Here is a 71,932-nt window from a genome sequence, read left to right on the forward strand (position 1 = left end):
GGGGTGCTGGTCAGGAGGCAGGTCTTGGGCTTAGGCAGAGCTAAGCTGTACACCTGGGTTGGTGTGGATTGTTTCTGTTGTTGTTGCAGATAAAAGAAAGCCCAATCCAATGGCCCCCGGCTAATGCTAATTCTACTTGGAAGAACACAGAGAAAAATTCCAAAAGAGGTTGCAGGCCATCCTTTCTCCTTTAGCAATGCTTCACAAAAATTCCTCCCAGATCCGCGGTTACTCTATTTCTGGCATGAATTTCCCTCCTTCACACTCTGCCAGGAGCCATGCAGCTCAGAAGAAGTTGTCAGGCAGTTTGGATGTTATTGCCTAATTTTGTCCTTCTTTATGCTGGTAATTTGGACTTTCATTTTTCCACTCTAATTGGAGACGTGTCATATATTTCCTGTTGGCCAGGGATGGGCACTGCTGCCTTCTCAACCTTTTGTTCCTGTCAGCTTCATTATGATTTCAATATTAATTAGATCATTTGTTCTTCTCTGTCTTTGGCATCTCTGATTAAGAACTAATATCCTGGAATTGTTTTTGCATAATTCAGGAGATTTTGGACAATCCCACATTAACCTGCACACCTCTGCCTTCACTTGCCCAGGACACATGCCCGTGCCCCCTCCCCCTCCTGGGGACCCTCATCTGCTCTTCCCTGGCCAGGCCTGCTTGCTACAGGGTTGGGGTTTGCTGGAGACGTGGGGTTGTGACTGTGCTACAGATTTCAGGCCTGGTCAGGTACAATCCCTAGTGTCCGGTGTCTCCTGGGGACATATTTATTCTGTGTTCAGTAGGAGGGAAGGGAGCCCTCCATTGTGCTTTGGTTCTTGATTCACAATTTAAACCCCTATCATGCAGCTTTGGTGGTAGGGAGGGTGTGTCGGCTTCACTGAGCTTCCAGAAGAAACTCAGAGGAGCTAAACAAAGTTCATAAATTAACTGGATCACAGAGCCATGAGACCCAGACACAGATAGGCATGGGTCCAGGCACGGAGGCCATGTGTTGAGGCTGCTGCCTCCCTCTGCCATTTTCCTATGAAGCAGCTTCATGACCACACAGCTGACACTCAATGAGTGCCCATGTTTAAATGGAGAGTTTGGTACATTTTGATGGCTTTGTGGGTGCAAAATCACCACCCAAATTGGGGCAGTGATATCTTTAGCCTTTGATCTTTCTTCTTGCTTCTTTATAATCCCTTCTCTCTCGCCCCTCTCCATTTGTCCCGTGTAATCACTCCCTGACAGTTAATTTTTATTTTCTGGAGTTTCATATAAATGAAATAGTAAAGTATGTTTGTTATCTCTGTCTTCATTGCCCCTCTTATCTCTCTCTCTCTTCTTTCCCTCAGTGTAATTAACTTGAGATGTATCCTTGCTGGTATGTGTCTCCATAATTCTTCTTTAACTGCTGAGCTGTATTCCACTGTGAGAATATATCACAGTTTGTCCCCGTGGGTGGACATTTGGGTTGCTCCTGGTTGGGCTAATGCTGCTGGGAGCATTCATGCAAGCTTTTGTCTGTCATTTCTGTCACTTCAAGCAGTCATTTCTCTAGGAATAGAAGAGTCACACAATACACAGAAGCACATGTTGAACTCCTTAGGAAGCTGCCAAATTGTTTCCTGAAGTGGGCGTGGCATTTGCTTTCCTGCCATGGGTGTCTGAGAGTCCTGTTACCTCCACAGTTGTGCCAGCACTTGGTGTCATCATCCTGTTAATTTTTGCTATTCTGATGGGTTCAGAGAGGTGGGCCATATTGGTTTTAGTTGGCATTTCAGAAATGATTAGTTCTATGGAATGTCTTTCCACATGCTATTTGACACCTACAGATATTTGGTAGAGTGCTGCTCAAATTTTTTGCCCATTACAAATTTTTAAAAATGCTTGTGATTGACGTTATCAGGTATGATTTGTGAGACTTCATCCCAGACTTTGACCTGTCTTTCATGATCTTTCATCTTTGGAAGAGCACAAAATTTTCACTTGGTGAGATCCAATGTATAATTTTTTCTTTTATGAATTAAGCTTTTGCTGTAGAACCTAAGAAATAATTGCCTCATCCACATTCACAAGATTTTTCTCACATATTTTTCTAAATTTTCTAAATAGTTTAGCTGGTACATTTAGGTCTGTGATCCATTTTTTTAGTTAATTTTCGTGATTGTGAGGTAAGGGTCTAAATTCTTCTGTTTAGCATGGATTTTCCGGTCCTCTCAGCACCATTTGTTCTCTGTCATTGAAGACATTCTTTCCGTGTTGAATTATCCTGGAGTCCTTGTTCTCTGTAAAGAGAGCTTTATTTCTGCCTTTATTGTCTGGGTGGCTTATTGTCTTGCTTAATCACCCTGCTAGGCTTGCCTGTAAAGAATCCCTCCCAAAGCCTTGACCAAGTGGCATGAGTGGGTGTCCTCCCTCAGCCCTGATCCTGGGGAGAGGAAGCTCTCCTGGCTCCAGTAAGTTTAACTCTAGCAGTTTCTGTTGCTCTGCACACGACTTTCATTGAGTGTGAGGAATTTTCCTTCCAATCCTGTTTGTTTGTTTCTGTGTCTGTTGAGATGACTGCATGGGTTTTGTTCTTTGTTCTATGTGGTGGTATAAGGCTATTTCTTAGAGAAAAAAAGCTTTGAAGTATTTCAAAATTATTTTTTCTTGGTAAAGTGGGAGATGACAGCACCATGGGCCAGCTCTTTTTGGGTTGTATTTTAATTTTTATATCTAAGTTAAAATTCTTGCTTGTTTGTCCCCTAATTCCATAGGAGTGTGGGGAAGTTGCCCGTACTGTCTTTGGTTATTTAACAACGCTGGGAATGAAACGCTCTGGGAGCCGGTGGTTCTTTGGTGAGCTGATGAGCTCTGAGTTCCCAGGGCAGCAGACTTGTCCAGCAGTCACCCCCAGCTCTGGCTCCTCCCTGTCACCTGGGGAGCAAGCGCGACTGGGGGAGTGCGCGGATGGTACCATGGATGTGCAGAGGGAAGACTCAGAAGGAGCTTGGTGTGGCTCTCTCCTGAGATGCAGGGCTCCCTACTCGGCTCTCTCCCATGGTCGGCGTCCAGTGGCCCTGCTGCTGGTCGACTGGCTGTGCCCTCCTCCCTTCAGCCCTCCAATGTGGCAGGACACTATTCGTCTGGCTCCTCAGTGCATCCTGGTCACCTGCCACTGAGCCTGGCACCAAGCAGCTGCTCCACAAACAGATGCTGAGTACAGCCTCTGGCCACTCCCTGGGGCCCGAAGGGGACAACATTGCTGTGGAAGGGGGGGCTGTGCAGGGATGCAGGTCTAGACCTACTCAGCCTTCACTCTCAGGGGATCGTGGGAAGGCTGCTCTTTAAAAAAAATGGTTCTTTTTAGTTAAACACAACAGCAGAATCCATTCTGCATAATTATAGAAGCACAGAATGTATCTCATTCTAGTTAGGAACCCTCTTCTTGTGGATGTGCGTGACAGTGGGGTCCACGGTGGTGATTTCATACATGAACACAGGAGAATCATGTCACACCCATCCCACTGCCTTTCCTTTTCCCGTGCCCCCTCCCTTACCTTCACTCCCTTTTGTCTAATCTACAGACTTCTATTTTCCCTGCCCTTTATTTTGGTTTACCTTCCACATATCAGAAAAGAACTTTCAACCTGTTTTTTTGGGATTGGCTTATTTCACTTAGCATGATATTCTCCAACTCCATCCATTTACCAGCAAAGGCCATCATTTCATTCTTCTTTATGGCTAAGTAATTCTTTGTTTATACATTCATCCATTGATGGACACCTAAGTTGGTTCCATAGCTTAGCTATTGTGAATTGAGTTGCTGTAAACATTGATGTGACTGCATCACTGTAGTATGCTGATTTTAGGTCCTTTGGGTATAGACCGAGGAGTTGATCAAATGGTGGTTTCATTCCAAGTTTTCTAAGGAATCTACATACTGCTTTCCAGAGTGATTGCACCAGTTTGCAGTCCCACCAGCCGTGTATGAGAATGCCTTTTCCCCACATCCTTGCCAAAATTTATTGCTTGTGTTCTTTATAATCTCCATTCTGACTGGAATGAGATGAAATCTCAGTGTGGTTTTAATTTGTGTTTCTCTACTTGCTAGAGATGTTGAATATTTTAAGTGAGCTTCGGAGCCTGACTCTGTAAAGCCTTGTAGGTACTGGGTACCCACACATTTCTTGTGCGTGAGTTCATGCGATACTGTGCTCACAGTACCTGAGCCCCACAGTCAGTCACCCCACCTGAAGCGAGCACAGGGCGCCGTCTTGCCTCTGAGCAGGGCTCTCAGGCTGCTTTCTTTGGTGCTCCTCGACTTCACCCTGAGTGCGCCCTGGCCAGGAATTACTGCTGATCTCCGGGGTGGGCTCTTCTCTCCCCACTCTTAGACTGCACATTGGCCATTTTAAACATACCAATGAGATTGTATGATTATTACCTTCTGCAGATAAAGATGTGTCCTCTTTTTGTCTTAAATATCTCAAAGGTCTACAGAGAAATTCACTCATGTGAGGAACTAACAAACCTAAAAAGAATGAGAGACTGGAACTCCTTTTGCAGCCAAGGTCCTGGCACCAAGGAGACATGATGAACATAGATGAGAGATTCTGAGACTCTCACATGCTTTCCCCAAATACTCATGAAGTTTAGCTCAAGCAATTTATTAATCTTTATTGATGTTTATCACTAGACTGTTACAGACTCTTGGAAGTGATTGCTGCCCATTCAGCTGGTGAAATATGACTTCTATCTCAGTGGGAATCAAGGGTATGTGCTTCCTCCAGGAGCAGGTGGAGTGGATTATGTGATCTCCTGTTCACAGACCCAGGCTTCTTGCTTACATCCCGTTGTTGAGAGGAATGGGCTGTCAATAGTAAGAGACCACTTCTCACACACACAGTCTTCTCACCCTTCTCTGATTATATTGTCTCTCCCCTGCTCTTGGTTTGTCTTCTAGTTACAGTAATGAAAGACCTGAGGCCAGGTAGCTTTATAAAGAGAAGAGGTTTAATTTTGCCTCATGGTTCTGGAGGTCCAAGGTCAAGGGGCTGTATCTGGTGATGATCTTCTTTTCAGCAGAGTTCTGAGGTCATGTGGCCAGAGACAAAAAGCACACATGGAAAACTTGCTATTTCAAGTAGAGGTCACAGTAACCCCTTTGGATAACAGAAATTGTACCTCTATGAGAAACATGATCTCTTGTCCAAACCCAAAGAATGGACCAAGAGACACAAAGTATCACAAACAGTGAGGCTTTACTGACAGTCCTGCAAGCCTGGGTGTCTGGGGGTGCAGGCACACCCCCGACTTTTCCAACCAGCATTTTGTCCCCTCCAGGTGCAAGGTCCATCTCCGGCTCCTCAGTGTCTGAGAACTATGGGGTGCACAGTCTTCCTGAATGTCACTTAGGTTTTACTGTCCCCTATTGGTTATTTTAAGGGATGTAGTTGGAGTTTCCACATCTCCCTTTGCTTTCCTGTACAGGAAGGCCTTTCCGGGATGGATCTGTCCCATGTGGGGTTTATCCCTGTTGGTCAGCCGGGCCTCCCCCCACCTCCTGAGAGTCGATTTGTCTTGTCTCCTCACTCCGGTGTCAACCACCAGTTTAACCATTTGCTCTGTTTCCTCTTTGGCTAGTTTTCTTATATCCTCAGTAATTTTGCATTGAAGGCTAAATCCTGTATTCTGATAATGGACTGCGGGACTCTCTGTTTCTAACTCCGCTGCAGAGATGAGGAGACCAGTGCTCACAGAGGTCAAGTGTCCAGGCCCTAAAGGTTGAAGGAAGGCACAGGAAGCTGAAGCCCAGGTTCGCATCACTCCAGAATCCGCACTTCACCTGTGTGCTGCCCACACAGACGTGATCTGTAGAATTTAGGGAAGATTTAGTGAATCTGCAGGATGCAGAATTGGGAGGGCGATGTCTGGGGTGCAGGGCATGGGAGGGCATAGGTGAGGCTTGAGGATGTCGTGGTGAAGGGTGGTGAAGGTGCTGAGTGAGTCAGAGCCCTAGAGAGAGATGTCAGCAGCACCGAGTGAGCAGACTGCAGTCCTGCGTGGAGCCCGGGCCACTGGTCTGCTGAAGGTGGAGAGAGCGTGCGGCTGCACAGCTGGTGGCATGGGGGGGGCACTGCTACTGAGGTGGAATTCCCTGAGGCTGGACTCGGAGGTGACACCTGGTCATTGAAATCCAGAACATGGATCATTAATAAATTGATGACTGTCTCCAATCCATGACAGTTCAGGGCCCAGGCCCATCCACACCAGAGCACGGCTGTGGTGTCCTGGCCGGAGGAGGCCCTTCCAAGGCTGCCAACAGGTGCCACCCACAGTCTGCCTGAGCGGGATTCTATACAGAATCTTCTCAGTGAGTCAGGGCAGATGGGCGCGGAGCTCACCAAGAGTCACATCTATAAGAATAGAAACAAAACAGTGCAGGAGAAGCGACCATGAAAAGCTTCCTTTGAGATGTGCGCTCTGCCTTGGTAGGCATGCTGTGGGGCGGCCTGGTCCACTGTCCCCTGAGAAGGAGCTGAGCTCTGCATCTTGGGAGACCGAGGCAAAGGTATGTTAATCAGGACTGTGGCTCCAGGTGGCTAGGTCCAACTTAGTTCCCCCAGTAGAGGGCTGTGTTGGTGTCCCAGCAGACAGTGGGAGGCCTGGGTCTTGGTGATGGCAGCAGCCAGAGTACCAAGCTGCTCACTACGCTTTCTGTCCTTGTTACCATGCATGGACTTTCTTCTCCCAGAGCAGCTTGTCAACAGCCATTGTAGCCTCAGGTCACATCTGTATAGCCTTGTAAGGAGGGAGGAGAAGAATCTTTCACCCTCCTTATTCAAAAACTTTTGAGGCAGTGTCCTGGCCAGTTGAGAATGATCCAACTCCTCAGCTTTGTGCTGGGGCCAGTGGTGGAAACCTGGCTGGGGTGGGATTGGGGGCCAAGTGGTGCGGGCATCCTCAGGGAGCTGGATGAGCGTGCCTGGGTCACCTGCTCATCTTGCAGGCAGGATCTTAGGACAAAGGAAGGGGCTAGGGTTGCTGGGTACATCAACAAGACAAGAGCCCCTCTGCAAACATTTTTGTTTTAGAAATTAGAAATTCAAATGTGTTTCCAGACCTAACTGATGAGTCTGGGAAATCTGGAAATACAGGCAATGTTCTAAGTTACCAATGGCTGCCCTCAGCACTCACGTGTGGGAGACAAGCAAGCTCAGACAGGGGCTTGAGCCTCCTTGTGAGCCAGGGGAAGCTTACCTTTGTTCTAGATGGTGATGGAGGGCTTTACCAGGTAGTCTGAGATCAGCCAGGTCCTCTTGGCATGAGAAGGCAGCAAAGGCAGAGATGCAGAAGAGTTGGAGACCAGGTGGCTGTGAGCCTGGGAGGCAGGTGGGGGCTGGGTCGGGGTGGCCACTCCAGCCATGGCAAGGAGCTGGGGGCTCTATCCTGTCATTGCTGGAGGATGTTATTTTATTAAGTGAGAATTTTAGAAATTAACTGAAAATGAGGTGGTTTTGGCAAAAGAGAGATGGATGAGTGAAAGGGAGGAAGGGTCCTTGAAGAATCCCCTTCATTTTTCCAATAAGTACCCTGGAATTGTTTAGACCACCGAGAGACAGGGCAACGAGGCTGAGCAGATTCAGGGTGAAGAGGACCTTGCCATCCTCGTGGTCTACACTTTTCCTTCACCCCCTTCCCAGTCCTGCCCAGTCCCTCTCTGCCATATCCATACCATACCTTTAGCTCTGGTTGACATTGTGATGTTTATGTGCTGACTTATTTGTGTTACTGTTTGGGTATTTGCTGTCCCATGTCCCACATCATTCTGTTAAAGGACAAAGTATCAAACATCTGATCAGGTGCTTATGGGGCAGGGTTTTCATCTTGCCAGGAACCGGTGATGGGAGGGGACATCTCCCAGGAGCACCCTCCCCCAGAGGAGGCAAGGTCCCCTCCCTGAAGTGGGTGCTGTGAACAGGACAGAGCACTGTGGAATGTCATGCCTGGCCCTTGGGGGGCAACCTTGCTCCCTGAATCATGACTGTGGTCTCATGAGCTCATAACCAGGTCACAGGAGAGAGGCTCTGTGACAGATGCTCCTGAGCCGCTCATGCCTTCTGACCCCCTTGGACCATAAGGACAAAGGCACGTGTGCAGATCTGTTTGAGGGGCAGGGAGTGGTGGTCAGCTATGCGAGGGGGAGTGCAGTTTGGCCCACAGATGACACAGTGGGAAACGCTGCTTGTGTGGTCCTTGGCTACAGTGAACATGGTGTCGATCACCCGTGATGAGGAAGCGGCCAGTGTGCCCACCGCGTTCACTTAATTAGATCAACACAGGAGACACTTGTGGGTATCTGCCCAGGGTGATATTATCTTTCTCCCTTTCTTTCTGGTAATTGCTTCCCTCACTTCTCCTTGCACTTGTGGGCCAGCTGCTCACCATGCCTACCCTGTGTGGCCCGTCCCTGAGGAGCCAGTCTAAGGGCCGCTCACCCCCTGAGCAGGACCCAGCGCACTCTCCCTCCCAAGACTTGAAGTAGTCAGCCTGGGCTTCGCTCTAACAGGTGAGGTCCCCATAAAGTGTCTGCCAGTGCCTGGAAGGACAGGGCCAGTCCCGCCACAGAGTGAGAAGGTGCAGCTGAGAAGCTGAGAGACAGAAAAACAGGCCAGGGATGTTTCCTGGTTGCAGCTGAGGCTCTGCCACTTTCCCGCCTTAGAATGACCCACCCCCGCCCTTCACTTCTCAGTGGAGTCTGTGCCTTGTAACTTGTGTGACCTCACTCATGTGGTTAGAATACCTAGTTATCCCTGAGCCCTCCACTGCCCAAGCATGTTCCAGGCAAGACAAGCTTTGAGGTCAGTGCTGATTCCCTTCAAGGTGTGCAAACTGGGGACAAAGGCAGAGGAATTGCTGGTCTCACACCCCTCCACCTCCGCCCTCAGGAAGAGGCTTCTCCGTGGCTCTCTCCCCTGGCCAGGTGGCTTCCCACCACTTTTCAAAAGCCTGCTGGTCCTGTCTCAGGTCCTAGGACCATAGACACTAGAGCAACAGGAGCTCTTGGAGGTTGCCGAAGGGCAGGGGGAGCTCATTTCCCAGAAGCCCTCAGCAAATGCCTTCGCATGCCATTGGCTAGCACTGAACCAATCACGAGGCAGGAGGGTGCCCCCAGGAAACCAGCATCCTGTGTTGTGTGTTACTGTGGCCAAGGTCCCCACAAAGTTTGATGTTAGCTGTGGGTTTTGGCAGGTGCTCCTCATCTGGGCCAGGAAGCCCCTTCTGTCCCTAGCTTGTCTTTCCTGACACAGTTGCTTTTAGGTTTTGACAAGTGCCTTTTTTTTTTTTTTTTTTTTTTTTGACTGAGATGCTGGTGCCTTCTGTTCCTTATTGGTATGGGGCACTCCCTCAGTCAGTTTTCTGATGTCACTCCAGTCCTGCGTTTCTGACAAATCTGACCTGGCCATGGTGCACAGTCTTCATATAGGTTGCTATATATTCCTGGATCTGGTTGATTATTTTCTTGAATACTTTTACTTTTCTTTGGTTTTGGTATCTGGCTAAAAGTGGCCCCATGAAATGAATTGGGAAAGATTTTCTCTTGTATTATTTGAAAGACTTTGTCAAAGGTTGGTGTAGGTTATTTAAACATTTGGTGAATTCGCTGGGATGCCACCTGGGCATAGGCTTTTCTTCCTGTGATCACCAGTACCACCTGTGCTTGTTGCAGCACTGTTCAGTTTTTAGGTTCCTCCCGGAGTCAGCTGGAGGAACTTGTCCATTTTCTCTAGGTTTTCTGATTTGTTAACACACAACCATTCATAGTGTTCATCTGTAGCCCTTTTTCTTTCTTTAAATGTCGTAATAATGTTCTCTCTTTCACTCCTGGTTTTGGTTATTTAGGCCTTCTTTCCCTTTTCCTTTGTCAGTCTAACTAAATGTCTATTTTTTATTTTTAGTTGTCAATGGACCTTTATTTTTATTTATTTATATGTGGTGCTGAGAATTGAACCCAGGGCCTCACACATGCTAGGCAAGCATTCTACCACTGAGCCACCACCCCAGCCCACCTAATGTCTATTTTGTTATTTTTAAGGTACCAATTCTTTTCTGTGTGTATTTTCTCTATGTTTTTCTATGATCAGTTTAACTAATTCATATCTAATGTTTATAACTGCTATTTCTTCCTAATATCTTGACAATTTTACTAATAACAATGTCCTTTCTTGTCAGAATTGACTTGTCTCCCATTGGTAGCTGCTGTAGGCTTCGTAGAGTGGTGTGTACAGAGCTCCTTCCTTTACCCTTTTCCCCTCCACCTGATTCATCTCTGGACATAGGTGCCTCTGCTGCAGGCATCACATAGTGGGACCTCCTGTTTCCATCATGTCTGATGATCTCTCTCTGTTGGGGTTTCAAACCAACTCACAGGAACATTCTATTGATATATTTGATTACCTCTTCTGTACACTTTTTGCATATTATTTTCCTATTGTTTTTCTGTCTTCCACTTTTACCAATTTCTTTTGCACTAGCTGAACACTTTCTAGTGTGATATTTTAATTCTTTTAATGACTTTTTAAACTACTTTAGGGTTAATTTCTTAGTAGTTGCTACAGGATTTCCATACACATCTTACCAGATCAACTTGAGAATTTTGTAGTAATAATTTCTTTGAGATACAGAAGGATTACTTCCGTATAACTCATATCCCTTTTTGTGCTATTATTATTGGGCATATTAAATATGTCATAAGTATACCAGTGCATTGTTACTACCATGTAATTTATGACTCATATAGAAGCTTAGAGCAGGAGAGCAGGTCCAGAATTAGATAATTTTAAAATTAATCTCCTTATTTACCATCTTGGCTTGCTCCTTTGGTTTGTTTCTGTGGCTCCAGCCTTTGGTGTCAGACTCCCACTCTGTGTAGCTTTGCTCCTGCCTACCTCCTTTCCCCTTTTATTGTTCACCATATTACATTTATACATGGTTTGGGCCCAACAGTACAATTATATACATACTGCTTGAGATAACTGCTTTTAAAATCAGTTTAAAGTAGGAAAACAAATACGCATTTATACTGTCTTTTATAATTAGGCAATTACTTTCAATAGTATTTTTAATGTGGATTCAAAGTACCATATAGCTAACTTGCTCTCAGCTTGAAGAACTTTCAGGAATGTATTTATTTTGCATTCATTTTGAAATAATCTTGCTGCCTGTAGGATTCTTGATTGGCAGTCCCTTTTGAACCTTTTGAATGGTGTTCCTCAGCCTCTGGTTCCATTATGTCTGATAAGTCAGGTGTTAATTTGAGTTTCCTTTGTGCATAATGAATAACTTTTCTTTTGATGTTTGTATTATTTTCTCTTTGTCTTTCAAAATTTTTACTGAGATGTGTCTGAATGTGACTGTCTCAGTGTTTACCCTGCTTGTGGTCGAGTTCTTGGATGTGTGGTGTTTTTATCAGGTTTGGATGATTTTAATCATTATTTCCTCAACACTTCCTGCTCCTCCCCTTCCCCTAGTCTAGCATCCGGGTCCACGTCTGTGGGTGAGCTCAGCGTTTCTCTTACGCTGTGTTCACTTTCCTCATCATCTTTTCCTTTGTTCCTGTAATCCCAGTGGCTTGGGAGGCAGAAGCAGGAGGACCACAAGTTCAAGGGTAGCCTTTCAACTTCGCAAGACCCATATCAAAAAATAAAAAAACGATCTGGAGAGGTGGCTCAGTGGTTGAGCACTCCTGGGTTAAATCTTCAATACCTCCCCCACATAAGTAGTTTCAAAACAAGTTTGAAAAACACAAATAATTCTATCCTTCAGTATTCCTCTCCTTCTGAGACTATAATAATCCTGCAAAATATTTGTCTTTTATGTGGCTGATCTATATACCCACCCTGAAGACTTAAGCTCATGGCCCCTGCACCTAGCATGTGGCACGTGGCATTTATGCTGCAGAGATGCTCCCCAGAAGCCCAGGGCCCTGGTAACAGCTGTGCAGGATGCTAGCAGCACCATGTGCTGCTGGGCTCAGCAGGTGGACACTGTCTTTCCAGGCACGGTGGGATGCATGTGAAGTATGGGGCTCTCATATAAACTTATAAGTATTGGCAGTGCATTTTAAATATTCCCTGTGAAGGGACAAAGTGCTTAAGTGAAGACATCCCATAGACAATTACATACTAAGCTTTGCACCAAATCCTAACCTTGGGCCTTGGTTGTTGGCATAGTCTTGATAAGGGGCACCATTTTGGTAGTGCTTGTTTAAAAAGGTAGAATTAAGCTTTGCTGAATGCAATTTGGGTAGCTTTTTTGTTTCTTCCTTTTTTTTTTCCTCTATAGAGGTGGTTCAGTGATGGGGGATGAGGGACAGAGAGTCTCTTTGGGCAGGAGATGTCATGGGCACCTCAAATTAAGGTGAGCAGCAGCCCCTTCTTGTTGTTTGGATGGACCGAATGCAGCCAGCAAGACCTGGGCATCTCGTAAGCACAGAGTGCACATGTGATTCTACAGTGCAGAAAGCTCATCAGCAGTTACACAGAGCCAGGAACTCAGGGAGTGATGGATGGAAAAGAGGCATTCAGGGTGACAGGAATATTCTGAGTGGAGGGTAGGTTCATAGGTATATACAGCATCAAATTCACAGGACAGTACCCTTTAAACATATGCACCATATTAATTATAAATTATATCTCAGCAAGGTTGGATAAAGGTCCCCATGTGTGCATTTAGGTCTTGCCTTTTCCCATCAGCCTATGGTCCTCTGGAGGCAAGGCCACGTATTCCTTGTGTGGGGTGCAGCAAGGCAGCAACACACTGTACCTAGAAGGCCTCTGACACAGACCCCAGTGTGAACCCACACTCTGCATCTGCCAGTTGTGATCACTGGAGAAGCAGCCTAACCTGGGCCTCAGTTTTCCCATCTGTAAATAGGGTCAAAACACCTCATATACAGAATATTTGGAGAGTCTAATTGGTATGATTCTAAGTAAATCTTTGAAAATAATTGTTATGTAATAAAAAATACATGATAACTACTATTATTCCTTTTTATTTTTTGGCAAAAATTCAAGGTAAATTAAATAGTTTGGAATCTATTGTACCTTAGAGTATACTTTGCTAAACAGTAGTATATACAAAGTGTTTGGTTCAGATTTCAATTGACTAGGTTTTTCTTTTTGTCTGTTTTGGTATAAAATTGCAATATAGTCTGTGAATTTTGTGAGCAACATACTACCTGATTCTGTAGTGTTCTTTCCTTCTAATTTAGTGGCACAGTTCTTGGGTTGGGGGAGGTGTCAGAAGGAAGAGGTTTAATGCACAGTCTCTCATCTCTAACCAATGGGTTGACAATTTGGCAAACACAGAGGACTGGTAATGCAGATGAAATTCCTGCTGCTTTCCTAAATAGAAAATGAAGGAAATTATGTCTTACAAGATCCCCAAGGAGAGATCTTTAAATCTGTAGAGTCCCCTTTGGTCTCTTTTATTCATGACTAATGTAGTTGCAAAAGTGTAATTTGACAGTAAAAATATTAACCTCTAAAGGCAAGTTTCCTAAGATGACATTTACAAGCCATTTTACACATGCTTATAGATTAATGTGACACAAGTTGTCTGTTTCCAATCCTGTCCTCAGTTCTTCTTATATTAGGATTGATAGCATTTGGTTTTCAATGTTCCTCTTGGGGCTCAGACAGCCTTGAAGGTATCTTTTAGAAAAATGATGAAAATCTGATTCTAATTTTTATCTCATCATAAATATATCATCATTTATCTCCTAAAATTCATCTGCCCCAATAACATGTACTCTGTGTAATTTCATATATAGGGATCTCAATTCCTAGTAAAAAGCCAAATTGACCCCTGGGACTCCAAGGTCATACACGTAAGAGCTTTGTGTTTTCTTACCTACTTTGTGTCTCCCCACTGTATTTTCTCTAATGACCTTTGAAATTACTTTCATTTTTATTTATGCCATCAGTATGAGACCTCGTTTAAGTGCCCCTGTTTCCCTTTCACCAAGGCACACACTGCTTTTGGTGATGCCTGGGAGGAACAGGTCCCAGAAGAACCGGTTGTGACCTGGTCACAAATTCAGAATCTACTTATTGAATGCTTTCTAAGCGCCCTGCACTGTGCTAGAGGAGTGAAGAGGAGACAGGTCCACGTCCACAGGCAGATTACCTTCAGGTGGAGTCCAGGGATAAGAATCAACCAGGAGCATTCCAAAAATAGCTACTGAGAAGGAAATGATGTAGCATAACAGAGCAATCTGGTGCAATCTACATAATGTAAATCATGCAACAATACAAAGAGTAAGGAAATTGTGTAGTGTGTACTCAGGGGCACGCACAGCAAATTAGAGGAATGTGGAGTAACATAGATGGAGAGGGACACCAGAAGGATACAGGAAGTTTGGAGGACAAGCCTAAAGGGAGGCCTTCTGAGCACTGGCCCTTGAGCTGGGGTCTTTGACATGATCTTAGTGGTAACCATGAACATGGTCTTCACAACGGTGAAGGTCTCCAAGTCTGCCCTTCTGGCAGAGCCGGTCCAGCAGCCTCTCCGGGTCAGGACCCAGGCAGCATCTGGGTTCCTTCCATCCTTCCCAGCTCACAGCACCAGGGCCTGGCCAGCTCCCTGGAGGTTCTTGGAGCCTGGGGAATCCTCCTGCATTTCCATGAGACAACATCTGGTGGAAGGATGCCTCACTTCCGGAGTGTCTAGGGAAGGAGCCCTTTCCCAGAATCCCTAGCGGGCTTCTCACTCGGCGTTGGCCAGGGTCGTACCACGTGCCTCTTCCTAGCCAATCAGTGGAGGGGCCGCGAGGCTGAGGTGGGCGGAGCGCCGTGGTCTCCCGAAGAGAAAGGAAGCCATAGTGGTGTTAGAACCCAGGAGGTGCAGGACAGGCCGAGGGCTGCTGTGTGGTGAGTGGCCGGTGGGGTCCTGCCTGTGTGACCCCCCAGGTCTGCGGACGCGGTCCACACGGGGAAAAGCGGTGGAAGGACTCGGGCGAGATTGCTGCCTGTGAGTGGGGAAGCGGCCCTACGCCTCAGGGGATCAGCTGCCTCTGTGCAGCCTCAGCCCTGGGCAGCGCTGGGCGTGGTCCGCCCCAACCCCCTCAGGAAACTGAGCATATGGCAGCCTTTTCGTGCCTGGATTCTGGATAGGTGAAGTGAGCATCCGGACCCCTCAGGGAGTAATGGTGGGGCTTGTTGTGTGGAGCAGCAGGAAGAACCCGCAGTGATGCCCTGGGCAAAGGCGAGTTGCCCCGCAGGCGGTGGTCCTGTTGGAAGTTGTGGTAAAGTGACAGGGAGCACTCAGCTGGGGGTGTGTGCGTGAGACAGGTGACTCAAGAGTTTTCCGTGCAGTCTATGTTTCCACCAGTCACCACAAAAGTCCTCTGAATGTTGCTTTTGGGGTTACAAATAATTTTAAGAAAGCGTGAATTTAAAGATACAGAACCCATAAGTAACAGGGCCAGCTGTAAATGGGTGAATCCTTGGAGTGGGGAACTCTTGTCTTTTGTATATCTGATATGGCCCCTGTATGTTTTCATGTATTCATTTTATCAATATGATAAGCCATATTAAATGAACTGTTTTAGTTGAATCACACAAGGATGGAGAACATACATTTTTAAAGGGTATTTATATCCTTGGAGAGAAAAATGATAATAACATACAGAACTGCTTAATTCTTTCACTCTTTTACATTTTTAAATAATTAATTATTTTGTCCATTTCAGTTGTACATCGATTCCTGAAATACAAGGCAGGGTTAAATCTGCACATGCTCTGAAAGGGTGCAGAATCACTGCATTATGATTTCAATTCTAATGACAGAAAAAAACTCTCATGGTTTCCAAAGATGAAGTGTTCCTGGCAGTGAGATGTGGTTCAGAGTGATCCAAAGTGGAATTAGTTGTGGGTGGGTGGGAAGCAGTTGACAAAGAAGAACCAGAATTTTTCATAAATGTAGGAGAGTTGAGGTCTTTACTCTAAAAGGTAGAATTGGGAAAGTCCCAGCAATCGGTGACAACTACTTACATCAGGGAGAAGGTGAGGGCAGAAGGGACCTTCCTAATATGTACACTGCAGCCTTCTGATTGGCAGGGAACCAATGGATTGGTCTGCAAGGCATGGGCAGATTACATTCTTTTGCTCCAGAGGAACTGATCCTCTTGAACCTCCACTTGCCACAGTGTAGTGCTCCCATGGGAAGAGGGTTTGCTTTGTAATAGGACTTCTGTTACCATTCCTAAGTATCTAAATGGATGGCAGCCAGGTTTAACTTTGAGTCAGCATCATGGGATTTTAAAGTAAGAGCATGACCCTCCATTCCATTTTTACTGCTCTAAATACAAATCATATTCTGATTGTTCCCTTTCTTGGGCACAATAATGCAGATTTAAGTTCTTCATTCATGCCCCCCAAAATAGCTGATTTTTTTTTTGCTCTTCATTTTCTCCCCTTTAAAAAAATAAAGCAGAGAAAATGGGAAAATATTCTTTTTTTCCCTAAAATTTGAAGAATCAAAGAAATGCCCTTTTCAGCTCAAACTGTAATTATAGGGCTGAGAGACTTGTTAGCTCCAATGTCTACTATCATCTTTTAAATAAATTTGTAAAATTTGTTCTAATTAGTTGTACATGATAGTAAAACACATCATACATAAATGGTTTATATCTTCTCATTCTTCTGGTTGAACATGATGTAGAGTTATATAGTCATGTAATCATATATGCACATAGGGTTTTAATGTTTGATTCATTCTACTATCCTTCTTGCCCCTACACCCTCTCCCCCTTCTTCACTTCCCTGTGTACTAATCCAAGTACCTCCATTCTTCCCTAGCCCCCCCCCACCTCCTTATTGTGAATTAGCATCCAAATATCAGAGAAAACATTCAACCTTTGGTTTTTTGGGATTGGCTTATTTTTCTTAGCATGATATTCTCCAGTTCCATCCATTTACCAGCAAAGGCCATACTTTTATTATTCTTTAAGCTGAGTAATATTCTGTTATTTTTCCATGCCCTACTTTCTTTATCTGTTAATCTGTTGAAGGGTACCCAGGTTGGTTCCATAGTTTAGCTATTATGAATTGTGCTGTTATAAACATTGATGTGACTGCATCACTGTAGTATGCTGATTTTAAGTCCTTTGGGTATAAACCAAAGAGTGGGATAGCTGGGTCAAATGGTGGTTCCATTCTAAGTTTTCTGAGGAATCTCCATTCTGCTTTCTGTAGTGGTTGTATCAATTTGCAGCCCCATCAGGAATGTATGAGTGTGCCTTTTTCCCCACATTCTTGCCAACATTTATTGTTGCTTGTATTTTTGGTTATTGCCTGTATCATCTTTTAAAAACAGTATTATTTTAATTCTATAAATTCATGGGTACTGTGTGATAATTTATGCTTACGTGGAGAACATAATGTTCAAATCAAGGTAGTTAACATTTTCATCTCAAACATTTCAAACTTTAAATGAACACAATAATTGTACATGTTTATGGGCCACAGTGTGATATTTCAAAACATGTATACAGTAGGTACTGATCAAATCAGGACAATTAATATTTACATTTTCTTCTCACTACCTTATAATTGGGGCCTCTGAGCTTTTCTCTCTGGTTAGACATAAAACATAATAGGTCATTGCAAAGACTTGTCCCCCAACGCTTTTGTAGAGCACCAGAACTTATTACTGCTATCTAACTCTTTTGGTACACATTATCCAATCTCCCACTACCCACCCCTCAATACTTCTCAGCCTCTAGTAATCACTGTTAAACCTTTAGATTAACTTTTAAAAACATACATGTATAAAGACATGGAGTTTGACTTCTTTCTCTTAATGTAATACCCTCTAATTCCACCCTCTTTGCTGTAAATGATGAAATATCATTCTTTTGTGGCTGAATAATATTCCATTATATACAACTGTGTATATATATAGCATCCACTGATGGGCATCTGGGTTGATACCATATAAGCTACTGTGAACAGTGCATCCATGAATGTGGGTGGCAGGTATCTCTTTTATATGCTGATGTCATTTCCTTTGGAGATATACCCAGAAGTGGATCATATAGTAGATCTACTTTTAGTGCTTCCATCTATTCTGCATATGACTGTACTAGTTTGCATTCCCATCAATGATGTATGAGAGTTTCTTCTCACACACATCCTTGCCATCATTTGTTTTTTGTTTTCTTTTTGGTGATGACCACTCTAACTTTGGTGAGATAGTATTTTTTGATTCTTATGGCCCTGATGACTAATTAAGTTGAGGGATTTTTTCCCATGAATTTGTTGGCCATTTGAATTTATCCCTTTAAAAATAGACATGCAGATCAGTGTTACAGAATAGATTCAGAAATAATCCTATGTACTTACAGGCAAATGATTCTCAATAAAGGTGCCAAAAACTTATGTTGGAGAAAGGAGAATGTCTTCAATAAATAGTGCTGGAAAAACTGGATATTCACTAGGAGGAGATTTAAATTTGACCTGTATTTCTTGGTATGAAAATAAACTTGAGGACTGGGGTTGTAGCTCAGTGGTAAAGCACTTGCCTGGCATGTGGGAGGCCCTGGTTTCATCCCCCATAACACAAACAACAACAAACAATGACAATGAGAACAGAATGGGTAAGAAACTCAAATGTAAGATCTGAAACTATGAAACCACTAGAAGGAACCAGAGTAAACGTCTTGTGACATTGGTATAGGCAATGACATTTTTCATAAGACCCCCAAAATACAGGGAATAAAAGTAAAAATAGACAAATAGGATTAGTCAAACTGAGAAGCTTCTATGCAGCAAACTTGCCATAGAGGGAAGAGACAGCCTGCAGAATGGGGGGAAATTTTGCAAACGATTAATGTGACAGAAAGTTACTATGTGAAATACACAGGAACTTAAAATACTCAATAAGAATAACCACATGAGCAACAATATCATCAACACAAAGTACTCCACAAATAACCCACTGTGATGCCAGGGATAGATTTGTTTCTCAGAAGAGCAGATTCTGGAGAGAAGGGGACTTTGGACTACTTCATTCTGACAGGGCAGAGGGGAACTCCAAAATGACCCAGTTGCTCTCTGGCTACCTCTGCATTGCTTTGTGGACCAGGGTTACCCAGTCAGGGTCACTGTGATTTCAGCTGATCTTCTAGTTAGTGGCCTAAGTGAAATACATTTATATATTCCCTAATATGATGCTGATGTTGTGAAGTGGAAATGACAAGGTTCTTTCTCTGTGACAGGGATGAAGGATATGAATTTGGTTTGAATCTACGGTGAACTACCACATCCAGAAACGTGATTGGTGGGTGGTTGGAGGCCTCCTCTTCCTCCTCAGGGAGCACATTTATATTAGTACCATTTTGCAGAGGAGGGTGGTAATTTGTCTCAAATAACTTGGAGGTTTTCCCTGGGTGTGGAAGTTGGTATTTCTGATGTCACTCTTGAGCCAATCAACTGATGATGCTTAGCAGGCAGTTGGGTTCCTGGGTCTGAGGCCTTGAGCAGAGGTCTGAGCTGCAGCTCCAGATCGAGGTGAAGAGAGGAGGAAGGAAAGTGTCAGGTTCTAGTTAGTGGCTTGTCAGACTGGCTGTGTGGTGCCATCACTGGTTGAGTTGTGAGCCTTGCCAGCGCCCAGTCTGATACAGACTTGTAAGAAAACAGCTCTGCTAAATTTTTTTTAGTTTTTTTTTTTAGGTGGACACAATATCTTTATTTATTTTTTTTATGTGGTACTGAGAATAAAAACCAGTGGCTCATGCATGCTAGGTAAGTGCGCTATCACTTGAGCCATATCCCCAGACCCAGATCTGCTAATTTTAACCAAGATTGATTTTTGGACTTTTGACTTCTGGAACTTCAAGATAATAAGCTTATTTTGTTAAGTTAAAAAAAGTTGTCAGACCTCTGGCCAGTTATGTTGTAGCCTCAGTTTCTTCATCTGTAAAATGAGATTCTGGCCCCTTTGCAGTTTTGTGATTCTGTTGTGAATTGATGGTTTATTTTCTGTCTCCTCTTTATGACGTGATGCCTACTCCTTCCCCTTCCCTCATCTATACGTTTTCCTGATGGGCCAGGAGAGTAAGGCAGCAACATTTTATTTGCTTATCCTGAAGATGTGAATTGAAATGGAGCCTTAAATTGTCTAATTCTGAATCTGTGAGTGGATCAATTAAAGGGGGAGCCTCCAAATGCTGAGTCAAAAGACCAGGCTAAAATGCTTCATTCTTACCACTATTCTGCAAAATTATAGTTTAATGGGGCAAAAATAATTGCATCTATGTTTCTAGCACATTTCATGAGTGCTTTGCCTCATGGATTTACCAGGATTTTAATCTAGTACAAAGCTCTCTTGGTTTTTCAGAAGATCCTCTTTATGGCTTGAGTTAAGTATGTTTTTATTAACAAAAACCTTTTGTGCATCTTCTAATATGGTGCCAGAGTGAAACAAATTGCACCTGGTGTTTTATTGGTGGTGGTTTGAGTTCAAGAAAAAAGGTAAGATAAAGAAAAAGCACATCGCAAAAGCAACAGAGGTTGTGTAACTCCATTAAATTATGTTTATGGGTTTACTTGTCAGAGTTTTGTAACAAAATGTTTTTTCTGGAGTCTGTTTATCAGTATTTGTTACTAATTAGTGCCTACAAATTACACTTTTATGGGAGTCATGTTCTTGCGGTCATCCTGGTGTCTTAATAAATCAGAGCTGTCATTGCTCACGTGCTTTGCTGTTGTTAGGTTTTGCTTGTGCTTTTCTTTCTGGTGCATCTCATAGTTCTCTCTCTTCCCCAAAGGTTTCCAACAACTGTGACTCCATTTCCGTGAATAGGAAGGAAATGAAAAGTAAAGTGGACACAATCGTGAACTTCACCCACCAGGTGGAAGTCACTGTCTGGGCGCCCTGACTCCCCTTGCAGATTGAGATCTCAGACACAGAGCTGAGCCAGATCAAGGGTTGGAGGATCCTGGTGGCCTCCAACAGAAGGTGAGGACCATACCACAGTGGGTTACAGTGGTCTGTGCTTGGGGTTCAGAAGAGTCTGACTTGGGACTCACTCACATTTTAGTATTAACACCTTCTAGAGTAGTTGTGAGGATTCAGTGAGATGATAGGTGTGCCTAGCATGGGGCCTGGCATTCGCTCAGCTGTTTTCCATCCCCATCACTCCTGTTCATTCTTGTGTTCCTCTTCCTTAGTTTCCCTGCTCATGTATATGGGTTATTTCTCATGGACACAATGCAGGGATTAAGACTGTGAGCTCTGGAGTGAGGCTGTCTGAGTTTTAAACCTTGGTTTTCCCACTTAAATCTCTGTGAACTTGTGGCTTCACGTGTCCATTCCTTAGTTTCTTTATCTGAATTGAGAATAGTATTACTGAAAAGTTGTCCCAAGAATTCAGTGTTGTGAAGCTTACTCCAGTAGACAGAATTCTAAAGATGAACTCCTTGCTCTCCAAGATTCCCATCACCAAACTCTGATCTTATAGGGTGGTGAGGGGACTTCACAGAAATAGCTACAAACAACTGATCAATGGAGAGTACTCTGGTGGGCCAGACCCATCAGATAAGCCATTTGAGAGCAGAACATTCTCCATAGCCAATAGCATAGTGGGAGGGACTTGAAGGCATGATCATTTGGACAGGGTGTTGCTGGCTTTGAGGATCAACTGAGCCACATTTCAAGGAGAGAGGGTGACAGTATTTAGGAGCTGGGAGTAGCCTGAGGATGCACACCACTCACAAAATGGGGCCCCAGTCCTTCAACAAAAGGATCCAAATAACCTGCAACAACCAGACAGATCCTAGAGGTGGGCTCTTCCCTCACATCTGCTCATCAGAGTCAAGGCCAGAAACAGGAGAGGAAAGGCCAAGGTTAGCCTGAGTGGCAACAGGGAAGGTGGTGATGGCAAAGTGTGAGAGGAGCATCCTGGGGAAATCACTCACTGCACAGACAAATGCAGGGCTGGTAGAAATCTAGACTTCAGAATGCTGCCACTAAGGGCCTGGAGGGAAGTGAGGAAGGCCGATTCTTGCTAGGAGGCCGTAGAGTGCTTAGCAGAGCTGGGTACTGCCGGTATGTGGAAAGCAAGTGAGGCGGGGTGTGACTGAGGAGGTGATGGGTGTGAACCTTGGAGTCTTCTTGCTACATATGATAAAATGCAAGAGGAGAGGTAAATGGAGGCAGGACTGTTAAAAAGGAAGAGGACCTGAGGATGTTGAAGTTTTTAGCATCACTAGATGGCCAGCTTTGGGAAAAGCAAGAGACTCCCTGTTGGAAAAGTGGGCCCTAGCAGAGGCCAAGGATGGGACTCAAGACTCTTCCCTGAAACGCGAAGGACAGGGCCAGAGCTGACTGCCTGTGTGGCTTCTTGAGTTTGGCCCACCCTCCACCTCTTCCAGGGCTGTGCATTCTGCCTTTTGGGCAAAACTAGCAGGGAAGGAGTGGGCACCCCATGGTGTCTGAAACAGATCACCTGGGCTCCAAGCCAAAGTTTTCATTAGAGCCAAAGCTCAGAAAAGCCCATCAGCACTTGTGCACTAAAACAGAACAAAGTTACTAAAACAGGTTTTAGTGGGATCCATGGTTTTCTGTCATAATATTCAGAATGTGGAGAAGACAATTGAAAATCACTTGTTATACCAAGCAGGGAGAAAAAAACAAAGCTCTCAGTGAGGAATTACAAATAGCCCCCAAACAAAACAAAACAAAAAAATTAGAAAATGTCAGCAAGCATGTGTACTCATCATAAAGAAGAAGATGTAAATCATAGGACTAAAAAAGAGAGTCACTCTCAGTGGGGCTGTCAGAGGATCAAGTCAGTGGAGGTCAGACATAAGAATTTACTCAATATGAGTAAGAGAGAAGTAGGTTGGGAACAAGCGAACAGAGCTTCAGGGACTTGTGAACAATGACAAAAGATCTAAAGTTCTGTAATTAGAATCTGAGGAGACAGGAAAGGGTATAGGGCTGAAAAAGTATTTGAAGAAATAGTGGCTGAAAACTTCCCAAATTTGACAAAAGTCACAGCTTATGGATTTGAAAAGTTGGGAAATCACAAAGGTGACAAATCCAAAGAAATCCATGCCAAGGCAAATCATAATTAAGCTTGTGAAACTTAGAAGACAAAGGAAGAATCTTAAAAACATCCAGATATTATATTAATTTGAATGAGGATGAATTTCTCACCTGAGACGAAGGAGGCCAGAAAGACGTGGCACATTTTTCCAATGGTGAAAGAAAAGAACTGTCAGTCCTGAATCTATATCTGGAAAAAGTATTCTTCAAGAATGAAGGGGAAATAAAGACATTCTTACATGAAGAGAGACAGAATTTATTTCCAGGAGACCTACCCTCAAAGAATGGCTGGCGGAGCTTCTCCAAAGAAAAAGAAAATGATAACTGAAAAAGATTTGGAACTTTGAAAAGGAAAAAAGAATAACAGAATCAGTGAAAATTAAATAGGCTAGAAGTCTTCCTGAATTCTTGAATTTCTTAAATTATATTTGACAGTCATATTTGGTTGAAACAAAAACTTAGGACCTCATCAATGTGGTGCTTAAAGCACATAGAGGAAGTCTTTAAAACAATTGTTTGTGAAAGCAGGGAGGCCAAGGAACCTAAATGGAATTAAGGTGCCTGCCTTCCAAGTGGTCAAACTTTGTTACCAGGCCAAAATAAGTTGTGCATGGAGGTTAAATTGCACACCCATGCATGCGTACAGGCACAAGTGACTCTAAAGTTGGTGAAATCTGAATTAGCTCTCTGTGTGCCAAGGCCAATTGCTTGGTTTTGGTATTGTCCTCTCATTACAAAGATAGTCACTTTGCAGTACTGGGTAATGAGTGTATGGGATCTCTCCATACTTTTTTTTCTTTCTGTGAATTTGTGATTATTTCAAAATTAAAAGTTAAAAGAATTAATAGAATACAGTTTATCTTAACCTAACAGAACTGTTTTGTTTTATAATTCAGAACTTCTAAAAGTTCACGTATTTACTGACAACTTTTATCATACTGCCACCTTTTAATGAAGTGTAAAATGTACTTTATAATGCACTTCTTTCAGTTTTATCCACTTAATTAAGGGTAACTTCTCATCACTAGCACAAAAAAGACAGCTGGTATCATTTATTATAAAATAAATTGTATCAAAAATTAATACAAAGAAAACAATGTTTTAAATTTCTGAGCAGATGCTGTCTCTCTGTGTGTCTTTGTTAAGTATCAGAACAGCATTTAAAGACTTTGTAGCACTGAACAGAAACAGTGCTGGTGATGTATTCTGATGGACTCAAAAATAGAATGGGAATGACTTTTCGGTATGTCACAATGTTTTTAATGCTGTGTCCCTTTCCCTCTGAAGGCATCTCTCTTACCCATAAAGATCTTTACTTCTCGCTTCAGGAAACTGGAATTGCTGATCACAGTGCTGGTTCAAGGAGGCAGATTGACCTATTATGGATAACACATATTTCAGAAATCAAATGGAACTGGATGCAAGCCTGCTAGTTAGCAGTTATCATGTGTTTTAGTCAGTTTGCGTCACTGAGATCAGAAGACCTAAGAAGAACAACATAGAGAATGACAAGTGTATTTCAGCTCATGGTATCAGAGGTTCAGTCCATGGTCAGCTGACTCCATAGCTCTGGGCCAGGGGTGAGGCAGACCATCATGTCCGAAGGGCAGGGAGGAAGAAAGCAGCTCAGGACGTGGAAACCAGGAAGCAGAGAGAGCACCACCCTCAGCAGGGACAATATATAAACCCCTAAAGCCTACTCCCAGTGACCTGCCTCCTACAACTACACCCCACTGCCTACAGTTACTACCAGTTAATACATATCAGTGAATTAATAGGTCACAGGTCTCATAATCTGATTTTTTCACCTCTGAACATTCTTTCATCATTCTGTACATGAGCTTTTGGGAATGCCTCAGATCTAAACTGTAATACATGTGTTAACGACTGTGAGCCTTTTGTCACAGCCGCAGTAAAGATGAGGTTAGTTGTAGAGCCAGTGAGGATGCACACAGGGACAATCAGATTGGGCTTGGCCCTGCCTCTGCACATGATCAGTTACGTGGCCCCTTTCTTAACCACATGATCAGGATAGCAGTCCAACTTCAGTCTTCAGGTTTTGTGAGGAATAAATGAGTTAAACGTGTGGCTGTTGTAAAGTCAGCTGTCATCGTGGGGAGACTAGGCCCATAGTAGGTATAACAACAGTACATAGGAATTGCTGTCATTTCATCCCCTAATGTATTCCTCCTCACTGGTGGTCACAGACTAGGCAACAGCCATGAATCAAAGTCCTCTCCTATGAGGCCACAGGAGAGGTTCTTCTTTAGGGGAAGGTTCTGGAATTGCAGAACCAGAGGATTTCTCAGGGTGGGCTGTGGACAGATGGAGAGCATGTGCCAGGATTGGAGGAAGGGCCAGAGCCTTGGGTAAGGAAAGCAAAAGCCAGGATGGGTGAAAGGAGAGATCCACTCACAAGTAACCAGTAACACAAGCAGCTTTGCTCCCAGAGCACTACTTGTGGGTGAGGCAGGATGTGCCAGGGGAGAGCGCTCTGGCACCCCAAGGGCCTAAGCAGGAGGAAGCTGCTTCTGTGGAGTCCACTGGCCCAGGCCAGTGAGGAGTGGGATATGAGAGGAGGCCAAGCCCATTGGCTCCTGGTTTATCTTTGCAATTCCTAAGGGGCTTTCCCAGTGTCTTCACACCTTGATGTCCTTGGTCCTTGATCTTTATACTCCCAAAGGGGAGGAACAGGCAGCCATTCTTATTTTCATTTCCAGCATGAGGTACCTGAGCCCATGGGAGAGGAGAGCACCTGGCTCAAGGCCCAACAGGGAGTGCAAACAGGAATCCAGACAGCTCCTCTGTCTCAGGACCTCACATTTCTGCATCAGAAGCCACAGTCTTGCTTCATTTCCACATGGGGAATCGTATTTTGATGCCCAGTTTCCAGAAGGCAAAGAGCAGAGGCTCCATTTTTGCCTGTCTGGTTTGGAGTCTCCTGTGGCAGTGGACCAGGGAAGCCAGGGTGCAGTTGCTGTCCACCTTCTAAGTGTGAAGCAGCCTGTGTGGCTCACAGTGACTGCTGAAAAGGTATTGAATAAATTAACTGCTGAAAGTTGAGTGAATCAATGGATGAACAGATTTGACCTGAGAAAAGCCACTTTATTTCATTCTGCACCATCACCTGGACTCTAAACCAGGGGCACATGACACTCCTTCCCAACAAGGACGCTGACTCTGTTGTGGTCTGTTTGTGTTCAGGCCCACCCGGGAGAGCGAAGACAAGGAGAAGGGGCAAGGCTGCTCCTTGTAGACCAGCATGCTCTGGTACGCGTCCTCACCCCGTTTGTGACCGAGTCATCTGACTTGGGTCAGCTGACCTACATGTTGGGCCCAGACTGGCAGTTTGACATCACTGACCTTGTGACAGAGTTCATGAAGGTGGAGGAGCCCAGAGTCACCTAGTTACAGGATGGCAGGACCCTGGTTGGTCGGGAGCTGGGAATCACCACTGTTCAGGTACAGGGGATTCATGTTTTGCCACCTCTCCAACACCAGTACTTGCTGATGATGCAGTCAAATGTTGCCATGGAGGGGTATGCACATGTGTGAGGGTGATTGTGGAAATGTGCGGATACCGAGTCTGCCTGTAACAGAATCATGAGAAGCAATAGAGTATTCACCAATTTAAATAACCTAAACACATTTTGTATTTTAGAGAGGGTTGAGAAAAATGTCTGATCTGTTTTTACCAGAGAAAGCTAAATGAAACACATAGTGTAAGTCACCCTTTTCCCAATATGACACTGTTTTTTTTTTTTTTAAATCTGTATTAGGAGGTGGTAGAACTTCTGAAAGCAAATTTCTCCTCAACCTTGACCTTTAACCATTTAGCTATATTATACCTTTAACAGTAGGCAAAGATTTTTTAAATCATGTATTTGGCTATAAATCACAAAGAATCCATAGTTAAAAGCTCTCTATTTTCATCATACTAATAGTAAAATAATTTCTGATTTTGGCAAGATTAAAAAAGAAAAAGTCACAGCTTGTTTTATTTTTGCAAATTTAAAATCTTACTGCTCATAGTTAAATATTTCTTATTTTAGGTGTTGCCAAAGTTAATTTTCGACAAAGTTGAATTAAAATGTAACATTCTATATTTGTGTCTATTTCTGTGTAATATATTACCACCAATTTAATATTTCAAGACAACAGTAGTTTATTAAGTTACATTCTGTGGGTACACAGTCCTGGTGGGTGGGCTGGTTTTATGCTCAGGGTTTCTAAGGCTGAGATCCAGGTGCTGGCTGGGCTTGGCCCTTAATCTTGGAGTTTTGGGAACTCATTGGCTTTTAATCTCATTCAGTTTCTTGGAAGAATTTAGCTCTCATATAGTTATAGCACTGAGATCACAGTTTCCTTACTGTCAGCCAGGTGTTGCCCTGTCCTCTAAGAGAACACCTCCATTCCTTCTCACATGGTCCCTCTCTCATCAGTAATGGCTGGATTCAGTCCTTCTCACACTTAGAATCTGAATTCTCCTGCTACCAGCTGGGGAATGCACTCTGCTGTTAAGGGTTCCTGTATAATTTGGGAGACCCTTGTTTTAGAGACAGCTATGCCATATAACAGTGTGATTGTAGAGTGTTTTCTCATTGTGTTTGAAGGTTAAGGTCAACATTTAGGGGGACTGTTCTAGAAATTGTGCCTTTGACATATTCCTGTCCCGGTTTCAGTCTCCCATTGCTGCACATTAGATGGTAAAGTGGTAGGAACGGCTCCTTAGGACATGACTATTCCCTGCCCCACTTTAACTGTTCATCCAGTTATCCCACAGTGGTCCACACAGTGATCATATTGTCCCATGACAGGCATCTAACCTGCCCATTGGAAGGGATGTGAGCAGGAGAAGAGGGCTGAGCACCATTTCCTTCAAAAGAATTGACCACAGGCCACTGCTTTCAAAGCCTGAATGTCGGTTGTTGGGAAAGCGCTACTCTTTGAGTGCTGAGTACCAAGGCAGGCAATTTGAGTTATTGCCTCTAACTTAAGCTTATCTCAGAAAATACACTGTTGTTATCATGGCATGAATCCCAAGAAAGGAAGTGGATTAAGGTGACCTTTATAAAACTCCTTCAAGTGCTAAGTTTAATTGGACAATGGCAGGATACCTACGTAAGCAGTCTTCCTATGTGCACTCTGTAGAGCACTGAAGAATCTCCCGAGGCCCCGGAAGCTCCAGGACTTGAAATTGTCCTGTGGGTAGAGACTGCGCTTTCTCACTTACTCCCCAGGTCCTCTCACCTCTCTCTGACTCCATCCTGGCTGAGAAAACAGTAATTGTCATGGATGACCGCGTCACCATCGTGGAGCTGGGCGTGCAGCTGGTGGCTGGCTTGTCCCTCTCCCTGCAGCCTCACAGGGTGGACCGAAGGGTCATCGTCTCCACAGTGGCTGCCCAGGATGTCCTCCAGGCCCCACAGCAGGTGAGAGCCTGGAGGCCTGTGCCCTGGTCCCTGGTCAGCTCCTCTCCAGGTTGTTTTGTCCTACACAGAGGGTCAGCAGGGTCTCGCAGCCCCTTGCTGTTCTTGGAGCTGCTCCCTGCATCTCCCCCAGCACATTGGGTCTAGGAAAGCGTGTAGAGACGGAGGCTCATTTCCTCTGCCATTTGTTCTCCAGCAGGATAAACTGTGGTAGGCACATTCTGCTGTTGGACTGTGAGCTGAGGGCCATGTTTTTTACCTTGGCCAAACCAAATGGGTAATTTTTGATGCTGCATCTTGCTAAGTTGCTGAGACTGGCCCTGAACTCATGATCCTCCTGCCTCAACCTCCTGGTTGGCTAGGATTACAGGTGTGCATTACTGTGCCTGGCTGTTGCAAATCATTTATAAATATAACCAAGGCAGTGGGCCATTCAAGCAGTCCAAGTTCAGAATCCATCGTTTACCAAGAAATTTACCAGAATGTGTTTTGCTTCATCAGCATTGGCTTCGTAATAAAGAAGGTTCAAAGCGATATTATCTTTAGCAGTAGCCTGATTAGTTGCACCTAAAATTGATTCAGATAAATTGCCTGATCTTTCAAAGTGTTTTTAGAAAGGTCAAAGTCAAATTCTTTGATATGGCATGCAGTAAATTAATTTACACTTTAGTGCATTCATGAAAGCTTATTATTTATTTCTCATACCAGTGGAGCTCCTGCAGATTATTGATGCCAGTTCAAGGCATGACAAGAACTGGTAAAGATTATAAAATGGAAGATTTTTTTCTACATATACTTGAAAGCGTTTATATAGGAAATCTTGCTTATGTTGTAAATTTGAAGGGAGCTGATCATGCTTTGATTTTGTTTCCCTCAGGAAGCCATAGTCAGTTCTTGGATTTTGTTCTGTGATGGCTCCATGACACCTTTAGACATTTATGATCCCAAGGATTTTTCCATAACTGTCTCATTATTGGATGAAATGGTGGTGTCTGTCCAGCCAAATTTGCAGTCCCAGTGGCCGGTTGTGGTTTCAGAGGGCGAAGGACAAGGTCCCCTGATAAAGTTGGAGATGATGATCAGCGAGCCTTGCCAGAAGACCAAGAGGAAGAGTGTTCTTGCTGTGGGTAAAGGAAGCGTCAAGGTCAGGTTTGCACCAGGCATCGAGGAGGAGCACTAAGGAGGCAGCAATGACATTGAGGGCGTGAACCTGGAATACAAAGATCACCTGAGCAACTCCATAGAGCGGGAAGGGAGCCAGGAGCGAGCAGTCCAGGAGTGGCTCCAGCGTGGGGGCCCTGCTGGCCCAGAGGACAGGATCAACAGGAGCTCAACCCTGCCGCTGCCTGGGGAAGAGAAGGACAAGAAGCTGCTCAAGAGTGGTGGTGCAGATGCCTTCACCAGCTTCCCCACCCAGGGGAAGTTTCCAGAATCCAGTAACCCTAGTGACCTTACAGTGGCCTCCAGGGGCTTGAGGGACTTGGAGATCAGCATGTACGCCCTGCTCTGTGACTTCTGCCTGGCCATCCTGGTCTTCCTGATCAATTGTGTGGCGTTTGCTTGGAAGTACAGACACAAAAGGCTTGCGGTGAGCGAGCAGGGCAACATCCCCCACTCCCACGACTGGGTCTGGCTTGGGAACGAGCTGCAGCTGTTGGAGAACCCAGTGGACATCATGCTCCCCTCAGAGGAGTGCACGACCATGATAGACAGGGGGCTGCAGTTCAAGGAGAGGAACTTCCTGCTGAACAGAGATTCCCAGAAGCCCTTCCACAGTCAGCTGCTCAGACCTTCTGACTATGTCTATGAGAAAGAGATGAAAAATGAACCTGTAAATTCTTCTGGCCCGAAGAGGAAGAGGGTCAAGTTTACTTCCTACACCACCATCCTCCCCGAGGATGGGGGCCCATACACCAACTCCATCCTGTTTGACAGTGATGACAGCATCAAGTGGGTCTGCCAGGACATGGGGCTGGGGGACTCACAGGACTTCAGAGACTATGGAAAGACTGGAGGACCAAATGTAAACTCCTTTCTTATGTTGTATTCACCTTTATGCCTTCTGTTTTCTGAACGGTGGAGCAGTGAGTCTGATCAGCAATAGGGTGACTTCACAAAGCTGAGTTCATGGAGGTCTGGAGGGAGCCCTTTCTAAGTATGTTTCAGAGGCCTGGAGAGTTACGTCAGCTGGGTTTTAAGCTGGGAAATGTCTCTAAAACAGCTACATGTAGGGACTGGAGGAATTCTAAGACACCAGTTTTGCTTACAGCCTAGTACCAGCTCAGTGCAGGTAGAGTAAACCTGACCCCACAGACTTTGTTAGTCATCTCATGGCAAATGGCTGTGTGTAGTGAGGAGAGATTTGGATGGTGATTTTCCTGTTCCTAGACCTTTTAAAGCACAGTGGGCAGGTACAGCCCGTGGCCTGGGTTTGGACACACATGAGAGGTGACTGAATGTAGCTATCCTTATTTGTTAGGAGCGCTGCTCAGTATTTTTATATACATTTCCACCTGCACCTGTTCCTTTCACCTCTGAATTTTTTTTTTTTTTTGAAACATGAAGAGCAGAAATTTCAGTCTTTGAGATCTGTGTGATTTACAAATGAGTTTTATTCCCTGGGATTTGCCACGTCACGTCATTTCCTGGGTCTCCATACAGGATGTCAGGTTTTTCAAGTTTTGAGCACTTCTTTCTTTAGTGACAGCATCTAAGAAGCTTATTCTCACTTTCTTTTTCCTACCTTTTGCTGTTGAACTTTCTTGTGTATGATTGGGACAGGGGTTTTGCTTAAAATGTTGATATCCAGTGAGGGAGGGTCATCTCTTTACATTTTTCTATGTGAAGTTTAAAACAACTTGGAGGAAAGTTGTGAACACATACATTTATTTTGTCCTCTGTTTGCTAAGAATCCTGGGGAGCTCCTGGAGTACACTGCTGAGGGCAGAAAGCCCCTAGGGAGCAGTGATTATTTAGGTTCTTTGTAGTCAACACAATGTACCATCCAAACTGAATCTAAAAGTAGAATCCATCTATATCTGCCCTGAAGGGAAATTGCCCAGGAAATAGCTTCCAATTAAACTTTCCATTTTACCAGAAAAAAAGAAAATTAAATGATGTTTCAAGTTAGCAATACATATAAATTATCCATACAATAACTATCTTCACAGGTGTGCATTTGTGGGAAAAGCAATGGGTTCCCCCCAGAATTCACAAAAATAAATGACTGTTCCAGAGCCCAAGAAGCAGCTATTATGAACAAACTATAGCTATTGAAAAATCAAAGTGCTAAGAAGAAAAAAAGTGATTCTTGTATAATTTTTAAATAAAAATATTTAGAATCAACATGAGTCATCATCTCAAAGCAAGAATTTCAGATTAGCAAAATGTGACATTTTAGTTATTAAGATGCTATAGGTGGAAAAGCAGACACTGGATTAATCTGTCTCATTATGAGTTAACTGAGCCATTTGCATCCCTAAGAAATGGAATTTGAAAGGCCCAAAGTAGGAGGCACATGCAGCAAGTCACTCTTACTCCCAGTGACTGACAACTGAGCTATTCAAAAGAGAATTGTTTTCATTCAATTGCTCTCTTATTTTAGATTCTCATGGATGGGAACTTGACAACTCAGCCTCTTCTAGCCATGAAGCAGCAGCCAGAAATTTCTCCTATATCTCTTGCATGCCACAGACAGGGCTGAAATTGCAGGTGGAATAGTGGTGACCTCAGAGGCTGGTATTGGATTGGTTTTATAAGTACTTAAAATGGCGCTTAGGAGCTGAAGCCAGGGATTGCAGACAGCTTCAACTTAATTGGAGAAAGAAGCAGAATACCCAGTCCTTAACTGCAAAAGGAGTTTGCAGGACAGCTGGCGCCTTTTAGGAAGAGCTCCCTGGTTAGCCAGTGGCCTTTCAGAGGGCTTAGTGGGAAGGTAGCACAGAACAACTCTGAGGACAGAAGAGAGTTCATGCCTGATGGACGCACAGCCAAGCTATCCAGGAAGTCTGGCTCCTTCTAGGAGACGTTTTCAATTCCATCTTCTTTTGGAGCTTCAATATCAAAGAAATAATGGAGGTCCTTTCTGAAAGTGAGGACTGTGAACTGAAGGGGAGGAGTTTATTCAGCAGGCTGCCTCCCAACCACTGGCACATCGAGACTTTGATGGGGGCATAGTTTGGGAGGAATTGCCATTGTCGTGGGGAACATCACTAAGGAACATACAAATTGGAGCCTTTCCTTAGGTGGGAACATGGGGCAGGGATGGAGAGCAAACAGGGAGTATTGGGTTGTGCCTGATCAGCCTAAATGGAGCTGGAAGCTGACCTTGATCCTGAAGAAGCTTCTGGTGGACAACACAGACTCACCCAGCATGAATCAGCACCCATATAGTCACCTGTGCTCCTTCACATTAGAGTTCAGTTAGTTCGACATGGAGGAAGTCAAATGGAAGGTCATGGGAAAGGGTCCCTTTTACCATATAATATCCACTCACAAACACACATACATATGTACATGTGTGTGTGCTTGAAGCTGAAGAGTCAAACGTAGACCATTTAGTGGGACTCAAGAGTGACAGTTGTTTTCAGATGTGGCATGGACACCTTTCTTTGAAGAATTTTATGCTCCTATTTACTGCAGAGTATAAACCATGGGTTAAATCACCTTGTTTTCCAGCTAGTCAGCCACAGCTGTTAAGCACTACACCTCAAGATACCTAAACCCAAACGGGAACAACATAAACTATTAAGCCTTGAACTCCAGTTTCCAGTCACCATGCTTTCACCTGGCTTCATTCTCTGGGTTTTCATGGTTGAGATATTCAGATCCTGGGGCTTGATGAATAACCTAGCCCCAGGTTGTCAAGCGCTGCCAAGTCCCCTTTTTCCCCATAAAGTGGCATGCTCAGACTCCTCCTGAGGGAGGAACCAGCAGGTGTTTAGAGAGGGCTGCAGGCTGTGGACATTGGTAGCAGGCAGGGAGCTTGAGATATGAGCTGAGGACTGTGTGGCTTGGAGCAGTTGAAGATGTGCAGCCACTGTCTCCAGGTCCTGGTGTTCCTCTATCAAGTTCAGAATACAGGGACCAAGAAGCAGCTGCCAGACCAAAAAGCCTGCTTTTAAACATAGGTGTGCTGCATTTGAGAGAGCAAGAAGGGGAAGAAAAAGATCCAGTAAACCCCATAAAAGTACAAAAAGGTCTGGGGATGTGGCTCAGTTGTTAAGTGCCTCTGGGTTCAATCCTGCTAACAGCCATAGCCAAGTAGTATGATGCATGGCATTTTTGGTTGAAAGGTGACACCAGCAAGCCATTGAGATGATGTGATTATGTTAAGATCTGCATTCATATGGATATTAGACCCCTGCTATCCACCTCAGCCTGCTACTCCTGGAGAGTTCCCATTGATTGGGGAAGTGCAGTAGGAGGGAATTCTGGAGGAGGGACTTCCTTTTGGTGTCTGGGAGAATACCAGCGTGTGTTGGCTGGCATTTTTTCCCCTGGGAGCCTACGGGGCATTGGCGGGGAGTTTCAAAAATAAAGTTTGTTCCTGCTTGAGTGGCTCGTGATTTTGTGCCCAGCCAGACTGTGGCAAATCCCTGATACAACACCAAAAAAAAAAAAAAAAAAAACTGAATAAGAAAGCTATTTAGCAAATTTTCAAATATTAGAAATTAATCTGCACAATTCTATGGAACCCATGGGTCAAAGAGGAGAATCAAAAGAACCTTAAAAAAAACTTTTTGAATTGAATCAAAGTGAAAAATCAAGAGTATATCAAACTTTGTAAGATGGCTGAAAATTCATGACATATTTTCATTAATTATAAATGAAGAGCTTATTAAAGTTGATAATCTGTATAGGAATCCGTAAACTATAACTCACAAGACAAACCTGCCTGATGCCTGTTTTTGCCAATAAAGTTTTATTGACACAGAACCATTGTCACACATTATATAATGTCTGTGTCTGTTCTTGTACGCAATGGCAGAGGTGAGTCATTGCCTTAGAGATTGTGTTGTCCACAAAATCTAAAATATTTATTATTGGGCCTTTTTTAGAAACAGGGTTTGCAAGTTCTTGATCTAAGCCATCACCTAAGGAGTGTGTAGAAGAAGAGCAAATTAATACTGAAGTGGGTGAAAATAAGGCATAGATAATGAGTGGGCACACATGGCCAAAATTTATTTCCCCAAAAGAAATCATAAAATCAACAAATCCCTAGTAAGACTAATGAAATAAAATGCAAATTATGAATTGCATCACAAGAAGAAATTACTACAGCTCTAGAAGCATTAATAAGAAAATGTTATGAGTAGATTTATGCAATAAAATGTGCAATTCAGATAAAATGGACAGATTCTTTGAAAGATGCAACTTAGTGTCAAACTTGTCAAAACTGAGACAAGAAGAAATCAAGGTCTGCATGGACCAAATCAATTAAATAAAATATTACTCACAAAGAAACTTAAGGGATTGATGGTTTCACTCATGAATTCTGTCAAATATGAAAGGAAGAAATAGTCTTCTTAGGGTTGGGAGTGTTGCTAAATTGTAAAACGCTTGCCTAGCATGCAGGAGGACCTGGCATTCATTCCCAGCACTTAAAAAAAACCCGAAACAAAACGGAAAACCATTATCCTTAAAGACATGCTGTGAAAACGCAGAGGAGGAGAAAACAATTCACTACAGTTAGGAAGCCAGTCTTAATGCTAATATCTGAACCAGACCATATAATGTAAGCAATGAGATACAAGACTAATGCACAATGAAGCAATTTCCATATTCTAGAAATAAAAAATTGGAAAAGAAATTTAATGAATATCATTTACTGTATCATTCAAGAACAAAAAAAATACTCTAGAATAAATATAAGAAAGTAAATATCTGCCAGTCATTAGAACAGGACAGTGTCTTGAAATAGATCCACTCTTTTATGATTGTTTGATTTTGGAATACAGGAGTCCTGGGAGTTCCATGGGTATTAAGGAAGCTTTTTTGAAATGATGCTGGAAAAAGTTAATATGCATGTGGAGAAAAATGAAATTTCACCCTTAAGTCCCACCATACATCATGTCATAATGAATCACAGACTTACATGTAAAATTAAATTTATAACCTTTTGAAGACAACATAGAAGAATGCATATTTTTAAATCATGAGGCAAGAAAAAATTTCTTAAAACAAAGTCAGTTAGCATAAAGAAAAATTAATAAATTAGGCTTCACAAAATTCAAAAGCTATGATTTCAAACATCCTTAATTAAATACATGGGCAATCCACAGAAGGGGAGAAACTATTCTTAATTCAATACTGTTATCTAGAATGAAAGAACTACTGCATTTCAATAAAAAAGGCAAGCAGCACTTTGAAAAGTGACAGAAGAGTTGAAGAGAAAGTTCTCAAACGAATAAAGAAAGAAAAAGTGTCCCACTGTCTTTGTCAATGGGGAATGGAAATTAAAGCCCTGGCAAAGTGCCGCCACACACCTCTATTGTACATAACACCCAACGCTGGCAAGGGCCTAGGGGACCAGCACTGAGGCACTGTCGGAGGCTGAACAGTACTGTTGCCATCTGGGAAAGGTGCTGTCACTTCCTGGCTCAGTTAAACAGATACCATGTTACCTAGGACAACACTCTTTGGCTTTCATCCAGGGGAGTAAAACCACGATGGAGACGTGAGCAACATGTTCCCAGAAACTTTAATCATAGTGGACAGAAAAGGAAGAAGCCACCCAGATGGCTTAGGAGAATGACAGACAGGAGCCGACCTCAAGTGGTGGGAGGTGGGTGCTATTCAGAAGGAAGCTGGCCCATGCAGCTTCGCGAACTGCAGGAGGGTGAATGTGGAAGAGTGGCCCTGGTAGTTTTCATGGCTTGACAGGCAGCTGCGGGCAAACCAGTCTCCAAGAATGGACAGCGAGCATGCCTGCCTCCACCAGGGCCTGTGCTGACCAGGAAAGGTGCCTTCATCTAAATCTGGGACTCACTGTATAGGTGAAGGCTTTTTAAAAGCCCTCAGAGCTGTGCCCTTAAGATGTGTCCATCCACTGAAAATTGCACTTAGCATAAGTCACATCACAAGGAAAAAAGTCCTCTTCAAAAACCAGATACCCTGGAAGGCCCACCCTGTTTCTCTTCCTGCACTTGGGGCGGAGTCCTGTACCTGGAGGATTGGCTCCTGCTGCCTGCCCCCAAGGACACTAAGCAATCAGCAGGAAGACTCTGAGGGGAGGTTCCTGTGACCTTGGGCCAGAGGTCTGCTGCTGGGCTACTGCAGGAAGAGTTTATGTGGAGAAGCAGAGGAGCCACAGGCAGTGACAAGACACACACGCCCCCCTGCAGACACCCCGACCTTCCTGCCCTGGACCATGAGTGCAGAATGTGAGTGACTGGCTTAGCTTCCATCCTCTGGGGTCCAAATTGCCAGTTCCAGCTGGTCACCTCTGCCCTTAAGCATCCTTACCCATTTGTATCTCATGCCCTTCACATAGAAGAGGTTGGACAATAGGTGACAGCTCCTTATTGAACCCGACTCCCTCTCACAGTCCGTTGACAATGTTCTCCTGGTCCCCTTGGTCAGATTCCAAGAAGCACAATCCACAGGGTTCCATGTGGCCTCAGCAGGGGACTGGCAAGCAGAGGCAGATCCACAGGGCCCCTCAGTGTTGGCCGCCACCCCATCACTTCCAGCTCCTAGAGAGTTGGGCAGGTGCTCCTGGTGGTGCCTGAAGCTCGTGACCAGGCCAGTGTTGCTCTGCAGAGGGTGGCAGGGCCTGCTGTCATGGTCTCTACAGTAAATATTCATTTTAAGGTGGCAAAAATGGTAGCCCAGTTGCCGCAGTCCGGCTGCAGCAAAATAACCCGGGGGGGTGAAAACCAACTTGTGTAGATTGATACAGCAGGAGTGGGAGCCATTTATTGTAGGATAGGAGGTGTATATATATACATTCCACACAGCCTATCTTAATTAACATAAACTAGATACAGCAGTCACCCAATAAGGAATCTCCACACTTAATGGCTCACTGGCGTTACTTCACAAACCACTCCCTCTGGCATTTTGCCAGGCGCCATCCAGACTTGTTTACAGACCTTAACATTTCCCCCTTTTGTTTAATTTAAATAACTACCATAGTGGTTTTTACACAAACACCATAAATAATTTGCTACAAGCAGAAGGGGAGGATACAAAATGCCACAATACCAAGCCAATTGATGGCTCCATGCAAGAAGCCCTTGGAAAAATTATATCAGCAATGACACCGTTAGCAAAGATACTGAGTTACAATTTGTTGTAGATTACAGTTTGTTGTCTCAGTCCAGGTAAATCAGTGTCTCAATAGATTAACTCACAGTCCAGGTAAATCACAGTTCAGGTAAATTCTGCAGGCAGCTAGCTTGAATCACATTCCAGGTAAGTTCTGCAGGCACCTAGCTTGATCCGAAGTCTCATCGGTTTCTCAGCTGAAGTCTTATCCGGTTTTCAGCAACACTGGAAATTCTTCCACCTTCGTCTTTAGTCTTTACTGTCACTGGGACAAAGGCAGGAACTCCAGCAATGATGTTAAAGAAAATCCTGTAGTATTCCAGCAGGCACTAAGAAAACAAACTTCTGGAAAATTTAGTACATTATCTCAAGGTTTTTTTACATTTGAAATAGGCCTTAATAGTGCTCATTACTCATTAGCTTCCAGGTGTGGAAAAATCATTGTAGTTACTGGCCTTGGAAATGATCAAACATCAGGGACGAGGGCCATTTTCCGCCTGCAGCATCCCGGGCAGCCCCAGATGGCCCTGGGGAGAGTCCAGGGAGTGTCCCGGACTCAAACTGCTACTGGGCACAGGGAACCAGAACCTGCGAGACTGTGCTTCCGGGTCAGGTTTGGATTTGGGCTCTCGCAGTGGCATCCAGCTCCCCGGGCGGGGGGCGGGGAAGAGCCCCGCTGCTGCTGCTTGGAAAATCCTTGCTGCGCAATGACTGGCTGGTGCATGTGGCAGCCTCCGTGCTGATTTACGCACCCTCAGATAACGAAAAGTATTCAGTAATAGTCTTTTGCTGCAACTTTTTTCCTGATAATCCTTCTTCTTCTGAACATTCTTTTTCTTTCTGACTAGAGTTCCTGGGCTTCCATTAACACATGCCCTAACTGCTCTTGGTTCCACTGGGGTGCCTTCTTCCCTTAGTAATTTACTTCTCACCCCTTCCATATTCTCATCACAAAGACAATACAACATTTCAAGACAAAACAAGACACAAACATACTGTATCAATCTTCTCCATTTTCTCCAAATGGCCATTTTTCCTCTCGCCCTATCTGTCTAGGGACGACCAGATTTGCTCCCATCCTATCTAGGGATGGGCAGCTTTTTTTTTCGCCACTTACTCCCGAGTATCCTGGGGCTTCCCATAATGGGCCACCATCTGCCGCAGTCAGGCTGCAGCAAAATAACCGGGGGATGACGAACAACTTGTGTACGTTGATACAGCAGGAGTGGGAGCCATTTATTGTAGGACAGGAGGTGTATATATACATTCTACACAGCCTATCTTAATTAACATAAACTAGATACAGCAGTCAACCAATAAGGAATCTCCACACTTAATGGCTCATTGGCGTTACTTCACAAACCACTCCCTCTGGCATTTTGCCAGGCGCCATCCAGACTTGTTTACAGACCTTAACACCCAGTGATTTGTGCATGAGTTAAAAGATTTCATGAAATTCAAGACCAGCATCACCTGCTTGCAGAGCTTGTAGAGACCTACAAGTCACCACTCTCAGCCAGCCAGAGACTCTGTGTCTGATGGAAAGTAATACGAATCTGAAAAAGTCCATCTCTGAGAATAAAGCAGACCTTCTCCAAATAAGAGAATGCTACACCTTTCATTTTAACTGTTGATGGCTCGTTTGAGGATGGCTGTCATCCCAAGAAACAAAAGCCCCCAACCCTAAGGGGTCCAAGCTCAAAGGGACCTCAGAGCCCCGGAGGGTGTTAGGGGACACTGGCCTGCTTTCACAGGAGCCGAGGGGGAGAAGGAGAGGATCTGGGTGAATAGAAGATGGGTCTGCCCAGCTTCTAATAGGGACTCTGCTGAAGACTTCACCTGCCCTCCTCGGGGAAGGTCCCCAGAGAGTGACAATTAGGAGTTGGACAGAAAGTGAGTCCAGAAATGGAGACCACCTGGGTCACATGGAAAAGCTTCTTCATAGGAAAGGATATGACAGCTAGGCTGAATGCAAGCAGAGAATTAAGAAATACACGGGTTTCCTGTAGAAAATCCGATGAAGGAAGCACTCAGTGACCCAAACTCTCCCAGCTGGGCTTGCCTCTCTGTAGTCAGAAGATGCAGGGCAAGATGAGCATTGAAACCAGCTGAGGAAAAGGAGCAGGAAGTGCAGGGACAGCGCTTGGTGAAGCTCCCCGGGAGAGTGCACGGGGAGGTGCACCATTTGGGGATAGAGATGAACCTTGCATGTACATGAAAACATCAGTTCCTGAGAAACTGATGTGACTCCATTTTTAAGAAACCAGCCTCTACCTCAGAGCAAAGCCTGTCCAAGGAAGGGGGTGTGACCCTTGTCCTTGGAAAAACCCACAGAGCACTCCTAGGCACATACCCACCCTGCTGAGTTGTTTCTCTGCAAATAACAGGAGAGATCTGCTGCACCAGGTGTCCCTGACTCAGGCTAGGTGAGGACCCATAGCAACCCCCTAGCAACCACCAGTCAGCATGAGACAGGGAAAATACCTGGGATGCCAGATGAACCCCCAGTAGTTTATGGTGGTTTATAACTTTTTGGGAAACCATGTAGTTCAGCACGTACACCCCTTGTGGCCTAAACCAATCAGTTCAAACAAATCCCCCTCTTGTACTAACCAATCACCCCTACCCAACTAGTTCCCGCCAGTGAATGTGCTAATCAATGTTAAGAGTTGTTGTTTGACTTTCCCGTGGTCTGTGATAATTTGCTGTGTGATGTTGTGACTCATAGAGTATCCCCCAAAACCTATATAATCTCACTGAACAAAGGACCAGGGCTCACTCCCTGGGACCACTGCATCAGGATCGGTTGTGAGTCCAGGCTCAAGCTTGCAATAAAGACTCTTATGTGATTGTATCAGATTCAGCTCCTGGAGGTCTATTGGGGTCCCATGAACCTGGCATTACATCCCCACCTCCATCAGGTGCAGAGGGCTTAGGAAGGGAGGAGTCCCTCTTCCCAAAGCCAGATCCTCTAAGAGGAAAGAGGCAGCTGGGGCGGGCCTGCCGTCAGGAGCTGCGTGACATGGGTGAGCAAACGCACACACTGGAGGTGAGTGAGAGGCTTAAATCTGAGCTTTCATCAAAGCCACTTATGCCCCTGCTGTTCCCAGTACAGGGCTCAGCAGAGGCCAGGCAGGGGACCAGGGCATCCCTCGGATATTCACACACAATGAAGGAGGAGGGACAGACAACGAGGAAAACTCAGCAAAGTGACAGCTGGGTCTGTTCTTCCATTGCCCGCATTCAGTAGAAAGATGTTATCTTTCATGAAAATAATCTGTAGACATATGATCTTCTTTCTTTTGTAAAAATTCAATGTTGGGTTTGGCAGTAGGGAAACCAGCATTTTAAGAACATGGCGACCATCTGTGTTGAAGTATACTGCAGCCCTCTCTCTAAAACCAGGTTTCCAGAAATTGACACTCACAGGAGTGTGGCGTGGCTACTGTCCAAGGAGTTCACATCGTGTCCAGATTCTCAGGAGCATGACGTTTGTACTTCCAGATGGTTGCTTAGTGTCCTCTCTCTCTGGGTTGGGAGCTTCAAGAAACCAAGGCAGTGAGTGTCTGGTGCTGAAGAGCTCTTTTTATTGTCCTTTATTTTGATTGACAATAACTGAAATCCATCAACAAGCAAAAAACCAGCATTTACGGATAACTTGTAATAGAAAAGTCAGAATTGTGCCGGAGACGGTGGTGCACACCTATACTTTGAGCAGCTCAAGAGGCTGAGGCAGGAGGATCCCAAGTTTAAACCAGCCTCAGCAGCTTAGTGAGGTACAAAGCACCTCAGTGATTCCCTTTTGCCGCAGTCCAGCTGCAACAAAATAACCCGGGAGGTGACGAGCAACTTGTGTAGATTGATACAGCAGGAGTGGGAGCCATTTATTGTAGGACAGGAGGGGTATATATACATTATACACAGCTTATCTTAATTAGCATAAAATAGATACAGCAGTCAACCAATAAGGAATCTCCACACTTAATGGCTCACTGGCGTTACTTCACAAACCACTCCCTCTGGCAAAATGCCAGGCACCATCTTGACTTGTTTACAGACCCTAACACCCTTTCTCTAAATAAAATACAAAATGTAGCTGTGGAGATTGCTCGGTAGTCAAGTGCCCCTGATTTCAATCCTTGGTACCCCATCCCCCCAAAAAAAAGTCAGGGTTGTGATTTCAGTTATAGTTTGATCCAGCTGTTTAGACAATACTTTTAGCCATTCTCTTGCACTTTCTCTGTGCCTGAGATATGTTATCCTCTGCATTGACTTCATTTTTCAGATAACCTTTGTGCACATGGTAGCACATAAAAGATACAAGTTGATTTAGACTTACAGTCTGTTAGCTCATAACCACACATACCTGGAAAAAGAGATGAATGAGGAAGCTAGTGTGCCTGGGAGTTTCTGGCAGCCATCTTGTGATCATGAGGCATACTTGGGATATAGTCACTAAAAAGGAGAAGAAGACAAGAAACAAACACACCAGGTCTGTGGAAGTACTGTCAAACTGGGACAAAATGTTGTGATTCTTTAAGTGAAGCAATAAATTGCCTTTCGTTTTTAAAGCCATTTTGATTCCAGTTTTTTCCATTATTAGACATTAAAAATTTCAAACTGAGAATAATGAGCCTGTTTTTTATGTACAGCTGAGAGGAACTTTTAAAGATTATAAAGAGTACATTTATTTGTAAGGAAGAAACATATAAGAAGTGCAAACAAATTTTTATTGTTATTTTCATTAGCAGCTTGATTAACTTCCTTCTTAAAGTCTTTCATTGCACTGGTGAGAACTCCTACTCCTCCCACCTCAGGCTAAAGTCTCATTTAAAACACTCCCTGGAACGCCCCCCTGGGGGTGATCCTCTGTGGTGAGGGGGGGGTGTGCAGCAATCTGTAAGGTACCAGCTTTACATCCAAGGAGGATGTCATTAAAACAGGGTGGAAATCATGAGCCTGGTTGAGACCCCCCAGAGCCTGGGGGCAGAGGCAGGTGCACCCCCTGAAGGGCACAGCAAAGCTTGTGCCAGCCCCTGTTCAAAGGGATGAGAAGACCTTAGGTGTGGAAGGAGAAGCAGTGCCTTTCTCCTGTGGCCTTTCAATTTTTCATGGTGGTCTTTTTTAGCTTGCTGTTTAGTGTTTTCTGAGTCAAGAAAACCCCAAATCTCCAAGTTATTGGCATGAACCTTGCAGTCGTCTTGAAGCAGTTGATGCCAGTTTTAAATGCAGTGCCCGAACATGAGCCTGGGTGCAGAACCCCCATGTCTGAAAGTCCCCAGTTCCTAGCTGGGAAGGCCGTGTCCTCAGTTCTCACTGGAATGGTGTCAGCACTGCACAAATGGACTCCCCCGTTTCTTTCACTTCCTGGTATGACACCACCTGCCGGGCAGCTGGGGGTGGGGGGGTGGGGGGGGTGGGGGGTGGGGGGGTGGGGGGGGCCCAGGCTGCCAGTGAGCCAGGGGGGCTGGCCAGAGAAGCACGATCTCCCCGTCTCCTCCCTGGCCTCAGGGCAGCCTGAATGGTCGCAGATGCTCCAGGGAAGCCCGAGGCAGGAAAGGGCCAGGCAGCTCTTTGGCCATCATGGCTCCTAGGATGCTGCTGCCTTCTTTTTGCGTTCAAAGCGGCTGCGTTTAGGTGTCAGCGCCTGTTGGGGCAGCTGAGGCTCGTCCTCCCCGGTCTCCTGGGATGCACCTGCAGTATTCACTACCCATCCTGCTGGCCCCCGAGACACCCTGCCAGTCCACCTGGTGTTCTGCAGGCTCTGCAGGTGACAGGAAGGCCAGGAGGGCGGCCACACCTGCTGTGGCGCTCTGTGCTCCTGCACTGCCCTCTGCCCCCAGACTGCGCTTCCAGAACACAGGTCCAAGGATTTCAAGATGGTGAGCACAGCACAGTGGAACAACTAGGGGACCCTCTGGGCACGGGATCTCGGGTACCTATGAGGCTGGCACTGTCTGCCCAGAGTCAGAGGAAGGAAGGCTGCTGGGATTTCATGGACACATGGACACAGTTCACAGGACTGGAGGGAGGCTATATGGGGATTCAGGGAGCAGAGAGCTGTTGGGAGGGTCACCAACCCAGTGCTCATCTGCACCCTCCTGGAAAAGGTGAGGGAGGCATCTTTGACGTTCCATGGACTGTGGGTGGAAGCAGGATTCTCAATCCAGACTTGGTCATTACTCGGTGCTGTGTGTAGGTGGGGGGATTGACCTCTTGGACTCCTGTCTCCATCTGTATCTGGAGAGAGCAGGTCAAACTGCACAGCTACAGCTGAGAGTGGAATGAGGTGAAACCAGGTGATGGCGAGATGAGCTGGTCCTTCTTGGTCCTGTGCTCAGTGTCAGCCAAGGCAGGGACTCAAAGCAGGGTCCTTAGGCAGGTCAAGTAAAGTCAACCTGCCACGGTGGCATCCTGGCTGACCACATGCTTGAGACCAAGAGCCTCAATGCTGCAGAACCATGGACCAACTTTGTGCCTTCAACTTCACCTGAGGACCTGCATCTCGCACTGCCACACCTGGGCGGGCATTTTCAGCTTTGAACATCTGAACATGCAAGATAAATTGTCCTGGAAAAGCTACGCTGCCAGCATCGACAGCACCATCCTGGGTGTCGGGTCCTCTTCTCCTCATTTTGAGTTTGAGGAGAGTGAGGCCTGGACACTAGAACAAAACGTAGGCCAGGTGGCAAGATAGTCAGGATTTGAGCCCATAAACGACATGCAGCCACTCTCCTTGCCCCATGTCACTATGTCACCATGTTCCCCTTGGTTTCCGGAAAGTCTACTTATTGCAGAGTGTATCAGAGGGTGGAGTGACGTGTGGAGGTCTCACAAAGCACTTCACATGATGTCCCTTTCTGCAGATTCAGGGGTGCAAAGCCAACTTCCTGACAACACGGAGAGGATGCACTTCATGCTGACTTGGTAGGGGCCTCTGCCCACTGGAGGCCAAGGAGAGATGAAGGGCAGCAACTTGAAAGTCACGAGTGATCTCTCTTCAGACTATGGCCCATTTGGGGGATTCTCCGGGCTGCACTTTTGAGGAGCACCTCTGTTTTGTACAGTGAGTCCAATTCTGCTTTGGGTCCACAGACATCTGATGTCCCATTTTCCCTTCTCCTGACCACCCACCCCCCTGACTCACTACTGGGCATCTCCTCCAAGCCAGCAACTTGTGGGCAATAACTCGTCCCCATGAGAAAATGTGAGACACCAAAAAGACCAAAGCAATAAATTAGTGAAGAAACTACAAGTATAAATAAAACAGATGGCCCTTATTGACTTTAACAAACTGATGAATTTCTTTCCCCTTGAAACAAGGGCAGTCCATATGGATTACCTGGCAAGTTTTGAAATAGAAAACACGGTCATTATTCCAGAATATCAGGTTAAAAACATTCTTAGGAAACATGCAACCTTGTTAATTATATGTTATGTTTTTCTTCAAACTGGAGTGAATAACAGAGTGACGTTCACTGCCTCACACTAGATTTGTTACTGTGCTGCTCTTAACAATAACACGATTGTGTTTTATGTGTAATGTGCTTTGATCTGCCTCAGGCTGGTTGGTTTCTGTGTGAGGAGGATACCTGCCATAGCAGGTGCACTAGGTCATGCTCAGGCTTTATCATGAGGAGCTCACCAGGCCCTCACGTGCTCACACCCAGGAGCTTCTCTCGGTCTTTCCTGGAGGTACAAACCACACCATCACTGCATTCTTACCATGGAAATTTCTTGTGCCACATTTGCTTTTGAGCTTGATGGTAGGTGCTGACCCTACGCATTGTAGTCTCTGCATCAGAGGTCCTGGTGATGCCCTCCATCTGGAGATGATGATGATGATGATGACAGCAATGGTGATGATGACAATGATGGTGATGGTGATGGTGGTGATGGTGGATATGGTGGACATGGTGGAGGTGGTAATGGTGATGATGATAATGATGGTGGTGATGGTAATGATGATAATGATGGTGGTGATGGTGATGATGGTGGTGATGATGGTGGCAATGGTGGTGGTAGTGGTGATGGTGGTGATGATAATGGTGATGGTGGTGATGATAGAAATGCTATTGGTGCTGCTATGATGGTGGTGATGATGATGACAATGATGGTGATGATGCTGGTGATGGTAGAAATGGTGGTGGTGCTGCTATGATGGTGGTGATGATGATGACAATGATGGTGATGATGGTGGTGATGGTGATAATGATGATGACAGTGACAATGATGGTGATGATAATGATAGTGACATGATGGCGATTAGGATGATGGCATGATGATGATGATGATGACCATGTGGTGATGATGAGTGTCAGCAGCTAAGATGGATGGATGAGATTATTTACTCTGTCTCATTGGGCAGAGTCCAGCCTCAATTCTGTTGCCCTCACCCTTGGTCATGTGACCTGTTTCACCAGTGGGAGGAGAGTGGACAGACAGAGGATTCTTTGGGAGGCATGAGGGGACTCCACTTATACCCATGGTTTCTGTCGGAAACATAGCCTCGCATCTCAGCTCTCCAAAGACAGTTTTGGATGGAGGGAGGGTCTGTGTCACTGGATGCTGTGTGGTGAGTTCTTGTGCTAGATGTTGATTCAGGATTTGTCCCAACAAACATTTATTGAGCATCTCTGTTCTAGGCATTGGGCATAGAATGTAAATGGAACTTGTAATTTTGAGGGGGGAGAGAGTAAATATAGAGTAGGCCAGGAGGGGTAAAGGGCAATGTGGGGGGCACAGGAGTGCCTGTTGGAGACAGGGCTGGGAGGGGGAAACCACCAGACTGTTGAGCAGCTGGTCCAAGCAGGACCCAGGAGGAGTGAGTGGACAGCACATGGGGTAAGTGGGGAAGGGAAGATTCTAGAGAGGGAGAAGAGGAGCAAGGGCCCTGAGGGACATAGCAAGCTGACCAAGGGGGACAGTCATGAGTGAGGAGGCCAGGAACTCCAGGCAGGGGCTCTTGGTCAGCCATGGCAGCCATGGTGGCTTGGGAGGGCTGCAAATGACACTGGCCATTCTGAGTATATCTGCCCACCATGGGTGTCCCTTCCTTATAGCACCTGCCACTTCTGCTCAGGGTCAATCATCTGATTTATTAAGCTGAGCGGCTCTACAGTTACAATCCTGTGGTATTTCTGGTGAGATGTAAACTGGAGTGTTCAGCAGGTAGGACTGACAGCTACCGGAGTAATTATTTTATGGATGTGTGTGTGAGTACTGATTGATAAAAGTGAACATCAAGACTCCCTGGAGAACATTATCCTAGAGAACTAATGTAGACATTGAAGTCTGAGCACTTTGCAGCTGGATAGTGACCTCCAGAGCTCCCCCCCCTCCAATGATGGGGGACTTTGAGGAGTGTTGAAGTGACTTTCAGTCTGTTGACTGGCTTGGCAGCAGAAAGGGCGAGCATCACTGAACCACTCTGAGGTGGAGCCTGGCTCCCAGGTGAGGGACATAGTGCTCCTCTTGCATGGCTGCCCTTCCATTCTTTCCTCCGCATTGGGAGGGTTCAGTGCAGAAAACATGTCATCTCTTTCCCAGGAGCTAGATGCCATCTCAGGTCAGAAGTCAAACCAACAGCCATTTGTGCCATGAAGAATAACAGTGATGGATTCTTTACACATGCAAATATATGCTGAGCAATACGTTGGAGTTATAAGATGCTAGAAGATAATGAAATTAATATTTTAAATATCATGCCCTGTTTAAATGGCAGTTAAGCTTGTGGCTGGATTGGGAATCAGCACATTGTTTCGTTCTGTTGGGTAAACACTCATCAGCCTGTGATGACATGCTGTAATTAGTGAGGACTTGAGGAAAGTGAGATTTTCTTCACTACCTGCAGCTTTAGCTCATGGCATCCTTGAGTTTGACTGGGGCAAATCTTTGACTACAGGTGTCCCTTTACCACCAGGTAAGTTGTTGGAGCAGCTGGGAACAGCTCTCCCTAGCTCGGGGGTAGAGTCTAATTCTAGACCTGGATAATTAGGTCAAAAGCCAGATCTAATTGCCACCAAATAGAATCAAGTTCAGGCTGATTAACGGTGCAAAGCCATTATTTGGTTCAATGAAAAGTGCACCTTTTTTTTTCATGAGCAGCAACGGCACACCAGAACAGTGCATGGGTGCTCGCACGTGCCTCTACTGGGTGCTCCGTAGACAGGGACTTATTTAATCCTTGCCCCAAACTTATCACTTAGGGGTGTCATTATCTCCATTTTAGGTGCCAAGGGAACTGAAATTCAAGACATAGCTTCCCTTTTCCAAAGCATGCAGTCAAGCACAGAGCTGAGATTCCATTTTAGGGATGCCTGACTCTCAGACAACCTGAGAGATGACTTTGCAAAGATCACTGGACTATTTATTCACAACACTCCTCACCACCTCTCCAAAGCAAAAGTTGCTATCAGGATTCAGCTCCTGCCACCTCTATTTAGAGTACCCCTGCTGGCCTGCTGGGTCTCCAGGGTCTCGCGCCTCTAGCGCCAACAAGAGGAAACACACCATGGTGCCCCTGGGCTCCTGCAGATGCAGAGTGCACCTGGGGACATAGCACCCTACTGAGGCCATAGCTCCAGCCCTGCAAAGCAGCCTTCTCCAGTTTGTGGCCTTTCTGGTCCCCTTTCCATTGTTTTCCTGGTCCTCCCCTCCCCTCTATTTCAAGTGATCTAAATCAGCGAACCCTTTTGTCAAAAATGCAGAAATCTACACAGAACTCATCTCAACATTTCAAATTTCAGGAAATCCCAACCCTTTTTGCAGATCCCCTACAAGAGTCTTGGTCATACTGGAGCTCCTTTGATGTAAGGAAAGGACCATTTTCAAATTAGAAAAAAAATCTTCTGCAAACAAACAAAGCCAATGTGGAGTTTCTAAATGAGTTCTGCATCTTAAATGTTCACACTTGAATCAGCAAATGCTTTTAAATTTTGGAAAGGTGTAATATAGGGGCTGGGTTGTGCCTCAGGGGTAGAGTGCATGCCTAGCTTGTGTGAGGCACTGGGTTCGATTCTCAGCACCACATATAAATAAATAAAATAAAGGTCCATTGACAACTAAACAATATTTAAAAACAATTAAAGGGAATACTTCATAATGTACTCACAGGGTTTGGGAGTACCATCCCCAGGACAGTAGAGGACATGGGATGGGGTGGGGGGAATCCTCTGGCTTGTGACGAAGGCCCATTTCCCCATCCCATCAGGGTGGCTCTAGCTTTGGGTGGGGAGTCTTCTCTGGACTCCAGGCCCAGGCTTACTGCCCCAGGAAGGTGGGGCCTGAGTACACACTTTGCTGTCCCTTGAGGATGGGAGCCCTTGGCCTCTGCCTCCTCTTTCACTGGCTGGGATGGGATTGTGATGTGCACATACTCAGGGAATTTCCTAGCACCTGTGACAGCCATGACTGCTCTAGGGGATGGCCTGGATATGCTTGTTATAGTCCCTGGAGGAGACACGATAATGAACACCCTTTCTTGGAGGCTGAGTGCAGAGACTAAGCTATAAGCATTGGCGTGAGCCTTGAAGCCAGGGGTGTCTGAGTTGGGAGCAACCACGGAATAGACACTCAAGGAACAGGAGAAAAGTGGGGATCACAACAAGGAGCAGGCCTGTTAAGCACGGGTGTTGAAGGCCTGCTGGAATGCTGGCAGCTAGTTTGCAAGATTCCAGGGTCCTTGGATGGTAGGACATGACCCACCACAGGGACATCCAGGAAGATGGAAAGAACTCTGTGACTTAGAGCCCCAAGGGAGAGAAGGTACCCATCAGGGCCACAAGGGGTTGCACCCACGGGCTGGGTCATAGCAGTTGGGGTGCTAGGGGCAGCCTGTGTATGCACAGTGGAGTGGGATTGGCTGGATTGGAAGAGCACCCTGTAGATTTGTGGTTTGAACATCTTCTTGGGCTCTTGAGCATGGATGAGGTTGTCCAGGGTGGCAGGGTCTCTGTCCCTGGAAGTCCCGTGAGAGACCATAACAGAAGTGCCTGGGGGTGTGGACATAACTGGTGACTGAAGAAGAGAAACTGCCCCTAGCCAGGAGCTTCAAAAATGGATCAGAAAAGACTGAAACTAATAAGTCTACTACACAGTCCCTACCTTGGGGGACTGCGGACTGTCTACATGAGAAATTCCTTCCCCATCCCAGGCCAGTGTCCTCGGGGCCTTGTGTCTGGCAGGACCCTGGGTGAGTTGAAGACCTGCCTTTCTCCCAGCAGAGGAAGCCGAGGCTGAGCTGCTGGAGGGACGGAGGACTTGCCCACGAGTGGGGCTGCTCTAGGCACGAGCCTTGGCCCAGCCCGTCATTGGCAGTGTTCCTGGGAAGCCACTGGTCTCGTTAGCTCTGGTGATCCAGGACTGGTGGCCCAGGGCTTTCCTAGTTGTTCTAAGTAACCACTGTGGGACCCAGCAGATGTTGAAGGCAGCTCCATGTGCGCAGTCCGGCCTGATGGGTTTCTACTAATTCATAAATCACGGATTGCTGTGGAGGCCGACCTGGAGAGCCGTGGGCAGGAGTGCCCTTTCCCTCAGAGGGAAGTTTCTGGAACCCCATCTGTGCCTGTAGACCACTTCCTCTTGTCCACACGCCCTCCCTTTATGTTCACATCCCCACTATGAGATGGCAGAGAGGGGAGGGGGACGCTCCTGAGGGGTGCTTTCCCAGCCATCACTGCGGGCCCCCCAGAGCTGTCCAAATGCTGTGTCCTGACCCGCTGTTCTCTGCCCCGATTCTGGATGTGAGCATCACGCTCAGCACCTCTGTGAACCCTCACACCCCTGCCAAGAGGAAATGCCACAGCTAGAGCCATGCTGATCCAGCAGGGAGTCAGATGTCTCTGAAGGAATGCTTCAGGCAGGTGGATGAGCACTGTACAGGTGGAAGGTGTGACACAGTGACCAGTGACCATGCCTTTGGTGCTATCCCTTACCAGTGGGGTTCTCTTGCATGCCCCAAGTCATAGGTGAGGTGGCCTGGCAGCATCCTTTGAAAGATGGGAGCAGTGTCCCCAGGATGGAGCCTGAGCTGCAGAGGCACTCAGACCCTAGGTGGCACCCACCCCTGCCTCAGTGCAGACCAGCAGCCACTTGGAGACCCCTGAGAGGCAAGAGAAAGGGCAACCTTCCGGCTTGGTCTAAGGATAGACACTCACACTCAAAAGCGCCAAAGCCATGCAGAGACCTCTGTGCTGTGCAGAGCCCGCCCTGGAGCCACAGGACACTGAACTGAAGGTCACTCCTGGGGACCCCAGGCAGGGCCAGCTTGCCTCTGGATTCACCCATCTGAGGGTGTGGGAGCCATGAGCAAGCAGGATGGGGTAACGGGGAGAAGCAGCCCCTTCAGTAAATTCTCCCCAACTTCTCCATCCAGGGTCTGTTGTTTGTTTTGGTGCTTGTGGTTGGACAGAGAGAGACTGATGGAGGGAAGGAAGGAAAGAAGGAGAGCAACCCAGGGAGAGGCCACCACCACAGAGACCTCTTCGCCATTGGCCACACCATCGCCTTCTGCTGATGGTGCTGCCATTGCCCTCCTCCCGTCCCAAGAGACTGAAGAGCATGGGCCCCTGCAGGCAGCTCTGGCTATCTGCTCAGGGCAGCCCCGACTGGGCTGGGGAGCTCTGTAGCACTGTGGGGAGACATCCCCCCTGCCCCCATTTCCCCATGCCCCTGAGTGAGCTGAGAGGCTGAGTCTGCCAACGGGAGGCAGCTGGCACTGCAGATGGGCAAGCAGAGGGCAGCACTCTAAACAGGGGACAGTAACCCAGGGCTCCTGGGGACCCAGAGCAGGGAGTGAGCCCAGAAAGCCCACGGTGATGGCAGGGACAGTTGATTAAGTGACAGCCCCTTCGCCACATTGAGCTGCTGAGCTGGGTCCCGCAGTAGATTGCGTGGCCAGCATGTCTGGGAGCCCAAGGTCTTCTTCAGTGTTTGCATCTGGGAACATTTTTTTTCCTCCAGTTGCTCTTGAAAACTGCGGGCTTGGCATGAGCAACACGTACTCCAGTCTGCCTGTCCTGATTTCAGCCAATGTGGCCCAATGCTGTGTGGACTGGCATTCACCTCTGCACTATTCAGGAATGCTCTCCTGTAATGAGGCATTTAATGATGAGCACAGTAGGAATCCCAGTGTTTGGCTCCGACTGCGGTGTCTGCCAGTAAATAGCCAGAATAATAATAAGGAGCATTTTATTCAGGGGTCCCAGGGCCAGCCATGACCCTGAAGATGTGCTGAGAGTTTCTTCTGGTTTCCTAATGACCATCTTCCATCTCCACAGGGTACAGGAAGCAGAATGACCCCCCCCCCGCCCTTGAGCACTACTGCTGTTTGCTCTGTGACATTGGGCAGGTCAAGGACCTCTCTGTGCTTTGGTTTCATAACCTCTGAAAGGAGCAGTCAGTCCAAACAAGAGGTAAATCATGACCATGAGCTGAATATCTTTGGCAATTCTCCATTTCTGCTTTCTTCTTTAGGGCAGAGAGACTGGCCCAGTGAAATCCATGTCACACAGTCTGGGTTCTGCAACCGTGACCCCGAAGCCAGTTTCCTTTCTACTCGTTCTGCCCTCTCCCCACCTCTTGCTCGATTGTGTGAAGCAAAGTACAGACATTGTATGGCTTTGTTTGTAAATACTTACATAGGTCTTGGAAATATTCTACATATGGTCAAAGATCATTTAACTGCTCAGATGTACCTGTACTCTCAACAAGCAGTCGGCGCTGCAGTTTTCCCAAACGCATCTCAAGAATCCCCTTTCCCAGCTCTTCCTCCCATCAGGGACACCAGGGAGCCCCTGTTTCCCTACAGCCTGGCCCTGGAGCACCCTGATAGGGAAGCCCCTGGGTGTATTGTCAGCTGCCGGGAGGGAGCATCTTGAATGTGTAGCATCCGTTGATTTTTTGGTCGGTTCTTGTGCATAACTCTTGCCCATTTTTCCACATGGACCTTGGTGTCTTTCTCCTCTTCTTTTAGAAATTCTTTATGTGCTGAGATGAACCCTCTTCTCTGATGAAAGTTGTGTCTTCTCTCAGTTTGCATTTCTGATTATCTTAGTTTCAAAGGAAATTTTAATTATCCTTAAATTTTGTGTAGTTGTCAGTCTTTTCGCCTTACTGCCTGTGGAGTCGAATACAGAATATTTTACCTTTTCCTAAATGGTAAAGAATTCACCCTGGTCTGGGGATTAGTTCCCTTGGAAGGGTGCCTGCCTTGCATGACAAGGCCCTGGGTTCAATCCCCAGCACCCGCCCCCTCAAAAAAAGAAATTATACCATGTTTTGTTTAAATACCTGCATCACCACCTTTCCAATCCTTATTTCCCATTTATGTTGTCTTTTTAAATTCTCTGAGCCCGGACACCACCCCAGACCCAACAGCAGAGCAGAGCAGAGTGGACAGGCCTCTGGGCTTTCCCCTTAAGGAAGCTCCCATTCCTGCCCTTGGCACAGTGTCCCTGCGGGAGGGGCTCCTGCCCTGTGCACAAAGCCCAGCAGATGATTTCAAATGCTCAGGCTGCCAGGACGCCCCAACACAGGACAAGGAAAGGCCACAAGTGTGGGGACTTTGACCTCGGGTGGCTGGGACACCTGGCGGTGTAATGTCACTGATGAGGAGGTGGGCAGGTGACTGTGGGGAAGTGCATTACTTAACAGTGCCACCGGAAGGCCAGAGGATCCACCGGGGGTTTCAGGCAAACAGAAGGGAGATGCCCAATTATTGAAGGCCAGAGGGACAGGGGAGTCGTATGTGCTGCGTGTCACACACCTGTGGAAATGGAGAAGACGAGGTGCTCTGCCGTGACTGAGGCACAGTCGCAGAGTTGAGGCCAGGGTTTTGTCCTCGATCACATCTGCCTCAGTGCCCAGCGCCCGTGAGGCTGTGGCCGTGCACGCGGGTGTCTCTGAGAGCACTTCCTCCCTCCCTGCTGTCGCTCTTTACAGGACCCTGGGCAGCAGCTGGGCAGCAGCTGGGTGGCTGCCCTTGCCTTTGTTCCCCAGGTGGGGAGCCCAGCAGGTGACTGCTGTGCAGCAGCATGAGCTTGCACCCCAGGGACATGCTGCTCCTCTAGGGCTTAGGAAGACAGGGACCCCTCTGCCATGGGTGCAGGAGTGCCAGGCTGGGGGCTGTGGGGCAAGGAGGGGGGATTCAGCTGCTCCTCTGTGTCATTCTGAGGTGTTTTAGCTGGCCTGGGGCCTGGGGGAGGGTTCAGGTATGTAAATTAAAGAAGCCCAGAGCCACCTCTGTGTGACACCAGGGCCTCATACTGAAAACTCTTGTAAAAGCCACCAGCACCCTCTGCTTCACCCCCAGCAACAGGGGGAGGAGAGAGGCCCCAGGGCTGGAGGACTGGAGCTGGAGTGGAGGTTCCAGCAGACTCCCAGGCAGGGCAGGGTCCAGCATGCACAGAGGTCCCCCAGCAGTGCCCTTAGACAGTCCCCTTAGCAGGACGCCACAAGCTGGAGGAAGAAGAGCCCCAGAGCACGATACCATGAGGCTTCTTGGGAGGTTTGGGAACGAGTTCTGAATTAATTCCAATTCCACTTGAATGGCGAGCACTTGCTATTTATTTTATCCTCTAGCTGTTCGGCCATGAGCACGGGGCTCCTCCTGCAGGAGGATGGCAGCGGGGACTGTGGGGGGAAGGGGCAGCAAGAATGTTATTTTTAGCTCCCGTTATTGGAGGGGACAGTGTAACTGGAACACTGGGTAATTGTCGGCTACTCCGGTGAAGAATGGCCGGGTGGCCTTCAGCTCTTCCTGTCCATGGTGACTCACTGCTGTGACACAAGAGTGGCTAAAACCTGGTCTGTTTAACCTCCCCCATGACCTGCCCTCAGTCCATCATGGGGCGGTGCTTTAATGCCATCTCTACTGCCACCAGGCAGGGAAACCAAGATGGTGGCCTCAGGAGGTGCCTGCCTTGGGGCAGAGAGAGGGGAGCCCTGGGCACATATCACCATGTGCCCAACATTATCCTGGATCTGCAGAAAGACAGATTTTTCTGACCTGGAAAACTTCCCTGCATTCACAGCTGGCTGTGGGTCTTGGGGCTTCTGGTCCACTGGTCAGCTGGCCAGGCCCCTAGGGGCAGGGTCCACCTGCAGGTTTTCCCCAAGAGTTTGTGCAGATGGTGGCCAAGAACAGTGGCAGAGCCATGGGGATGGAAGGGGTCAGCTCATTTCCATGCCCTATAATTAAATTTCACGTGCCACCACGTTGGCCGTATCCAGCAGGCTTTCTTTTTGAAGCTGCCCACCCCATACATCAGGCCAGAGCTCCGAACTGTGAGGATGGCCTTGGGGGCTGGATCTCTATCTGTGAGTCTGGGTCTCAGGTGGCATCTAGTGCTCCCAGGGATACCTGGGCACAAAACAGCATCTGGAAGTTGTGCTGGGAAGGCAGGGCTGTGGCCCGGGCACTCACGCTTCAGCCCTGAACACTGCTCTGTGCTTTCTAAGCTCAGGGCTTTGGGGAAGGACAGTGATCACTTGTCTTGCAATTTCACATTAAGGTCTCAATTTGGGGGGATCCTGCAATGCTACCTTGTACTAGTGCCAAGAAACAGAATGTTTGACTGTAAGCCTTGAAATGAGGGGAGTTAATATCAGATACACCGAGAATCCTAGAGCTGGACAGTTTCAGGGCTGGCTCAGGAGTTCTTCCATGTAGGCAATACCAGCTCTTTCTGTCTTCCTCCATAGCCTATTGGTTGGTTCTCAGTCTGGGCCCCTCATGATCACATGGTGGTTGCTGGAGCTCCCAGCAGCATATGATCACCCATGCACATTTGAAGGCTGGAAGAATAAACTCAAGTTTGTGAGTGTGTGTGTGTGTGTGTGTGTGTGTGTGTGTTTTTGTTAGTTAGGAATTCGTTTTCTTGGATAACATGAAATTCAGAAATACGAATTTCAGTATAGTGTGGTGCAGCCGCGTGAGACATTTGTCTCTCTGTTGTGTAGTGATTGGCCTGTGACTCTTATTGCCTTGCTCTATTTTAGAGAGGAGGAGGAATGAGGGGGAGGGGAAAGGTGAAGAGGAGCTGCCAGATGACTTCTCTGTGACCATGCTAGGACACCATGCCCAGTGGCCTCTGTCCACTTCTCATCCCTGGGGGCTGCAGGACATGTCTGTTCTTAACTGCAAGGAAGACTGGGAGGGGTCTGTGCCACTGGCTTGAGCAGAACTCAGGTGTTGTCTGTCATTGGGAAGAAGGGAAGAGCTGCTACGGGGACAGTGACCGGCTGCATCTGCCAGTATCTCCATCACATAGGTGAGGGGACTGAGCTGTGGGGACTTCAGCTATTTTTCAAAGCCACATAGGGCAACTGATCTGAGTTTTTGAGAGCCTCAGGGATGGCCTCTCCCAACTAATAGGCTGGGCCCAGTGAGCAGGTCCAGGTGGCTGGAGCAAGGCAGGGGATGGTAGGGCCCTGAGGGTAGAGGAGGGGCTGGGGACAAGTTCCTCATGCAGCAGGGCTGCAGGCTTGGGTGTCCCCCAGCAGGGGGCAACCAACTGCTTCTCACAGATTGTGCAGCTGGGGTCAGACGGGATGCAGGGGTGCGGTCTGAAGGCCTCTGTGGGCAACATGGAAGCACAGTTGGGTCTTCATTAAGAGTCTGTGTGACTCCTTTCAGAGTCCCTGCTGGGAAGCCTGGGGATGGGGCTCTGCCTATGGGCACTGGGCGGGGATCCGGGTGCCCCGGCAGGTCTGCTCTGGAGGGCCAAGGCTGGGGGTCGGCTTGTAGCTGGAGAGTGAGGGGCATCCAGCATCTCCTGACCAGGGGTGGCCATTGTGGAGGGGCCTGGTGGTGCCACCTCAGCTTGTAGTGACCACGAGCCAGTGCCCAGAAGGTCCCAGCACAGCATGGTCATGATAGTCTGCTGGCTCAACATCTCTCTAACACAACAAGGGATATTCTTTTCCCACAATTTCCTGTCAACACAGAATCCCACAAACCCCAGCGGTTCACTTGTCCTGATTTTGAAAGTCAATATGGTTGAGACGGGGCAAGATGAGAGTTGATTAAGAAAATATTTGTGACCCAAGAAGGAGTGCCCAAGTGAATGTCACAAACAGGACCAGTGGGCAGCTGCAGCCAGCCCTTCAGGAGGAACAGTGACTTGGCCTGACAGAGAAGGACAGTTGCTGAGTTCACAGCTGAGGCTTGGTGTTTGCCCATGCTTAGATGGCCTCTGCGTGAGTCCAGCAGCGATGCTCTGTATGGATTTCACCACCTCCAACTCCTCAGTCTGCTTAACAACCATGGAGGTGGACAGGAGGGAAATCGCCACCAGAAAAGGAAACTGGAGGTGGTCTCGTCAGTGGGCGCCCGTCTCATGCGGCTCTCTCGAGACCTGCCAACTCTTCTGGAAAACTCTATCCTCCTCCTATGGCTAGGAGCCTTGGGTCTGAGATGGAGAGGACCAGGAGGCGTGCCCAGCCAGAGGGGCAGACTTGTGCTGTTGCCTGTCCTGTGCTCTTGCTGGTCCTAGGCTCAGCTTCTGATGCACTTCGTGAGTCCATTTCTCCCCGGCTACCCATGGCCGTACCTGGGGCCTCTGTCTCAGACCTTCAGGCTGCCATAATCCTTCAGGATTCATAAACAGCAGAAGTGTGTTTCTCAGAGCTTTGGAGGCTGGAAGTTCAAGGTCAAGGCCATGGCAGATTTGGTGTCAGGTGAGAGCCATGGACAGCTCATGGATGGTGCCCGCTCCCTGTATCCTCATTCAGTGGGAGGCTGGACAAGTGCTCTGGGGCCTCTTTCATAAGGCACAACTATCATTTGTGAGGGCTGTACCCTCCTGATTTGGGTCACCTCCCAGAGTTCCTTCTCCTGATGCCACCATCAGAGGAATGAAGATTTCAAAATCTTAATTTTATGGGCACAAACATTCAGATCTCTGTGGCCTCCAAACACCAAGGAAGTTCTCCTCCATGGTGGAGGAACACAGAGGGCCACTCACATAGGTCTCCTTGGCCCTGGAGCTGTGCAGACAGATGCATGGCCCTGCGGCAAGGCCTGACATGCACCAGAACTGGGATCCGGGGCCAATCACCCAGGCCCCACAGTTTTCTAAATACTCAGTGTCTTATACCGACTTTTTACAAGTTAGCATTTGTCTTTTACTCAAATTACCCCTCTTCCTTAACAAACATCTCAAGATGAATCACACGTCACAGACATAAATGTATTACCTTATGGCTTTCTCTGTCATTATAATTCTATATTTCAAGACAAAAATCGATGTGCCTTGAATCATGACCTTGCATACTTCAGCTTGCTTTCAGAACCAGCAGGGATGGTGGCAACGATCAATGTGACATGCTGACGTGGCACTGGAGCACAGGCAGACGTGGGGTTGTCGCATAACTCACTGTCCATGCACATGCCTGGGAACGTGTGGGGATTGTCTAGGGGGAGCAGGAAGGCTGCAGAGGGAAACGGGCCTGGTTTCCAAATATGAAATAAGCTGAGGGTGTTTCTTGGGAGACAGGATGATTTTGTGTGACTTTGCCTTACGCTGGTGACACCATTCTCAGGCTTCGCTGCTAGGATCTGGGTTGTCCTGGAGGCTTTTAAAAGTCCCAAATCTTCTCTCTTAACATTCCCCTTGAGTTTCCAAGTTCTCAGTCTTTGGTGCAACACCCCTCTGTGGCCACAGCATTTGTTGACTATTTAATGTTTTTCTTTAAAATACGCTGCTTAAATCCATGTTTAAAAGGGAAACCACTTGGACACTAGGAATGCAAAACAGTATAATTTCCTATCAGTAGAAGATAACTGCTACCAGGGAGCATCACACCAGGGAAGGCCTGATGCCACCAGGTCCATCGTGGGGGATATTGGTGTGGGTGGGAAAGGGGCTGAAGGTCCTTGTAAGCTGAGACTCCCCTTAAAGTATCAGAAAGTCTGCAAGAGATGTGCTCAGGGAAACTCTCCTCCCTGCACCATGCAATGGTATTTACAACCTAGTTAAATGACACTGAAACCATCTGGCCTGTCACCTAAAATTCTGTCTTTTGTCACCAGGTGATGTGCTCCACAATTGTGGCTGACATTGGATCTGTGCTCAGTGGCCAATTCTGGATTTGCTCAGATATTAAGCAGCCACATTTTGCCCAACCCTCAGTCTGGGGCATGGATCACAATTGGTTTAACCCACAATTGGCCTCATTACAACTTAGCTCCCAGACGTTGCCATCAGGGGTTCCTGAGGGCTGCAGTCTTCTTGAGGGAGATATAGAGTAATAAAAGCAGGTGCCAGAGCCATCACAACATTGAGGAGGGGGATGGACCAAAAGGAGGGAAAATAAAATAAATTTTAGGTGACTTTTCCTTCCTTTTTTCTTCATTTGTCTGTTAAATATTTAATGATCACCTGCTAAGTACCAGGCACTTTGCAATCCCAGTCTGGAGGGACGGCTCCCTTGTTTGCATCTTTCGGTGGTGTTTAATTCTGCTCAGTGATGCTTTGCTGCCTAAGGTCACTTGCTCTCTGGAACCTGAAGCCTGGGCTCTCTGGTTGATGCTTCACGCTCTTCATATGGGAAATACCGTCGGCGCCAAGTGGAGTTTTGGACAGACTGAAATGACAGAAAGGAAGGAAATGGATGTCCCCTCCCTCCTCATCTCTGTTAGCTCAGCCCAGCCTGTTGCCCCTTTCCTAGAAATCAGACCTCACTGGCACCAAGTCCTCTTGCGTCAATGATGCCTCCCAAAGATGGTACCAGGATCGGGTGGTTATGGACCTGTTATGATGGATGGTCATGTGCAGGGGAAGGGGTAGCCTCTTCTGAGAATTTTTATTTTCTATTTGGGTGTCACTTCCCACTGCTAATTAGCAAAATGACCCAGAAAACAAGGTGCTATGGCTTATATATGATGTGTTGCCCCCAAATCATACAGTTTAACCCCAAAAATCTTATATCAGTGGTATGGAGAGGTAGAGACTGGATCTAGCTGTGGTGTCTAGAGGTGGGACTTTTGAAAAATGACTGCATTAGATAGGTCATCAGGGTGGAGTCCCCATGATTGGATCCTCGTGGCGAATAATTAGGGAGTAGGCCACAGACCCAGGGTTGCAAGCAAGCTCCTGCCATGATGAGATGCAGTCACAGGGCCCTTGGAAGCACTTGAGCCATGCTGGTGGGACTTCCAGCCTCCAAACTGCAAGCTAAATAAAACTCTCTTTTTGAAAATAAAGTAGCTGCCTCACATATTTTGGTATAGTACTTGGTTATTTTCCAGGAGCAAATGCCTTGTTGATTAGGGTTTTCATTCTGGTTTAGAGGATGAGAGTGAAGAGCTGCATGTGCCCAGCACTTCTCCACATGCTCATGGAGGAGGTGAGCACCATGCCAGGATCTCCATGTTTTCTAGGATGGTTATCCTGCTCAGTTTACTGACTTTGCTGCAGAGACTTGTGTTTGAATGCAGCTCACACACTGTAGAGATTTTAACATCATCTTTCATTTTAAAAGATTAATGATACACAGAATTAGAGAGGGAAGCATACTGAAGACAAATATGTCCTGAATAAAAACTGCCCAGAATTCGTGGCTGGGTCACATACTAGGCTCTCAACAGAGCCCAATGCAAACCTGTTGATGCTGGCTCTGTGCTCAGGCATGTGGGGAGGCTCTGTGCAGGGAGGGCTCCTCTTATCCTGCTGGAGGGGATGGGGTTCTGCAGGCCTAACTGCAAATCAGCCCCACATGAGCCCAACTTCCAGGGTTGCAAGGGAAACAGGGCGAGCTCAGGATGGAGAGCGACCCTACCAGTGGAATTAGATGTGACCCCAGGACGGAGAGCGACCCTACCAGTGGAATTAGATGTTAGTTCACGGCTCCAGCGCACCATGGAGGCAGGCATGGGAGGTGGGGGCTGGGAAGAGAAAGAGAGAAAGAAGCTACAACTTCCTGGCTTATCTGCAGAGGTCGCAGACATAGGTGGCCCTTGATGGACTGATGTGGGTGTGTTTCTGGCTGAGGGACAGGGAGTGTTCCAGAGACACCACGGGAATCAGTGACTGAAGCCAGTGCCCTTCAGGCCTCAGTGCCAGCCACACCATCCACAGTTCTTCCTACACACTTGATTTGAAATAGCCCTCAATTCCCTGGAAGTTGCAAAGAATCACGGGTCCTGTGGACACTTGGCTCAGCCTCCCAGAGCTGGCATCTGGAATGACCATGCAGAACACCAACCAGGCGGTCAACGTCAATGTCATCTGGCAGCTCATTCCCTGCCACCAGTTGGGTGTACACGCAGCGTGTGCTTAACTTAGCTTCACAGTCCCATTGGATGTCCCCGTGGATCTTGCTGTGGTGGCCACACCAAGGTGTCTGACCTGTCTGATGTTCCTTTGAGTCACTCCCTAGAGCCTCAACTCCTCTCCACCAACCCAGATCCCTGGTAGTCCAATCTGTCCCCACCCCTCCAAGCTACTTCACTGGGTAAATATGTTACATAATGGAGCCATGTAAAGCGTGCCCTCTGAGATGCCTCGCTGTCATGCACCCTGGATGTTGAGCTCCTCTTGAGGATCAGCAGCTCCTTGGTCTGCCCCACAAGGTCTCCCAACTTATATGAACCCCGGCTTCTTAAATCCTTCTTAAATCCTCATTAGAGGAGTACAGGTGGCTACCTGGGGTGCATTTTGAGGCTGTTTGCTGAGCCTCCAGATCTCTCCACAGCACTTGAGATCTGGCATTGGCCGCTGTAGCAGGACGGGCCCGCGGCCTGCAGAGGGATTGCAGAACTCGGCTAAATGGGAATTTTAGCAGATAAAGACATGAAGAGCCACCACGTGGTGGTCTAAAGTGAGAGAGGAGTGGATACAATGACATGACATGTAGAGTCAAGAAAAATAGGCAAGCGCCCCCGTGAGCCCCAGCTGTGCCCAGAGAGCACTTGCTTCCCACGCCACCAGAACAAGCTGAAAACCACTCCAGGGTGTCCCCCGCCCACACCCCATGGAGTCTCTCAAGTGCAAAATCATAAGCTGACATTATTTGCCTGAAGCATTTATTTCATGGGATGTATTGATGAGCATTAAACAGGAAAATAAAATTAAAGTTGTGTGAAAGATTGAAGCCATTGGGTGCTAATGAGAGACATCTGCCTCTTCCTGGTTGTGCATTTACCCAGTAGGCAGATTTTTTTTTTTTTTTTTAAATAAATTAGTAATAAGGTTAAAAAAAAGGCGGGGGGGGGGGGAGAGCAGAACAAACCAGAAATGGTTGCCAGTGCTCTAGGAAAATGGACAGAAGAAGGCAAAATTTGGTCTTAGAAAATTTGTGCTGAGGGAGAAGATATGCAGTTCTTTCCGTTTCCCGTGGACATCTTTGCTTTTCAGTCTTGCAGATGCTCCGCTCGACTCACCCCGGCTGCCCTTCCTTCACCCGACAGGTATGAATTGAGCTTCTCCATGAGCTGGCACCATGCTACTGCTGAGCCACCTGGGTGACTGAGCCAGACGTGGCCCTGGCTCTGGGGAAGCAGTGCCAGAGGCTGAGACAGGCAGGAATTAGTAAGGGCCACCGGTCCTCACTGGGCACAGGCACCTTTCTAAGGGCTTTTCAAACACAAACACTTTTTAAATTCCCTTGATAATTCTAAGAGGTAGTGACTGTCATTATTTTTGTCCACAGAGCATGGATGAGTGACGAGGCACTCAAGCATGTTGGGAACCTGCCTACACCACCTGGTTTTGTGCTGGGTAATGGGGACGCAGTGATGACAAGTCATTGCTACGGACTGAATTGTGACCCCTCCCTTCCCTCTGCTTATTACCCTCCAAAACCTCCATGTGGCTGTGTGTGTGAGACAGTGGAATTATTGTCCAGGGACCGGCAAGCCTCTGTCCCCTCTGCCTTCTTAGAAGTTCAATGGGCAGCACATGGGAAGCCCCTTAATGAACCTTTGGGAACTTGCCAGAACTGCTTAAAGGGACTCTTAGAGAGTGGTCAACTCATAGGTGTCAAGAAGCGTCCACTTAAAGAAGGAGGAAGGCGGTGGCCTGCAGCTTAAGCTGGGCATGATTCTGCCCCGTGGGTTTTATTCAGTGGGTTTTCTTTATAAAGGTGTTTTCTGTATACAGGGCATTTCTTTGTACGGGCTGTGTTCTGTTTCAGTTAAGAACAAGTCTGGGCCTCCATCACCTGCAGAACCCCCTTGAGGACATGCCTTTGTGTCGCAGCTCCCCAGGGACATCCTGAGAGCTGAGCTTTCAACACAGGGACCCTAGGGGACAGGGCAACACCCAAGCTCCTGCCTGAGACAGGATCAGGACCATTTCAGCTTCATTGGTCTCAGCTTCGTTGACTGGATGAATCTGGTTTTAGGACCATGGGAAATTTATATGAAGTAGGGGTCTCTGGTTTAAAGTAACAGAAGTGACCCTGAGTCAGCTTAACTGAGCTGCCTGTCTATCAAAGGAGCAGGCTTGTCTCCTGGGCTGCAGCGGGGAGCTGTGCCCGTGTGAGAAGTGAGGACCTCGACAGACACGGGGTCAGGAGGTGTCCTTCTCTGTGCTTCTCATCCCCCCTCCAGTGGTCATGGCCAGACCACCTCGGGGCCACCTCCGCACGGCAGATGGAAGGCGATTTCCTGCAATGTCCACCTTTGCACTGATGACCTTGCCTGGAGCAGGTCCGGGCTGGAAAGCTGAGCCGTGGCGGTGTTTTCCTGGTTGCGTGAAGATGGCACCATGCATGAAATGTTGCTTTCAGTCTTGAAGTCAACAGCTGTCATCAGAGTGGGGACAGGAGCTGTCCAAGATTCAGACACCCTGACTAGTGCCCAGGGCCTCCCAGGATCATGGGCCCTATCTCAAAGCTCAGAAAAATCAGGGTCAAATGACACCTTTTAGTCACTGCCCCTGCACCTGCACATTAGTCATGTGATGCTCTTTTCTTTTCTGCCACTCCCATGCCACCCTCCACAATGGCATGGCATTCCTCATGCCATCATACTGTCCCCACCTGTGAAGGGGTGTGGGGGACAGAAGACTGTCCTGTATCTCTGCCATGATGTCAGGTTCTTCTCCTGTGGGGGACCCACAAACACCCCCTTATAGGCTCCAATGTGATAGAGAAGGGATACCTGGCTTTGCTGGTCATGTGCACTCCAGACACAGTGGATGGCTTCTGGGGTGGGGAGGAAAGTGCTGATGATCCCAGGCCTGGGCACACACTTGCACCATCTTTAAGGGACACTTTCAATAGACCTCCAATTCAGAGTTTGATACCTACCAGTGGAACAGAAAGGGAACCGAGGCTGAGCACAGGAGAGAGGGACAAACCCAGCCTGGGAGGCTGAGAAGGGATGGTGGGAGGGAGGCGAGTGCAGCTGAGGTATGCTGTGGCCATGCTGAGGGGTCTGTCTGCAGAGAGGGCTGGGTATTTCTGGCAGGTTCCCAGCACAGGTTCAGATCCTGGGAGAGCGCAAAGCAGCACCTGTGCCGGGGCAGTGGTTCTCGTTTACTTGGAGGCATGACACCTCTGCTTTCCATGGGACCAGGGAAACCCTCTCACCTCCTCTGCCTTGGATGCCTTCTGTCCAGTCCCCTGGCTGTGTTCCTTGGAGACATTGCTGAATGTCACAGAGATAAACCTGCTCCTGCATGAGCTGGTGGGCAGCAGTATGTGCCTGTGGGTCCTGGCACCAAGGTAGACACGGGGACTTTTGCTGGTCACGAACAGCACTGTACCATTAACTGGGACGTGATATGTCACTTGCATACAACTTTAGAAAGCCAGGGCCATTATCTTTCTGTAGTAGCCTTCGGATAATGGCTGTACAATGATTTCTGTTCCTGCATTGCTCTGGGAGAGGGAAACTTCTCAGCAGACATTATTAAAAGCCTTTTAATCCATAAAAGCTTAACCAGCCAAACTGGTTAAGAGCACCAGGGCCACCGCTCGGCCGCCATGCCTGGCATCTTTATCCAATAGCCGCCATCCACTGCAATGAAGGTTGCAGATCAAAGCTGATGAATCAAAGTTTTTACAAATCTGTTTCTGCCAATAGCTCTGAATGTTCATAACCTCTTTATTGCCTTCTCCTCCTTTGAGAGCTGAACAAGGGGATGGATGTTCTTTTCCCTCCAGAGTCCCTGAGGCCTTGGAGTCTAATGCTTTGTGTGCTCCCTCCACACACAAGGGACCAGACCCCACAGGGCTGGTCAGGAGCTGTGGGAAACAGGAAGTTCCTTTGTGTGTTCAGAGCTTTTCACATAATAGAGTTTCTTATCCTGGTCTCCAGTTTTGTACCTGGTTTCTTTTCGGGAAGAGAAATTTCACCTCACTTTTGGCTCTGAATTACAGACAGGGGCTCACACACAGGTTCCCAAGATAATGACAGAATGACAATAATGGTGGGCACCTGAGAGTGTTTTCCCATCTAATTCGCACACCTGTCATGCCACAGGCCGGACACAGAGCCAAGTGCTGTCCTTCACTGTCTCCTCCAGGCTCAAGGGTGCCCAGGAGATGTCACAATGTCACTGTGGCGAGGACTGGCCTTTTGGCCGTCAGAGGCTACAGGCCCAGCTCTGAGGGTTAGTCTGCATTTCACAGGCTGAAGCGCTTCCTCTGAGAACTGGTCAGCCCCAGAGGGGCAGCCTCTCTTCAGCCGGAAGGTGGGATTTCAGGATGGCAGACACCACATTCCGCAGTCTACTTCAGCAGCACCTCAACAGCTGTGCACAGAAACCCTCAATAGGGAGGGTCAGTGAGTAGAGAGTTCAAGAAAGGCAGATGTAGTGGCTTCCAGGTTAGCTGGGACCCATTCTTATAAGTGACAATATTAACTCCATCAGCAGTGTGACCAATTTTTCTTTAATTTTTTTTTGTGGCCAATATTTCAATCTTCCAATATATTTCTTTCAGTTAATGCCATTGGAGGAAGTGGTAGGAGATTAAACTCTGGATTAAAATGAGAATTAAATTAGGAATTTTATCTACAGGAAGGATCCATTATAAAGCCATTTAACAACCTTTCCTGAAGCCGTGGGAGGGAAGCACTCTGCTACAGGGGTAGAGGAACTCTCTAGACTCATACACATGCACATTGAATCACATATTAGAATCAATGTCAGATGGATTTTCCTCTTGTTGGCTTAATACACAATAAAGCAAATGGCCCATAAAGAAGAAGGACAAGGTTTTCTTCAACAAGAAAGTATTTAAATATGCAAACATTTTGATTTTAAATAGGGAAGTGCTGCAGTCTGGCTGGGCACAAAATAACTGAGAGGTCACGAGCCACTTGTAGGTTCAAACAGGAACTACTTTATTCCCGAACCCCACGGGAACACCACCGGAATTCAACCGAAACTCCTTGAGAACCAATTGGAACTCAACGGGAACTCCCCGAGAACTCAACGGGAACTCAAAATTAGTGGGCACCCGAGGTAGCTGAAGCCACCTTATTGCCAGACAGCAGAGATTTATATGCACAACTGAATACACAGCTTGTTTCAATTTAGTGTCATCCAGTTACAGCAATCAGTCATTATCTTAATAATTATACACAGCTTAACTTAATTATCATCATCTTAATGGCTCACTGGCATTACTTCTCAACCACTCCTTCTGGCAAAATGCCAGGCACCATCTTGACTTGGTTATGGCTCTCAACAGGGAAGGTGATGATATGGATTTGATGCATATCTTGACTGAGGGTTCACAAGACTTTTGCAAGAATTAGTGCTGGTGTTTAGTAGTTTCTTCTCTTGCCTCTGGGGCCTGTTTCCCTGAGGATTCTCATGAATTAGCAGCAACATTCTTACAGATATTAGAGGATGTTGTGGCTGAGGTGAGACACTAGAACTGTAGATACCTAATGACCTGAGGTGGGGATGGTGAGCCTTTTCATGATTCCAGGGTTTTTCTCTTAAATATTTTTCCTTTTCTTTTTGTAGCCAAAAGCAGCATTTTGTATAGAGCACGTTGCTTCTGGAGGCCAGGTGCCTGGGAGTATCAGGTAAAACCCCCAGGTCTCCGTGGCCTTGGCCAATGGAAGTTAATCATAGTGCAGTTTCTCACTTAAACCAGGGGCAGCCAGTCGGCTGGGACAGGCTGGGCAGGAGGCAGCTCCTTGGGGACTGGGGCAGTCAGCTGTCTGGGAGAGGCTGGGCAGCAGGCAGCTTCGCAGGGACCAGGTTCCTTCCATTTTTAGGCCCTGCCCTTTCCCAGGGACCCGGAGCCCTCGGCTGGATTTGCAGGGCAGGAGGTCAATGCTGATGGGTCACCTTTGACCCTGCAGTGGGGTCTGCTAATGCTCAGCCATTATCCGTTCCCTCCTCTTCCTGGGGAACCTGCTTGGCCCCTTCGCAGCACCCACTAGGACCAGGGACTGCTTCTTGCACCTGAGGTGAGGGCAGAAGTGATGCGTGTCCCCTTCTGATGAGGTGGCCCTTCCCTTGCTCCTTCAGAGGGGGACCGCAGGGGAGTGTGAGGGCTCTGAGCCTTCAGAGCAGGAAGGCACCCAGAGCTCAGGCTGCCATAACAGGTCCTGCAGCTCGCCAGGTGGCGTGCTGGCCAGGTACACAGGCCACAGAAGGGAGGAGATTCACCCGTGTCCCACCCAGTGCTGGCTCAGATGAAGCTCCCAGAGCTGGAATGAATAGACACTCTGAGGGGGGTGGGCCCGGTGGGATCTGGAAGGGACATGCGTTCTGGGGGCCTGGGTGGAGCTCTTCGATGGCCGTGTCTTTGCCCAAAGGTAAGTTGACATCCTGCCCCCAAGGACAGAACATGAGCTGATTTGGAATCGGGTTTTTGCAGAGTTTGTTAGTCAAGGTGAGGTCACAGTACAGCAGGGAGTGCCCCGATGTAGGGTGACCATATCCTTATGAGGGGCTGGTGGGTGAGGAAGGACACACGGGGCCCATTGAGGATAGAGGAGGAGGGGGGAGCCAAGCGACTGGGAGGGAAAGGCTTCTGGGTCTGTGGGCGCCATTGTTGCTGAGAGGGCACAGGAAGGTGCCTGGAGATGTCCCAGGAGCATGGCCTAGGCACCTGGCTTAGTCTTTCGGCCTCCAGGACACCCAGAGTGTCCAGCTTTGCTCCAGCAGCCACAGGGAGCAGAGGCTGCCAGCATGGCCATTTGCAGTGCCCAGGCTGGCCAAATGTGGAGGTATGGCCCCCCGGTGGTGGACCCCAAGGATTACCTACAAGAAAATCACCTATGGGAACATGGGAGATGCTAGGATTCTGAACCGATTACCTGAGGCTTTCATGAAAACCGCCCCCAGCCAGCCCCACCTAGTGGAGCCCAGTGGTGGCTGAGAAGAGCCTGGATATGGAGGCCCGAGTGGAGGGTCATACTGAGGTCCGCGGGTGCTAAGCATTGTGGCCTTGTCCTTTGTCTTCCCTGTCTGTCCCTTTGGCCTGCAGGACCTCTGCCTGACTCAGCAGTTTCCAGGGCAATCCGCAGCCATGTTCTTAGGGTTCCTTTGCCTGCACACCTCGGCCACATGGGTTGGCTCTTGAGGAATCCTCTGGCGCCCGCCACAGTGGCTGTGGCACTTCCAGATCTGCAGATCCCTGTGAGAGATGCAGGTGGAAATCAAGGAAGAGATGCTCTGCTTTGGGTTTTGCTTTGAAGTTTGAATTTTGCTTTTTAAATTTTTTCTTTATTAGTGAATCAGAGTTAAACACAATAGTGGGCTTCGTTTTGCAACAATCCCACAAGCAAGGAAGATAATCTGCTCCACCTCAGGCCCCCAGCCTCCCCTGTCCTCCCTCCCCCCACCCCGCCCCTCCCTTCTTCTCTTTCGTCTGTTTATTTATAGTTTGTTTCAACCTTTAATAGGAAGCGGCACATGCTCATATTTAGAAATCGCTTTCTTCATCTCCTTCCCACATCTGTATTTCTGAATATTGGCCTATTCAAAAGCAAAGGATACTCAAACATTTCAGATTTTTTTTTTTAAAGAGTTCCGCCCTCCCGTTCTGTGCTCTCTCCTCTGTGGACAGAAGGTCACGGTCCTCCAGGGCCACCAGGGCGTCCTCTGTGGACCTGAGGTGCCGGAGCTTTGGGTTTGTCTCTGCACCTGCAGCTGCTGAACATTTCCCAGGAGAAGCAGGATCTGGCAGGGGCCCTACGGTGGCTTTTCTGTGTGTCCAAACCCTTGAAAAGCCCAGTTCTCAGGGGTAAGTCGGGGCCATGGCCCTTGCCTTCAGATTTGGTCTCCTCGTGGCTGGAGAGTCCCCGTGCTGGGCGGCAGCCCTCCATCCTGGACCACAGGTGGTGTGTTAGGTGTTTTAGAAAGGGGTTTCAGGGAACCAGTTTGGAACAGCCTGGTTTATCAAAGACCACTGGTCCCTGTAATTTCCCCTCTAACTAAAATGACTCAAATTACTTTCTTTCAAAATAATAAGATTTTTAAAGGTGGTTATTTAATTAGAGAGCCGTGGGAGAGACAAATGAGCCTAATAGCCCACTGTATTTCATGAGTGATCCCACCTGGAGCGCAGGCGGCCATTCTTTGTGGCACGGTGAGACCACCGATGTCTGCCCTTCCCTTCTCAGGTTGAGTGCTCAGCTAGAACCTTCCATCCAATACTCACTCTCCCTTCTTCTTCCTCCCTTCCTTCCTTCTTTTCTTGCAGGAGAGAGATGCTATTCTACATAGTAGAAAAACCAAACATTGCAATAAAAACGGTCCTGAGTTTATGAAATGTATCAATTTGTCATCTTCCTTTTGCAAATCAGAGAATCCAGTTAAAACTGGTTTAAACAAACAAGCTGAAGTATTCAGAGGAAGAGTGGACTGCAGGTGCAGTAGCATCCAGGGGTTCATCAGGTACAGTCCATCTTATTTCATTTTTGCCTTCTGCTGTGCGTGTCCCATGGTCAGACAGGCTCTTCCCTCACAGAAGCGGCTCCAGCCTCATGTCCCTCTGGGTTTATAGCCAGAAGAACAGAACTGTCCTCAGGGAGTCCTCAAGCCCTGGATGTGTTCTAATCGCATCCTGGGTGGAAGTGGAGGGGCCTGGGTCTTCTGGACTCAGTCCTTCTTATGCCTTGATCTGCAGAAACGGCAGTGCACACAGCTGCAGGTGGCCAGCAGGTCCAGTGCAGCACTCATGGATATGGGGGAGGCTGTCCCTGCCAGCCTGGGAAGCAGCGGGTCGGGGGAGGAGGTGCTGACAGCAGGTTTTTCAAACTTCACAGGAAACCATTTCAGGGCTTTAGACTGACAGTACTGGGGAGAACAGGAACTGGGTGAAGCCTCACTCACAGACCCTCGGGCGACGGGCAGAACCAGCACCAGACCCCCAGCCTCACGTCTTCCGAAGCACATGTCTGTGTGCTCCTGCTGTGAACCTCACTTCCATAGGATTTGGGCATGGCAGTGCCACTCTCCGAGGCCACTGAGCTTATTTTCTGTGGGCTCCAAGGTCGCACGCCCATTCCCCTAACAACTCCTCTGGTTGGAAGGGTGTGGCTGACTCACAGCCTTCCCCCTCTTCAATTCCCATGAAGCATTACTCACCAAGGATTTGCAAATGTGTGCAGACACCATGGAGAGCAGTGTGGAGGTTCCTTGGAAGAATAAAAATAGAGCGACCATATGGCCCAGCAAGCCCTCTTCTGTGTATATTCAAAAGAAATGAAATCAGCATGTGGAAGAGACTTCTGTACTCATGGGTTTGCTGCAACACCCTTCACAATAGCCAAGGGATGGACAGAATCTGTCTTAGTGTCCTGTGAATGGATGGATGGATGGATGGATGGATGGATAAACAAATTGGCAGGTGTACTGTGGAATATTATTCAACCCTGAAAAGGAAGGAGATACCAGCACTTGCAACAATTTGGATGAACCTAGAGGACATTGTGCTGAATTCCATAAGCCAGGCACAGAAAAATCCGGCACGACCTCACTTACATGGGCAATCTAAAACGGTGAACTTACAGAGGCTGAGAATAAACAGTGGTCACCACGGGTAAAGGGCGAGGAATAGGTGTTGGTCAAAGCTACATGGGCACGTGTATGCCAGGTGAGTGAGACCTGGAGAGGAGATCTGCACCCTAACTGCCTGTAGTAAAGAATGTGGTATTTTGCCCTTTAAATTGCATTAAGAGGACAGCTTTCTCTGGTTAAGTATTTTTGCAAAACAAAGCAAAGCACACAGGGGAGCCCAAGGGACTAGCAGGAGGGGGTGAGGGGGCCAGAGTGTTCCAGATGTGTGCAGTGGCCAGGCCACATCAGATAAGAGCAATTATTTGCTTCAATTGTGCCTCACAGCTAGGGGGAAAGGCTGTGTTCCATAGATTCTACTGCACCTGGGAGGGAGTGGAGCCACAAAGGCAGTGCAGGTGCCTGGGGGTCATGGCTTGGGCCTGAGCTCTTAAGTGGACTCAGCTGCTCAGGCTGGAGCCTTTCCACCTGCCCAGGCCCTACACAGCCTGCCGCTGTGGGAGATGTGCTGCACATGTGCACAGATACTTGAGGCCATGGGGTGAGAGCTGGGAACGCAGCCCCACCCTGCCTCTCAGGCCCCATATAAGGTGCAAGGAGGGTTGCTGGCTCTCCTCTTCCTCTCTGATCAGCTTGTTTTTATGGTAAGTAGATTAGTAACAAATCCCCTGGGTTTTTTTGGGGGGGGCAGGGGGGGGAGCGGTACTGGGGATTGAGCCCAGGGGTGCTTAACCTCTGAGCCACATCTGAATCCAGGCAGCTGGCCTGGATTCACCCTGCAGACAGCCAGGCCTTGGTGGCCGCACAGTGGGGGGCTGCGCTGGAGGGGCAGTGGAATGAGGCATCCCACCACTGCACCCACAGGGGACGTGTTGGCCTGGATGGGGAGCTGACCCAGCAAGAAGACCTGAGTAGTGTGAGGTCCTGCTCTTCTGCAAGGACAGATGCCAAGGGAATTGGAGCAGGAAGCAGGAGAGGTGGCCTTCTCTGAGCAAGGCTGTGCTGTTTGGATGGTCACTGAAATGTCCACTAGAGAGCCACCTTCGCATACCTGTCAGGCCCTCTGAGAGCAAGCCATGAGCCATCAAACATCAGTGCCGATCAGGTGAGACCCACTGCTTCCCTGACTGCCCTGGGGTCCGGACACTAGGGACGGTGGGGAGGAAACTGCTCAAGGTGGGGGACAGAGGATTTAGA

At 47.2% G+C, this 71,932-nt stretch overlaps 1 protein-coding gene across 1 annotated transcript; it reads left to right on the top strand.

Moving 5' to 3' along the window:
• Positions 1–20,842: 20,842 nt before the first annotated feature.
• On the top strand, positions 20,843–31,641 carry LOC143398718 (transmembrane protein 132B). The gene is given in 6 exon segments (XM_077105180.1): positions 20,843–21,006; positions 26,302–26,348; positions 26,351–26,559; positions 28,338–28,529; positions 29,404–30,527; positions 30,529–31,641. Coding segments are annotated over 6 exon segments (1,746 nt in total). The 5' UTR covers positions 20,843–20,857; the 3' UTR covers positions 30,554–31,641.
• Positions 31,642–71,932: the final 40,291 nt, after the last annotated feature.

This window comes from Callospermophilus lateralis, chromosome 1 (assembly GCF_048772815.1).
Source record: "Callospermophilus lateralis isolate mCalLat2 chromosome 1, mCalLat2.hap1, whole genome shotgun sequence".
In the NCBI taxonomy this organism is placed as follows: Eukaryota; Metazoa; Chordata; class Mammalia; order Rodentia; family Sciuridae; genus Callospermophilus; species Callospermophilus lateralis.